Consider the following 72,089-nt stretch of genomic DNA (forward strand, 5'->3'; position numbering starts at 1 on the left):
CATAGAAAATGAATGCTGAAATGAGCAGCAACCAAAGCTGCAGTGGATGTAGAATGAAGAGTCAAATATGTAGGCCTACAATATTTTTTTCATATATACTTGACATAAAATATATTTCAAATGACATTATTGCATAAGAAGCTGGGACAGAAACGTAACGATAAAAATAATAGATAACAGCTCAGGTAACGTAATATTATGGAGCACATTTTATATTCTAAAATTGAGGCAGAAGATGCTGTGACTGTGTTACAACAGTAGGGGGCAATAATGCCAAGATTTAGCGCAACTTCCTGTTTTAAAACAACTGAAAGAAGAAGAAAACGGGCCAATCACAGAGCGCCCAGGGCCAACGCGGATATCCGGGATCCTCGTCGACGCGTGCGTGTGCACTTTGAGCGACTCTGAGCTCTTCTGTCACAGCGTTTGTCAGGTATCTCAGACACAGGCGTGTGTTTGTTTGTGTGTGTGTGTGTGTGGAGATGTCGTCCAGCGGAGAAGCCGTGTTGCGGGCCGTGGAGACGCCGCTGTTCTGGCTCGGTGCTCTGACCGCGGCCTGGCTGTCGGTGTGCTCCGTGTGCCGGCTGCTGACCGGGATCAAGGTGTGGGTGCTGGGCAACGGCCGACTGGTGTCACCCGCTAAACTGGGGAAGTGGGCAGGTGAGCAACCTCAAGGATCGTAATTATGCATACCGCTGCTAATGATGATATGTAAGATAACCACGCAGTGTGTAATTATGCAGAATAAATTGGGCTCATCAGGGACAACAGGAATGGAGCTCCTCATAATGAACCACCAGTTTATTGACCAGTCACCTTGTGTTGATAACTCATTCATAAATGGTCTACAGTATTACATTAAGCCTCTGTTTTGATGTTACTAAGCAAGTAAAGTAAAAGAAAGGAGCCTTTATCAGAGAGGGGGTGGGGACAGGGAAGGGGGTTCCTGGACCACCTGTATCTGAACCTGAACCTGAACCTGAACTTATAACTTATAACACTATAACACCTTTGTTTAGCTATATTTAGTGTCAAACACCACAGGAATTCCCCTCATTACTGCAATGATTAGTGGCATTGACTAGTCAGTTTACAGAAAACTATTCAAGAACTATTGAAATAATTGATAAAAAAAAAAAAATCAAATTCAACAAAATTGTCCCACGTTCCCAAACATGATGATTTTCAGCTGGTGAATAAATGGAAGAGAAAAAAAAGTTTTTTGAGCTGTTGGTGCTATGAGATGAACATTTTAAGGACATGCTATGTCACGTTTCCAGCTACTTTTTTTTTAAAACTTTACATCCATTTGTGTCAATACTGCTCATCCGTGCAGGCTGGCAGGGTGGCTGGAGCCAATCCCAGTTGACACAGGGTGAGCGTGGGTAAACCCTGGACAGGTCATCAGTCTATCACCTGACACATAGAGTCAAACAACCTCATACTCACATTCACGCCTACGGCCGATTTAAAGTCATTAGTCAACCCAGTTTGCATGTCTTGAAACTGTGGGAGGAAACTGCAGAACCCACAGACACAGAGAGAACATGCAAACTATACACAGGAACACGGGAATCGAACCCAGAAGCTTCTCGCTGCCCCTTTTTGACTTGAAATTGAGAAAATAGTCAGAGTCTGACCTTATTAGGCAAGGCAAGGCATCTTTATTTACATAGCGCATTTCATACCAAGGCAACTCAATGTGCTTTACATAAAGACAAAACATTTTTTTTTTAAAAGAACAGCATAAAACAGCATAAAAACAAAAAACAGAGTTAAAAACAGGAGCAAAGAAGTAAAATAAAAGTAAATAGATGAAGTTTAAAGTTATTAAAAAGAGCTCAGCTATTAGCACATGAAAAGAGAAATGTTTTGACTACAGTTATTTTTTTCACCTGTAGATTTTAAATTTATAATTCAGCATTTTAAAATTCACCATTCACTGATTTGTACTGATTGAAACTGACATTGAGCAGCATCAACGTAACGGAAGCCTCCAATTTGAATTTGGAAATATTAGTCAGATATTGATTTTAATGATTTGTTAGTTTGCATTCTAACTCTTCCTTTTTACAATCTCCAACAGCTTTCAAACGTAGATGTTAAATGCAGCATTTAACGTCTGTATCTAATATTTCCAAAATTTAAATCACTCGGCCCACCAAAGATTGAATGTCCCAATAAATCTTTTTTTTTATCAGCTGTAGATAACAGGCCATTGAGCAATGAAGGCCGAGCAGCCTTTGACCAACTCCCTGAGGAGCGGAGATCAGGATTCATCCTGTGGAAATGATTAGGCTATAACACACTCTCCATAAATACTCATTACCTTTATCTTCTTTTAGATTGACTTAATGTCCTTTATTTGAGCTTCATTTTGCACCAGTAAATGAATTAATCAGAACTTAAATGAATATTTCTGAACAAGTTTGAGAGCACGACCCCACTGCAGTGTTGCATACATGTTGCAACCAGGCACGTTTTCTTTGACAAAGTCAGTTTCATGCTTCAGCAGCCTATACAGTGCTGCACTGTTGCACTGGCTCACAGCTTTCTTGCATAATAAGTTTGCTCTGACTGTTTCATAGTTCACACTGGTGATTACAAAGCCTCCAGTCTTCAGCAAACACTTGTTACGCCCTGTGGCTTCTCTGTCCCGGCAGCAGCAGCAGCAGCAGCAGCAGCAGACGACAGCGCCCACAGTCTGCGGTGCGTTACACGTGGAATAAAGAACGGGCGGTGAATGATCAGCGCTCTGTCTCTGGGTGTAAACTGTAGTCGATCTTGTGAGTGGATTACGGCTTGAGGGGATTATCATATCAGACCGAACGCTGTCCATCTGTCCGGCCTGCTCGCTGACTGAACCTTGAAGTTTGAACAGGCCACTGGGGTTCGATTTTAATCAGACGTTCAAGGTTCATATCATTACACAAAAAGAGCTCAAAAGCCTTTATCCTGTAGTATGGAAGGAAATAGGCTGAGTGATTTTGGATGCATCTGTATCCAGTCATGAGCTTTAAACCAAATTCTTGTTAATATAATCATCTTAAGACTTTTTTACAGAACACTGTGATCCTTATTAATATATAATTTTTTTTATCAGACTTTAGATCCACCTCTAAAACTTTTTTTTTTTTTTACTGAATCTGGAGCAGTCCTCTCCATCTGCACAGTCACTGTCACATCAATCTGCCAGAGAAACCCAGAGGTTTTTGAGGATGCGAGCCGGAGCTGCCTTTGATCTTCTCGTCAGCAGCTAAAAATGGGAGGGCATCAGACGGGGAGTTTTTTTATTTTTGGATCACACATGCAAAATGATTCAGAATATGCAATGAGCCGAAGGAGCCCGTTCGCCTCAGCTGCTGCTTTCATTCACAAACTTTGTCTCGCTGAAGTGGACCTGATTTAGAGGACGGCCTGATTATGTAACAGGGCCAGAGCCATTCATAAATGAGATTCACATGAGACACAAGGTCCTCAGGAATCTGGTTCACACACACAGACACACACACTTACTCGTGTGTGTGTCTGCGTATGAGAAAGAGAGAGAGAGGGTAGCGATGATATTCATTTTATCATGATGTTAAAATGCAGAGAAAAGCAGCAAATTCTTAATTTTCGTAGAATTTGTAGTAAATACTTTTTGCATGAAAATAAGAAGGAATTGATTATGGGAATAATTGCAACTATTGATATTCTGTCAGCTGACTAATTGATTTAATTGTTAGTTTGCTTTTCCACAAGCAAAGTCAGAGCCATGTCATTAGGTCAGCGTAAAATGTCAGGAATTGTATAATAAAAATGATAATTTGGGGGCATCGTGTGGCGCAGTCGGCCCCGGTTTGAATCCTGCATCGGGCGGCCCATTAGTACATGTCACCCCCCCCTTTCCGCCTCACCATTTCCTGTCTCTCTCAACTATGCTATCAAATAAAGGCAAGAAAATACCCCCAAAATATACAAAAAATAATAATAATGGTTTGGACATATTACTGGCTACCGGTCGTACTTGTAATCCCAGCGAATGGCAACTACGATTGAGGAGATAGGTAATTATCAAAGACACTCGACACTCGCTTGTAGCTGGGCTACTTAGCTTCGCCTATGTGTAACATGGGTGAACTCACTCACCCATAAAGGACGTGTAAACCCGACTGCCAAGCAGTCATTGACCTCTTGGCACAACGGTTTGCATCGTCGCCCGTCGTGCGGGAGACCAGGATTCGAACCCCACCTGGGGCAGTTTGTACTGAAACACAACGCAGAGGGCCAGATTAAAGCAGATATCAGTGGAATGTTTTTGTTAATATAAGTCCTAAATAGTCCTATTTTCCGTCAGCAATCACTTACATGAAGTATTTCAGCCTAAACACGAGTCTCTCCGTCACTCTGCTCTGCTGTAACCCGAGGAGAAAATTTTCCTTGTGGGATACAAGTGTTATCCAATGAGGAGAGAGAACGGCATGAAGGGCTGTGTGTGCAGCCAAGGGATGCGCGTGAATGTGGTGACGTAGCACGAGGACCAATTGATGCCTGACAAGGGCGGGGGCTGCTAACTCATGGTGCGTTCAAAGAAACTCGTACTTTGTGTTTTTCCTTCCTGTGAAGTCATACCAGTTCGATCTGGTACGAGTTCACGGGTCGGAAGTTACGAGTGGCCGTTATAGGGAACTTTCACAGACAACAGGATGGTAAAAACACGAGCTACGGGTTACCTGGAACGCTACCAAGTCGTAGTTGTGACTTGAAGCTGTAACTTACGGTTTCAAAAGCCTGCCTTGAACGCAGCATTAGCCGAAACGGCCGTGAAGCTGATATCTGCTTTAACATCAGCGACATGTGCTTATATTGATTACATCGTTAGACAAACGTAATAAGAGATTTATAAATCTCTTTTTAGTCGATGCCACTGACTCGCTTTGGCGCGTTGGCGTTTTAGAAAATGGCCGTTGGCCATTGTTTTTGCTGTTCCTGTTTGGTCAGGTAGACCCGCCCCCAGCCCCTCGCCTCGCCGGTGCGTCATTGGTTCGTAGCTCTGGACCAGACTGGAGTTGGTGCTTGCTTGGAACCAGTGTGGAGAGCAGTGGAAACTAATGCCAAACCTGACCTAACATTAAGTTACAGATATACTGGAGGTTTGAGCACCAAACTAGAATAGGACACTAGAATACTAGAGTGCATTTCCTCACCGTGTTGGTCAGTCGTCCCATTTTGCAAGAATAGAAAATGATTTAAGTGAGGTAAACAGACTGAGAACTTTTATCTCATCGGATAAAACAAAGGTTTTCCTCCAAGACACAACTATACTAATTAAATTACTGATGAAACTTGACATTTGTTTTTCTTTTAATCGATCTGGTTTAAGCCTGCGCTCCGTGGTCCGTGTTTGATTGATTGAGTTAATCTGCTGCTGATAACTTCTGAAATTTGGTCCAGTCCCAGTGCAGTGATCACTGTCGGCTCATCCACATTCCTTTCAAATGTCAGTCTTAACATAAATAATAAGGACAAATGTGGCTAAGCCGCAAAACTGTGGGTTATAGTCAAGTTAACCTACACTGTAAAACAGTCAAATCATCCAGGTCTAATATTTGAATATGGATTTATGTATGAGTTGTTTTTAATATTGAAAAACAACACATACACACACTTTAAAGGAGACATATTATGCCCCCTTTCCACAAATTAAAATAGTTCCCAGGTGTCTTAAAGACATGTCTGTGATATGCTTTGGTCAAAATACCCCAAGGATCAAACATCACAGCTCTTTTCATCCTCTCAAAACAGCCCTGTTCAGAATGGCTGGTTTCAGTGCCTGTCCCTTTAAATGCAAATGAACCACTGCTTGCCCCGCCCCGCCCCGCCCCTTCTACCGGTCCCAGGTAGGGGTGGTATTATGCAAATTCAAAACCTGAGGGAACAGCTCGTAAAACCCATAGACTGTAAAAAGAATGGACGTAGCACCCGTGATGTCACCTATTGGTTTGGGGGAGTCTGTTTTGTGCCGCTACTACGGGGGTTTGAACCGCGCCATGTTGGATTCTACTTGCCATATTTGGAGAGGTGCGGCAGTTAGCCGGCCGAGGCCCCGCCCACTGGCCTCGAAGCAGCGGTCTCCGGACCTGTCACTCAACGTTTCCGCGCCATAATTGGCCAGAATTTTAAACCTAATAATAGTAAAACAGTAGAGTTTAAAAAAAATTCACCCCCCTCAGAGTGTACCAGGCTGTAAATATGTTTTTTTAAGCTGTAAAATCGGCTATTTTAACATGGGGCTCAACTGGAGTTGCTCCCTTCTGAAGCCAGCCCCCAGAGGAAGCCGAGGGGATTGCAGTTTTTTGAACGCGGAAGTGAGCTTCACTTCTGAGACCGACAACTGCCCCCTTGGTAAAACCACGTGGATGTCAACCTAGGGAGCCTGAACATTACAGATTTTTTTTGTCAATTCTCCCATTTTGGGGCCAGAAGGCAAGACAAAGACCCAAATTAAAGAGCCTTTAAAAAGTGATATTTCCATAATATGTCCCCTTTAAAACATGACACTTATGACACTATTGTACTTAATGCAGACCCCACTTTGAGAATGAATATGGCTCCTCCTAGCCTCTTGATTTAGCCTCTCTGTTCCTATGACGACATGGGTACACTGGTAGTTTAGCACATACATACCGTAGATTGCTATTACTGCTACAGTGTACTTAAATGCCCTCTACCAAGGCTTTCTGTATGAAATAATTAGCTGTATGTACGAGCTCTGTTCCTCCCTGAGAGAGAAGGGAGAATCTAGAAGTAGGTAGGGCTGGGCGATATATCGATATAAAAAATATATCGATATATTTTTTAATGGGATATGGAATTTGACCATATCGCATATATCGATATAGTTCAAATTTGCGCTGTGATCCTTGCTCCATTCAGGCTGCTGATCTGGAGCTCCCTGCACTGCTCGCCGCGCTCCGCTCCGCCCCTCCTCTAACTATTTTATTCATGCTTATCAGACCGCTGCTTCACCAGCTGACCGAGAGGAACGCACCGAGTCCACGTCGACCTCGTTGCCGTTAACGAGCCGAGCCGCGGCTCTAGAGGCTCAGTCAGCTGCTGTAGCACGGCTGTTAGCCGTTAGCTGTTATTAGCCGTTAGCCATTAGCACGTCGTCCCCTGCAGCAGCGTCAGAGCTCCAGACCTCTGTGAGCCGCGGTGCTTTCACCAGATTCAGCTCGTAAGGTTCGCGTTTACCCCATGGATCTATGATAATATAATACATCCATGGTTTACACACGTTTGTTTTCACTCTAGTCTGGTCCAAACCGTGGGTCCGTGAGTGTCACGTGACGTTTCCATGACGACTGACCGGAAAAGACGTGGGGCACGTCACGTGACTCCAGGTTAAAAAAAAAAAAATCTCTGAGAAATAACAGAGACACAAGGCAGTTGTTGTTTTTTAGTTTTTAGTGCAGACAATTGATAGTTTTTTTTTATTTCAAGAGTGCCTTTCTATAAGACTCTGCTATAGCTGGTGTTTATGTTACAGAAATGTCTTATAATAAATTATACATGATAATGACAATATTTTCAAATTTCCAGCCAACTTTTAACATTGATCTTAGAAGAGGCCTTATGGAATCACGCCTTCTAAAATCCATTACTCCATTACTTTGATTTCAAAAAAGGTACTCTTGTCAGGCAGTATTTATGTTTATATTTTGTTATTTGAGCAACTGAACATTTATTCATGAACCAGATGAAGAAACCTGTTTATTATTTATTCATTTGATTTTGCAACTGTTCAGTGAAATAGCCGGTTTCAATAAAACTACCTGTGACTTGTTATATTTGGCTTTAACTTTGACTGAACATTTGCTCTCACTTTGCGGAAAAATATCGGGATATATATCGTATATCGATATTCAGACAAAATATATCGGGATATGACTTTTGGTCCATATCGCCCAGCCCTAGAAGTAGGGCAGGATGTTGGTGTGCGTTTGTCTCCTGCACTGTACCGTGTTTACCACTTATTAAAACGACACCATGAGGATCTTTATACCTCTGCTTGTCCAGAGAAGCAGCTGCATGTTAGATGAGTCTTAATGCAGGGATGTGCTGCGATACGCCGGACTAAACATCATCATGTTGCTCCTCTCAGCACAGACAGTCTACGTCCTGGCTCAACAATGACATGCTGCTGCCTATCGCAGCCAAGTGGCGGTGCGTATTAGCACTATCATCAGAGCACGTAGCCAGTCTAACCTACATTTGCAGAAGACAGCAGTTCCCAAAATAGACCTTGTTTTATTTGAGTGAAGGGAACATGCACTCAGCTGTAAAAGTCCCCCCCCCCCTCTCCCCACCCCCTCCTCTGTTCTGACTGCAAAACAGTTCATTCTTAAAACAACTAAAAATAACCCAGCCTCTGTTCCCCTCATCATTGTGCCTGCAGACCCCCCCCTTCCCCCTCCCCTTCTCTTTTCTCTGTGCTATTTTTAGTTGCCCCCAGGATCCCCCGTATTTGTGTTTGTCATTTTCTCTCCTCTCTCTCTCTCTCTCTCTCTCTCTCTCTCTCCCTCCCTCCCACCCTCCCATCCGGCTGTGTGCTGCAGCCCTGGAGGATGCTCGGGCACCTCAGCATCATCTGTACGCAGGGAGATCACATAAAGGGGGAGATGGGTACAGCCAGGGGTGGAGAGAGTGTCGTCAAAATAAGTCAAACATTTGCTTAAAATAAACACGATTATTTCTCTGTGTGTATGTGTGTATGTGTGTGGGGGCGGGGGGTTGTTTCTGTCTGATGTTGCGTAGGCATTTCCGTGAAAACGCTGACGATCAGGTGTTGGACACGCTGCAATATTAATCTTTATTAACTGCTTTTCTCGCCTTCAATACAAAATATATCATGTATTAAAAATGTATTCATGAATGTGCTATACCAGATCATATACAGCTCTGGAAAAAAATAAGAGACCACTTCAAAATGATCAGCTCCTCTTGGTTGGTTTTACTATTCATAGGTATGTGTTTGAGTAAAATGAATACTTTTGTTTCATTCTATAACCTACTGACAAAATTTCTCCCAAATTGGAAATAAGGTTTAATTTAGTGCATTTATTTGCAGAAAATGGCAACAGGTCAAAATAACAAAAAAAATCAGGTGTTTTCAGACCTTGTATAGCTAACACAAAGAAAACAAGTTCATATTCATTTTAAAACAACACAACACTACTTTTTAAACTTAGGACGAGTTTAGAAATCATAATTGGTGGAATAATCCCAATTTTTAATCGCAGCAGTGTTTTTTATTTATTTATTTATAATCTTTCTTCCTCATTAAATATGATTTGGTTCAGGTGATCAGCTGTCGGAGTTCAATAGACACTGGGATCGATGGCTGCCATACATGTAGAGAAGCTGAATTATTAAGAACATTTTGGAGCGGTCTCTTTATTTTTTCCAGAGCTGTAGATGCTGATGCCGGCCTTATAGAGCAGTTGACGTTGGCCTCGTTGTGACTGGCTCATTCAAAAACAGCATCCTTCATTTTTTTTTTTTTATTACATCATCTGGCAGCAGACCTCCTGTGACTGAAATAATAAGCATCAATAGCGATTTGATCTCAGTTAGCCGAAAGTGGTCTCGGGTACTAAAGTTTAGCAGAGCTTGCACTTAATCTCTGCGCACCTTGCATGTAGCATTTAATGAGCCTGAGAAAACTAAAAGCCCCACTAGCAGACCCCAGAGGCTGCACCGCTCAGTGCAACCAGCCACACTGATGGGGTTCGACCTAAACTCAGACTCGCCAGTATAACCGATCTTAAGTGCACTTCACTCTCACAAGTAGGTCAGAACCACAATACAAAAAAAGAAAGAAAGAAAGAAAGCAAATCACATGAAAACACTGAGGAATGAAGAGCTACACACAAGTTAACACAAGGACAGGATGGATATTGTTCTTAAAGCAGGGTTGTACAGGTCACACCGGGACATATTGTAACGCTCCGACTCTCCGTCCTCACCCCCCCCCCCCCCTCCAAAAAAAAAACACTTTTTGTTATATTTAGCCAGAGGTGTGATGAATAGTTGCTTCTGAAAGATGGGAATTGCTAAAAATAGCTCCCCTGCTGCTGCTGCTTTTTGTGCCAGGCAGTTCCAGGGCATCTGTTCGCTCGACTGCCACTGATGACAGAGAGGACCTCACTTTGCCTCTCTCCTCCCTCCCTCCCTCCCTCCCTCCCTCCCTCTCTCGTTTTTTGTCCTCCTTCTTCACCTCAGCTGCTCTCCACTCCACTCACCTCACCCGGCAGTACATCTGTCTGCGCCTGACGTTCAAACCCTTTTACCCTTGAAGGTCCATTTATTTTTATCAGTGTATATTGCCTTTTTCAAATTTTGAATGAAAATTTGATCACACACAAAAAAGATCAATTTATTTTATTTTTCCCAATCCCCCCCCCCCCACCACCCTCCCTTCACTCACTGGTATCTTTTGCACCGCCCTTTCCAGAGATCACTTGTACCACAGCTGTGACGTCTTCATCAGTGGGTTTTGTGTGATGGCCGTCTTCCTGTAGGTGGCGCTCTTTGTCTATTCCTCTATGGAGGTTTGCACCACTTTGTGCTGTGAACATTTATTGACATTCTGGCTTCATCTTGATTTCATATTTGCTTTCTGTAAAGACAAAACATCTTTATATGAGACAAAACATCCCTGTTCTTTGAAATATTTTCTTTTTCTGTGGAAATATTCTAGCAGTGTGTTGTGACATGCAGTGGTGTTTAGTTTTCCATCAGCTGCCTTGGGATTACAGATGTTGATCAGCATTTCTTTGGCTACAATTCGTCTTTTTTTTTTTTATTGTGTATTCATTAACATGCATTGGCCCTGTTAAATAAATATAAATGATTCCTTTCATACAAGTTAACTGAAGGCACTTCAAACCTCTGACACTGACCTTTGATTGTAACAGTGTGGTGTGTTTGCCCTTTCTTTTAGAATTCACTCACAGCCACAAGTTTGAAGCTTAATACAGATGCACATGGCAACTCATTCTTTATCTAATAGTGTAAATGTCTAATAGATTTGTCCTGGTCTTGGATTTTGTGGAGAAACTGAATGAAAACAAGTCTCTGCAGCCAAGTCCCAACATGTATTAGGCAACAGTAGAAGCTGTTGAGATGTGTCCACATAGTTTTAGCCACGTGCTTTTATTTTTTCCATGTGTAAAATCATACAAGCACACTTTTAACTCCCCTTTCTGTTCCAAAGATGCAGCCAAACAAGCCCCAGTTTTATGTATTAAATGTAAATAATGAATCCATTCTTGTATGTGAATTGTTCTCAGTTTCTTATCCTTCTCATCCGTCCCTCTTTTTGCCCTGCAGTTGTGACCGGCGCCACAGATGGGATTGGGAAAGCTTATGCAGAAGAGGTGAGATTCACCTGGACTTCTAAGACGAAGCTGTGTCACCTCTCTGTGTCTGTTCCCTATCAAACAACTTTATGTAAAGCTGCACACATGAGCTGACTCTGAAACAACACACATCCACTTCATTAATGACTTTCTAAGAGGATTTCAGACCAATCACAGTTTGATCATCTCTGCGGGGCAAATGGAAAATGAGTGAATGAGTTGTGTTGCCGTGTCGACGCGTGGCGGACCTCTCCCTTTTTATTGACTCATCTTTTTTGCGTTTGTGTCAGCTCGCCCGCAGAGGATTCTCCATCGTGCTGATCAGCCGCTCTCAGGAGAAGCTGGATGATGTATCCAAGGCGATCGGTGAGTTGGATGAGTTTCTTTTCTTTCTGTCTATCTTTTTTCTTTTTTTTAAGCACACTGTGAATGTGAATGTAAATGTAAATGCAGATAAAACAAATTACCACACAAGGAAACTGCAGGTTTTTATGGATGAATTTCATTATGCATCCCATTGAAAAACAGCATGTAGCTCCATATTACTCCATTTAATCCATCAATCCAACTTAATCCCACATTTTACAGTCAGGGGAAATCAACAGTACCTGTGGTCCAAAGGCACCAGGCTAATATAGTTCATGTGTAAAGTATGACAGCTGCTTGACTGAAGTTCAGTCTTAATGATCCATGCGGCCACACAGCCTCATTCATCCTGAACCTGAAATGTTGCATCCATATTGCGCCGTGTGGCGAAAATGACTAACGGCCAAATCATATTGCATCGAATTGCGTGTTTTGCACAAGTGATCCTTAATTGAATGGAGATTCAGCAGGACCCTCATGCTTTTTGGCTGTGAGGCAGCAAAGCCTCCTGCTGGAGCTGAAAGTGAATCTGTCCAATTAAATGAAAGCTCTCTGTTAAAGGGGTATATCCTCGTTGATGGTGAAGGATTTCTATAAGGGTTTAATCATTTTTCTCTTCTCCCTCCAAAGTGACTGCGCGGTAGCAGTGTGGTCATTCGTAAATCTCAACGTCTCATGTTTATTAAATTAGTATTATTGTTTGCTTTTCTATGGGTGAAAAAATAGAAAGTGACATAGAAGACAAGAACCATAAAGCATCATAGACAAAGTGTGTCTAAAATGAGATTGTTGGGATGTGTATGATGATATACAGATGTTACTGGTTCAAATTTGCGGACTTCACGCGTGGTTCACGCGAGACGCCACAAGACTCATGCATTTTTTTTCTTTGGCGAGACAAGAGGTTTTAATGAAAAGCCTCAATGTGCCAAAACAACCGCCAGGTGGCATCTGTGAGAACGGAGGACGACAGGCGGATGACTCAGTGATCTGTGCAGTAATCCACAGCTTAAACTCTAGGCTATTAAACTAGAACTAACTACTGTATACCCTGCCTAAATCACAGAAAATATTGTAATATGATAAAGCCTGTCTTGCTTTATGACTTGATGATTATGTATCACAAATTATGAAGGATCATCTGCGCAAGGCAAAGATGATAGCATCAACAAAACACGGCGTAACACACGCGGCTGTATGGGACAGGCTTTTATTTAATTCAGAACAAACCGCTTAGCAAAAATGGAAAATATAGTCTATAATAATTAATTGATCTGTTGTTTGGCCACTGTTTGAAAATAACCCGAATTATGAGCAAATAATCTGATCCAGAGCAGCAGTCATAATCAGACTTCTTCTAAATAAACCTTAACATTCAATAACTGGGTCAGGTCGGACCATGGGGTTATTTTTTCTCTTCTTCTTCACAGGAGAAAATGAGGTGCCGCTCACGGACGCGTTGATGTTTTGTGATTTATCTGCTGCCTTGACTCTGCCCTTTATACATGTGCGTTCAGATTAACAATAAGACAAGCCATGGTTGAGTTTATTGAGTTTTAGCTGCTCAATCTCATTGTTTCAAAGAAAAGGGATTGATTTTTATAACGAAATGAAACGAAAACAATATTATATTGATACATTGTTGTAAAAAAAATCCAAAAGAAACGAAAATGAACTAAAGAAAATAACTTTCACACACACACATTAAAACAGTGCGATTGGTTGAAAGCTGATAATTAGCCATGTGCTTATAAGCTGATTGGCCGAAACCAAGAACAAAGCCGCGTGAATGGCCAATCGCCATGTGTTAACGGCCGACATGTAAATCAGCTGTTTCGATGGGCGTTATATGAATAGAGATGTTAATGTGGTACTTTGCACATAGGCTGTATACTTTCTGTAACTGGAAGAAAAACAGCCAGCTGGAAGAATGTGTTGCCTAAATCTTTTACTGTGTGGGAGATCTCCACCAACGTACTGTAGCCGGGGAGAAAGCAACCGTTCTGCTGCGGGGGGAGGGAGGGGGGCTGTCGGGGTGGAGGTGCTGAAATGGAGAGCTGTCCCCCACAAGGTGCTAAAGTGAGGGAGAGGAGTGGAGACGCCGGTTGATTTGAGCGATTTAAGCAAAGCAAAGCCTGGGCTTTTATTTGGTTTTATTATATGCTTGTGGTTTTTCTCTATTTTTGCCTGTTTTCACTCTGCACCTGCCCTAATGTGTGTCTCCCTTGTCTCTAGTAAATGAATATTTCCCACAATAAAATGAGTCTTTAGAACAAAGAACTGATTTTTTTCTCTAGCTTTATAGAGCTTTATAGGCTATAATAACCTTGCTTACTGCTTTTTGAATCACTTGACAAAATAAGATGCCTCGAGCAAACTTGGATATGAAAACATTTTATTGAAGAAGAAAAAACACACACACATTGTAGCATCAAGTACTGTAGGCTACTGTAGGCTACAGTAGGGTGAGGATAGGACCCTCAGATGATCTTCTCGGAGTTCGCAAGAACTCGTTGATCTTATCTATGCAGTATTTCAAGTCCTTTCTGTCCATGCCTGGAAACTCCGTTCTCAGTGACTGCACTACAAAGTTCTTCACATTTTGTGGCAGTTCATGTTTCCCCCGGGATCCGTCCCAGTTTGTCGTTTTGGCCCAGGCTCGGTAATTGTCCTCTGAAATGACTCTCCGGAACAGTAGGCACCCAAAACGTCCCACCTGGCCGTGGCTCTGGTGACGGACTTGAGCATGGTCTTCAGGTCCGACATGCCTCAAGCTTACATCGGGGTGTTGGTGAGAGATGTTAATGCTGTCCGAGGTTGAAGATAGAACCAGCGGAGACATCGAGGCTTGCGACGAGGAAAGATCAGGAGTCGATGTGTGTCGTGGGATCGGCCTGACGGGGGTAAGGGGCGTAACCGGGATGCGAGTTCGCTGCTCGCGGAAAGCATCTCGCAGTTCTCCGATCCCAGCTCGGATCTCCTCCATGAAAGCCTGCCCTCTTCCTTCGGAGTTCCCGCTCTCTCTGAGGTTTTGATTTTCCTGCCTCAGGGTTGCCAGTTCATCCTCCATCCGGGTAATTTTTGCGAGCAGGGTCTCTTTTTCTGCCAGAAGCTTGCCTTTTTCCTCTTTCTCGCGCTGCAGCTGCTGCGTTCTGTGGTCCAGGAGCATATTCAGAGCAACATCACCAGGAACACGAGGAGCCACCAAACGAGAAACCTCTGCCTGTGGTTTGAAAAACAAACAAGTAATGAGTCATGGTTTACGGTATAATAAACAAGGGAGATAGAGTAGTATACAGTACACGGTATAAAGTGTAGTCTAGGCCTATGACACTTACCGCTTTTTTTTGGATGAGACGCTTTGCTGGCGGGGCAGACGATTGTGCGGTTTTTGCTGCAACCTGTAACAAGGAAAAATAGCAAAGAAATTAGAGACTGAAAATTAAAAACGTTGATCTCTTCCATTAGGTTGACAAATGTTTGATTCTCGCTTGTAAATGTAATGGGAAAAAATACCTTTTTGCGCCCCCGTGCAGCAGGTGGTGAGTTCTCATCTCGGGGAAAGAGAGCCTTGCTGACCTTGGATGCTCCGTAGAAACGTGCGCTCTTCATCTTGAAGCAGTTGAATTCGGTCAGCTAAAGTAATCAGTAGGTCGAGTCGAGTAATCAGCAGGGGGCCATATAGCCCATATGGTACAGAACTGAGGACGTGATTGAACAAGGCAGCAGAGTTACAGTAGGGTAGCCACGCCCATTAGGCGAATGTGAGACCCACAGTAAAAGAAAAAAAATCATTTTAGACCAGACACGCCCCTTGGGAGAGGCATCCTAATCAACGCCCACTCAGCAAGAATAAATTGTTGTAGCCTACTGTACATGGACTACATTTGGTTAGTCTTCATTGAGTTGGACTTCGATTTACTCAGAGATGGCTATGATCGACGCGAAAACGAGTGAACTCATCAAGACTCTGCGGAGGAAAGGCTGGACTGCACGAGCCATCGCTGCACATCTCAAGTCGGCCGGAGTCTCAGCCTCCCTGCGCACAATTCAGCATCATTTCCTGCATGCAACTGTGGAGAAAAGAGTCTGTAAACCACGTAAACTGACAAGGTATTGCCAATATATATATATTTTCATTATTATTATTATTATTATTATTATTATTATTATTATTATTATTATTATTATTGTTGTTATTACCCTAACAATGTCTCTCTATCAGTCAGGTGGTGGAAAGACTAGATGCCATCCTGAAAGCAAACGACGAGTTACCTGCAAGAAAATTGAAAGAGATTCTTTTGCGTGACCACAACATAAACATCAGTTTATGGTCGGTGCGGAAGGCGTTGCATCAGCTTGGCTGGAACTATGGGAAGTCAAGGTAAAACATTAGGCTCTTTTGCATCTTGCATTGAAATTTGAAATTATGTTACATTTATTAGTAATGAACTGCTCGCTTAAGCCTAATTTCTACATATTCTGCAGATTTGTTCCTATGACGAGGGACAAAAACAAAGAAGCACGTCTACTCCAGGCTGAGAAATGGAAAGCTGCTGGGGAGAAATTCGACGATGTCCTCTTCACCGACGAGTCGACTGTGGCCCTTGAGCGTTTTGCCTTGAAGTGCTGGAGGAGGAGCAACTTTGCAGGGACGCCAAAGCCTAAAGCTAAACACCCCCTCAAGCTTCATGTCTGGGGTGGAATTTCACGCTGTGGCCCTTGCCCGCTTCTCATTTTCGACGGTGAGTGGGGAAAAAACGTAGTTTGAATATATATAGACCTACCTAACAATTTAGTCTGAAACAGAGTTAAAATAAAAAAAATAAAAAAATGAAGAATAAAAAATGTTGAAATTAAGCCCGTTATGTCACCCACAGGCATTATGGACCGACACTTTTACCAAGAGGAAATCATCCGAAAAGTTGCTGGTCCATACCTCAGAGAGCAGTATCCGATGCGCACACATCGATTCTTCCAAGGTATCATCTTAACACTTTTTTAAAACCATCCTTAACATTCTTAGGCTACAATAAAGGCAATGTAATGATGATTTAGTTGGTGAAATCTAATGTTTTCTTTATTTTCCCTCCACCAGACAATGATCCCAAACACACTGCAATCAGTGTCAGAGCCTGTATGAAGACAGAGGGAATCAACTGGGTGCCAACACCAGCAGAGTAAGTTAGTCATAAATTTGGCGTGATTACCTGCATTAATAATGATGCATTTATAATTGGGATAAATTAATAGCAGGAAATAAGTGCTAATCTATCATATTCTTCTGTTTAGGTCACCAGATCTAAACCCGATAGAGCTGGTCTGGGCTTCGATGAAGCACTACATCCGCTCTGAGGCGAAACCAACTAACAGGGAGGAGTTGGAAGCAGCGATCCAGACATTTTGGATGGAGAAGCTGACCATCAGCGTCTGTAATAAGTACATCGATCATCTGGACAGTGTCATTGAGAAAGTTATAGAACTGAAGGGAGGAGCGACTGGCATGTGACCGTAATCGATATCCTGTCCTGGGGATGCTGTTTGTGTGCCTGCTGGTGACTGTAGCCTAATATAAAGCTGCTGTATATTTTAAATAAAGCTAGAGTGCAGTCACTGAGAACGGAGTTTCCAGGCATGGACAGAAAGGACTTGAAATGAAACTTGATGCTACAATGTGTGTGTGTTTTTTCTTCAATAAAATGTTTTCATATCCAAGTTTGCTCGAGGCATCTTATTTTGTCAAGTGATTCAAAAAGCAGTAAGCAAGGTTATTATAGCCTATAAAGCTCTATAAAGCTAGAGAAAAAAATCAGTTCTTTGTTCTAAAGACTCATTTTATTGTGGGAAATATTCATTTACTAGAGACAAGGGAGACACACATTAGGGCAGGTGCAGAGTGAAAACAGGCAAAAATAGAGAAAAACCACAAGCATATAATAAAACCAAATAAAAGCCCAGGCTTTGCTTTGCTTAAATCGCTCAAATCAACCGGCGTCTCCACTCCTCTCCCTCACTTTAGCACCTTGTGGGGGACAGCTCTCCATTTCAGCACCTCCACCCCGACAGCCCCCCTCCCTCCCCCCGCAGCAGAACGGTTGCTTTCTCCCCGGCTACAGTACGTTGGTGGAGATCTCCCACACAGTAAAAGATTTAGGCAACACATTCTTCCAGCTGGCTGTTTTTCTTCCAGTTACAGAAAGTATACAGCCTATGTGCAAAGTACCACATTAACATCTCTATTCATATAACGCCCATCGAAACAGCTGATTTACATGTCGGCCGTTAACACATGGCGATTGGCCATTCACGCGGCTTTGTTCTTGGTTTCGGCCAATCAGCTTATAAGCACATGGCTAATTATCAGCTTTCAACCAATCGCACTGTTTTAATGTGTGTGTGTGAAAGTTATTTTCTTTAGTTCATTTTCGTTTCTTTTGGATTTTTTTTACAACAATGTATCAATATAATATTGTTTTTGTTTCATTTCGTTATAAAAATCAATCCCTTTTCTTTGAAACAATGAGATTGAGCAGCTAAAACTCAATAAACTCAACCATGGCTTGTCTTATTGTTAATCTGAACGCACATGTATAAAGGGCAGAGTCAAGGCAGCAGATAAATCACAAAACATCAACGCGTCCGTGAGCGGCACCTCATTTTCTCCTGTGAAGAAGAAGAGAAAAAATAACCCCATGGTCCGACCTGACCCAGTTATTGAATGTTAAGGTTTATTTAGAAGAAGTCTGATTATGACTGCTGCTCTGGATCAGATTATTTGCTCATAATTCGGGTTATTTTCAAACAGTGGCCAAACAACAGATCAATTAATTATGCATGGCTGACGGTGTCACTTTGTATCGGCCGCGTCTTCTATCGAGGGAAAGTTATTTATCCTATGTTTTATCGCCCAGCCCCAAAGTGACACAGACCCGTTCATTCACAAGAAATCATCCAGCTGCACTCTCAAACAAGGTGCGGAGTGAGAAATCTGCGGCACTACTGCACAGTACTGTAGTTGGCTCATTTTAAAAACACATTTTGGAGATGACGAGACAGATGACCGAAAAAAGAGAGTGAGACATGGGCTATAGTCTACTGTAGCTGCCGTCGTTACATTTTGTCATTGAAAAACTAGGCTACTATATTATTTACTGTCTGCAGCTAGTTCTCCTTTCATCCTCTTGTATTCTGTATCATGAACAGCGCCACTCCTAATCGCGGCTATCAGGCTGTCAGCATTGTCCCCAAAACGTCTGAGCAGTATTTAGTACGGTGCTGCCACCTAGAGGAAAACAGTTGTGGTGAAAAGTCACGCGATCACGCGATCCTGCAGTGCAGGAAAAACCCCGCAAATTTGAACCAGTAACATCTGTAATGATAATAATATGGGACAATAACGGCATTCTATCTATCTATCTATCTATCTATCTATCTATCTATCTATCTATCTATCTATCTATCTATCTATCTATCTATCTATCTATCTATCTATCTATCTATCTATCTATCTATCTATCTATCTAATAATGATACTGATAATCATCATAATAATCAGCCTCATCATGATAAAAAAGGTAGTAATGCTGTGATAGCAATGGAAATGGCACATGTGCACCTCCATACACACACTCTAATAGTATGATGATAACATGATACCATAATAATGTCATAGTATATGATAATGCCAGTCAGGATGGTAATTACCATATTCATGTAGTAAGTAGCTATATGTACTGAATATGAGGGTTTCTGCACCTTTGTCCCCTCAGCCAGTAAATGCGGCGTAGAGACCAAGACGATTGCAGCCGACTTCAGCGCCGTAGACATCTACCCCAAGATTGAAGACGGACTCGCGGGGCTGGAGATTGGAGTGTTGGGTAAGGCTGCAGCAGCAGGTCACTTTTCATAAAATTTAATGAAGCTGCTCATATGAAATGGGGGATTCAATTTAAACCACGGCATATAGACATCAGCAATGCCATATTACACTCAGTGATAAATGTAAGTTTGTCACACCATCATAAAGGTTAATTTATCCCGGCTTCCTCTGCCCTCTGCTGCCCTCCGTAGATTGGAAACTGGAATAACACTCTGAATCCGCCCCCATTCACAGAAACGTCACCTTCTCTTTTCTGCCATCGGTTTGTCACATTATTCTGAATTCAGAAAATCACACTGATGTTATTTTCCTCTCGTTGACAGTGAACAATGTTGGAGTTTCCTACTCTTACCCCGAGTTCTTCCTCAACGTTCCCAATCTGGACACTGTAAGTCAAAGGTTTTTATTTTATTTTTTTAAGTATATTTTGGGGGATTTTTTGCCTTTATTTGACAGCATAGTTGAGAGAGACAGGAAATGGGGAAGCAGAGAGAGGGAGAAATGGGCCGCCCGATGTGGGATTCGAACCGGGGGCCAACTGCAGAGATGACTGTAGCCTCTGTACAAGGGGTGCCTGCTCAACCCACTGCGCCACACAGTGCCCCAAGTCAAAGGTTTATTATAAATAACATTACCCAGGTGTATTATAAGACTGTAAGGAATCAAAGTGTCATTTTGACTTTCATACATCAGATTTCTGCCTCATAAACATAAGCTGAACAGACAGGAGGGGCCTTCATGTGCAGATAGGGTCAGACAAGGTGAAACTACACACAAAGGTGGCAGCTGAGGAAAACCTTATTCAATGTTATACTCTTATTGCAGTAAATAACATTGTAATTAAGTATTTAAAGGGGAATTGCTGTTCTAGCATAAAATATAATTTACTCACTCAGATAACTTTGCTGTCGTTAAAAGTTGTTCTGACGAAATTAGCTCCAGCCGAGAGCCGCGTATATCCATATAATGCGAGTCTATAGGGCAGCGGAATGCAGCCTCTAAATAGCTTATTATCTGCCGCGAAACTCGTTCATTTCACCAATATTTTGTTATGATACGCTAGTGCTAATTCCCCTCTGAGTCCGGGCTGACCTGTTATCAACATCCGTCGCCTGTAGGTTGACTACTAACCTCTGACCTGGATGATGTCATCTCCGACCGCTGCCTGGCTCATTCTGATAATAATGATTCCGCTTCGGCATTCGGGTCCATTTTTAGCGCAACTAGCCGGAGCTTTAGTGAGTCCAGGCTGCAGAGAGGAAGCCTGTGGAAGCTGAACTTCATCCAGCTGCTCATTTTATTCTGACAAGTTGGAAACACGCAGAAACAAACCATAGTATTAACAGTAGCAACTTTCAGGTAAACAAACCGCACCGCATGGCGCTCAGAGATAACATCATCCAGGTCAGAGGTTAGTAGTCAACCTACAGACCCCAGATGTTGCTAACAGCTAACCCCGGACTCAGAGGGGATTAGCACTAGCGTATCATAACAAAATATTGGTGAAATGAACGAGTTTCACTGCGGATAATGTGTTATTTAGAGACTGCATTGCGCTGCCCTGTAGACTCGCATTATATTGATATACGCGTCTCTCGGCTGGATCTAATTTCGTCGGAACGACTTGTAATGACACCAAAGTTATCTGGGTGAGTAAATGATCATATTTTATGCTAGAAATAAGGTCCAGATTGTAATAAAACGGAAATTCCCCTTTAATTCCTAAGGTGTTAGCAACCTACTGTATAAAAAAACAAAAACAGAGTTGGGATCTGTTCCATAGCTACAGTATGTCAATGTAAAGTTTTCTGACAGTAGCTAACGTGCAGATGAGTGAGGGGAGTGTTGGAGCTGCTCCTTCTCTCAGAAATGTGACGGTGTGGCTCTGAGCTGAACGGCCTTCAGCACGTCAGCAAATCACTTCTCCCATGGAGCGTCTCAACATCTGTCCTACCTGAGGCTGAAACTCACACTGATTAAAAATAAACAGTGTCCGATTAACATCGCGTTGAAGCAAATAAACAAACACTCTCTTAGTAATGTAATGCTCCCCCCTCCCTTCTTCTTGTTTCAGTTCATCGACACCATGGTCAACATCAACATCACGTCAGTGTGCCAGGTGAGTGTCGGTCGTTTGAAAAACCTTGTCGGACTCCATCACAAAAAAAACAAGGGAATTCATTTTTGATTTTAGAGAGAATAAATCCAACTTAAAAGACATCCACCCTTCAAGTTAATGTTGAAGATAAGAGGTCCAAAAGAATTAAAAAACAAATTACTAAGTGTACGGGTTGTGATGAAAATGGAGAACCTGAGCAGCAGAGGTTATCTTCAATAAGTAGTTCAGTCCCAAGTGGCACAACATGGACTCTGGAGCCATGGACTTAGAAACTGTCTGGGCTGCCTTTGAATTATGTTTGTCAGAGACACACACACACACACTGACATAAAATAACTTCTGTCCCTCTCCTCCATCCAGCAGCCTAATTTATGCTATTTAATATTTCTTCAAACTGCTCCCACTGCTGACATTATGATTTCCTCACTCTCTTTGTCTTCCTCCTTGACCACCTCTTCACACACGATCCACATGCACGCATTTACAAGCGTGGATGCACTCCTCCACACACTTGTCCACAAACCCACACATGAGGAAAGACATGATTTTTTTTCTTTTTGGTCTCTCTAATGCTTTTACTCTGTTCCTCACACTCTTGCCTCTCTCCTTTCTTTTTCTAGATGACACGTCTGGTTTTGCCTGGAATGGTGGAGAGGTGAGATTTGTTTGACTTTGATTTCTGTTCATCTTGACTCTCTAACACCGACACACAGGACTGATGATTGTTCAGCTACTTTTTTTTTTTAACCTTCCTCTTTTGTATTTGTTTATTGCATCAGGCATTTTGACTTTGTCAGGAACCTATATTTAAACAAGATTAAAAAAAATAATGTTTTCACCAAATTCTAAAATGATCTATGATCAGCCCGCTGCTTCACCAGCTGACCGAGAGGAACGCACCGAGTCCACATTAACGTGAGCCGAGCCGCGGCTCCAAGAGGCTCAATCAGCTGATAGATATCCCCTGCAGCGTCAGAGCTCCGGACTCCTGTGAGCTGCGGGGCTTTGACCTGATGTGAAAATGATCCATTGTTTCATTTTTCAGCTCGTAAAGTTCGCGATCACACACGTTTGTTTTCTCTGGTCCAAACCATAAATCCGCGAGTGTCACGTTTCCATGACGACTGACTGGAAAAAGAGCGTGGTACGTCATTACGTGACTCCAAATCTTTTACAGTCTATGCTCCAGATGTAAAAAATCTCGGAGAATAAAAAAAATAAAATCTGAGAAATAAAGCTAAAGGAGACACCAGACAGTTGTTCTTTTTAGTTTTTAATGCAAACAGTTGATGCTATTTATTTAAATATTATTTTATAATTATAATTATTATTATTTATTTATCTTTGTGGTTATTGAACAGCATTTCAAGAGTGCCTTTCTGTAAGACTCTGCTATAGCTGGTGTTTAATATGTTACATAAATGTCTTATAATAACAGATGTTTATGATAATATTTTCAAATTTCCAGTCAACTTTTAACATTGATCATAAGGCCTTATGGAATCACACCTTATACTATAAATGCTACTGCTCCATTAATGAATCTGTTACCTACAGGGCCCTGCCATCAGTCAATGGTCAGGGTCAGGCCCCTGTCACAAAAAAACATGCTTGGGCACCGGTGGCCCGGCGATGGTCCGCCGGTGCCACCCTACCACCGGGCTTAACAAGTTTTCTGGGGGAAACCCTGCAGTGTATTTTACAGCTGATTTAAAACTCGGGTCAAAACTGACCCTAACGCAAGAGATGGTAGCAGGAAGCTAACACGAGACGAAGGTTAAACTCACCAAGGTACTGTAGATAAAAGATGGAAAGAAAAGGATTGTTCATCTACTGTGAATGAAACAGTGACGTGATGTGAAGTAGTGTTGTCCAGATAAACGACAAAATCCTCACTCTATTCCTGTTTGATTTCTCAACACCACCTGTTAGCTTATCTACGGTGGCCTAGAGAGCTCAACACAGGACAGCTTAAAAAACACATGATGCACAGACAACACTTTACTGAAAAAACATCAAGTTGACAACACATTTGCTGCGAAATTCAAGTGTTCGCTTGGCGGCTAAAGACTAATGCTAAGCTAACAGTGTATATTTGCAATGATATCTGAATCACGTGATAAACCAAACAAACTCTTTCAAACACTAATGGACGCTGTCTTCCAGGACTTCTAAAGCCAACAAGCGTTGAACAAAAGCGACCCCAGCTGGGTCTGCTACTTTCTATGTCCCTGGAAACATGCTGTGTTGTGAGTTGTTGTAGCACAGGTGTTGTCAAATTGATAAATTTGCTTTTCTGAATTTGTTGCACATTTGCGTCTTTGCAGTAGTGTCCAACATATTAACACTGTCACATCCGCGCCAAGGCGTTTGGCTCAAACCTGTGTGCAATAACCTATGAGAACACAGTGAAATTCAATGAGCAAAATTATTTTTTTTAACACAAAACAAAACATTAACTGAATCCATAAAGAGTTTGGAGGCTGGCTGGGAAGTCTGGGCCAAGCAGGGCAATGGAGCGTAGCTCCCACCCAGAGCCTTCCGCACCAAAACTATCCCAACATAAATTACCCACTAAACTCACAAACAAAAAGTGAAAACGGAACACTCAGACCTCCGTCCTCAAACCACAAAAGAAAACGGGTAATCAAGAAAGCTGCTTGGATGTGCAAGAAAGAGAGAGAGATCAGTGTGTCCCAGCCTCCCTGAAGTAAGCAGTGGCGGGCAGAGCCTCACTCAGTCAACAGCAGAGCTGCCCAAAACCTCAAGCAGTGCTGTACTGGTAGGGAGCTAGACTTTTAAACACACACACAGTCCTGTTAAATTTCTTTTTTATTTTTTAACGTTCATGAAATAAAAAGCAGCAGAGAGTTAATATTGAGTATTTGAAGAAAGGCTCATATTCAAATTTCTCCTTGCTGCAGGCAGTAAATTAATACTGCGTTATTGATCTGGGGGCCAATGCATCAGCTGATTGTAAAGTAATTGATTGGGTTAGCGACACTTTAAAAGCTGGGAGAGGCATACATGCTATCAACCGCAAATTATTCAAACGGTTGGATACGTGTGCATGAAAATGTAATATCATAACTGGGTTCTAAAGTGCTCATTTCTGCAGTAACTCTCACAGCGAAGAGGTTTAAATTTGCAGGATTATTGCTTTTTTGGGCGGAATAAAACATACAGCACCATCTGTAATTGTAATGTGATGGAATGTAAATGCGCTGAAGCATTACAGCCCCGATCATTTCAAACTATTGGAAATTAAGTTAAACCTTTGCATCAAAATGATTCATCTCTCAAGATACCATCCACCTGTGGTTGAGCTGGAGTATCACATGAAGGCACCACAGGCTGGAGCAAGAATATCATCAGATAGTAAATATTTAGGTATTGATGTTGCCGTATGTTTGATCTTATCAGCTTCTTCCCTGCTTTTTTTTCTTTTCTTTGATGTTACAACAAGAGCGGTTTCGACTCAGCTTGCGAGCACACACACACACACATACACACACAGCATGTTCTCTGATCATCCTACCATTGATTTCAGGGAGAAGTGTTTGTTGCACATCTCTCAGCTTTCTCTCTTTTTTTTCTTTGCTTATATCGCTGTGTTTTCCAGGAAGAAGGGGGCCATCCTCAACATCTCCTCAGCCAGCGGGATGTACCCCGTCCCTCTGCTCACTGTTTACTCTGCCTCCAAGGTAATTGCCATACACGCTTTATGACCTTTTCTTTCCTCGAGCGTCAACCGGAGCGTTACCCCGTCTCAGCATCACAAACAGTTTTACATCTTCGTCCTACGCCGCCATCCGCCAGGAGGGGGACCCACCTTTTGTTTGCCCTGTTATGAATTATTCCGTGTAATCCGCCGACAGTCTTTACCATGGAGAGAGAAAAAAACAAAAAAAACCAGTGGCTGGTGACGACGAGCGTTGGTTCAACATTTGTTTAGATCGTATGGATGAAGCGAGGGGACCGTCTTTTTCTTCATATTTGCTGTTTTGTTTTAATTGTTGAATATAAACAAGTTGGCGACTGACTCGGGTCCCGAGGTGGTGTACCAATTAAAAATGTTTATGGGAGCATGTGGCGTCATAATGTTTTATAACCGTCTCGTGTGTGTTTGTTAGCTTAAAAACCAGCCTGCTGTTCACAGTTTCAGCTGATTAATTTGCCGGTGTCTTCATACTGGGTCATGTTTATCTACTAAATCCCACACTTTCCGCAGCGCAAGTTTAAAAGTGCTTCTAAAATACATCCGGGGTGAATATTCAGTTCAAACCTCCATTTAATGATCACCTCGCATCATTATGCTGTTGTTAAATTACATAGCACATAGATTTCCTGGTGGAGGAACTGAAAGCCTGTGGCTGACCTGACTTTCTCCCTCCACAGGCATTCGTGGACTTCTTTTCTCGAGGACTGCAGGCTGAGTACAAGAGCAAAGGCATTATCATCCAGGTAAATCAAAGCAAATTTTTTTTTCTTTAGCATTTCTGCTGCTGCACAGGGTTTGAATAAAAATCTGGTGGTTTATGACTCTATTTGTAAAATCTGAAGCATCCAGACTGCTGGGGGTCACCTGGGTCATGTTTACTGGCTGATCCAGAATCAGGACAAAGTGATGTGAGGCATGTTTTACCTTGTGAGCCTCCCACCTGTGGAACAAGCCTCCTGAACACCGAGCTCTGCTGAGACTGTCAGTACATTTACATCAGGGCTTAAAACATCACTGTTTAAATATCTGTTATCACTGCAGCACTTCTTTTAAAATGGAGTTTCTTATCTGATTCTGTGAAATCTTGATGTGACTTCTGTTAAGTACATTCATTCAGAGTTTCATAGTTGTTTTTCAAAAAGCCTGCTGTCATCTTAATGTTTATTTTTAATTTATTTCAGTGCCACCGCGAAGCACTTTGAATCACTTTGTGTCTGAGCGGTGCGATACAAATAACCTTGTTTTGCCTTTTGTTGACTTAAGAAGAATAAATGTCGTCTCCAAACTGCATTGATATGAAACCAGACAAGTTTAAAGGAGCTGTGTATTTATTTTTTTCAGAGCGTTCTGCCGTTCTTTGTCGCAACCAAACTGAGTAAGATCCGACGGGCGACGCTGGACAAGCCCAGCCCGGAGCGCTACGTCACAGCCGAGCTCAACACTGTGGGGCTGGAGACCCAGACCAACGGATACCTGCCCCATGCCGTCATGGTAAGTCTGTGTGTGGAATGCTGAACATAGAATCCAAAGCTACGTCCGCTATAGCGGGTATGCACGTAACGTCACGGTACTCTGAGTGGCAAAAAGACGAGTGGCAGAGCCGACAAAGTTTAAAGGGACAACGAGGAGTTTTGGAAAGTGAAGTGTTTTCATACTACATTTACCATGAGCCTCCGCGCGCACTGTGAAATTCTTGGAGCGGCGCAAGACCGACGTCTTGCCAAGAATGTTTTCATTCATCAAGAATGAAAGTCAGAGGTTTGAAGACGATCACATACCGTCGTAGTTCCGACCATAAACGGCGATTCGGCGGCGTTATTCTCATGACCCGCCGGGCAGCGTCCGCAAAACCGAAAGTAAGGAAACACTGGTCGGCTCGCCCAGCGTTTCCGCCACTAATAATAATAACAAAATAACAATAGAGACAAAACGATATGTTTATCGAAAATGGAGCCATTAACAAGTGTGGGTAACGTAGATTCATCCACATTAATGTGAGACTTTTTTTTATAACCAAATAGAAACTCCTCGTTGTTGTCCCTTTTAAAAACGACGCAAGTAACGAAGCGATTTTCTCCAAGCCCATACAAGTCTGACATGTCTAACTTTGCCAGCATGTAAATCATGCATGACCCAACAGAACTGCTAAGAATATTGAGGATACGTCTCACTTTGACCGAGTTACATTCAAGAACCTGTTCTCAATGATGGAAAGTAAATTCACTGGAGCGGTAATTTTTTCGATCGATCAGCTGTGTTTTCAGTTTCAGGTGTCATAGTTATGATGGTTAGACAGATAAATTAGTCCTCTAACACATCCTACAGCTTGACTGGTCAGAGTTTTTCAGAATAAAAGCAACTCGTGTTAAAGTGTCGGGAGTCACTGTCAGGACGACAGTAACAGCTGTAATCTCGTCCCTCTGCACAAACACAGTGAGCCTGTCTGTCACTCTGCAGGTACCGCCGTCACACTGTGAGGTCATGAACTACCTTCCTCATTCATCAAAAACATTGTCCACTCTGATTTCATTTTGCAAATGACCATCCTAGAAATGAAAAGTCATATGTACTGAGCATGTGCGAGTCGGTGGAAACAAGTAGCCGATTGTGTTCCCTGCAGTCAGGTGCGGAGTGGCCATCGGGACGAACAGGAGATTTCCCGGTCGGCCGCCCAGCCAGTAAGCTTAAAGCAGAAGTAAGCGGAATGTTTGTGTTAATATAAGTCTTAAATAGTTCTATCTTCCGACAGCAATCACTTATATAGAGTGTTTGGACCGAAACACGGGTCTGTCAGTCACTCTGCTCTGCTGTAAGCCGAGGAGAAAACTTTCCTTGTATCCTACAACCTTTATCCAATGAGGAGAGAGAACGGCATGAAGGGCTGTGTGTGCAGCCAAGGGATGCGCGTGAATATGGTGACGTAGGGACGAGGACCAATAGATCCATGACGAGGGCGGGGGCTGCTAACTCCATCGACTGACATGAAGTTAGTAGCCAAAACGACCAGATGGCTTACATTTGCTATAAGTGACAGTCATGGTTACTCTGCGCTTTGCACAGCTGTGTGGCCTTTATGGCCTCCCTCATTGAGTTGAGGGTAATGTAGTTTGTTCATGTTCTCATGAAAATCTCCAAGGTTTCCTTGGATTACTTAATTAAAATAGTCCAACCATTATTTATACCACTTATTGTCTCTCTACATCTCACTCATGGTTGCGATAGTGACGCAGACTCTCATCAATCCAGTCTACTAAATGATTTTTGTTTAGCCTCGTATCTTTATCTAATTCTTTTTGTTCAGGTGTTACAGAACTTTCATGACCACAAATATAAAATAAGCAGCAATTTAATGTGTTTGTTTGTTCTTAAATTAATGTAGAATGGCGCAAAGCCTCATGGGAAATGGGAAACGCGCTAGCTGAGATTCATTAAACTAGCGGCTACGGCTAAAAATAGAACGTCTCACGGAAGCCAAACAGCAACGTTTATCAGTCCTGCCCGTGTGTCACGTTATTTAAGGAACAGTACAGTACAGACCGCACTGTTCCTCTTTTATTTAACTTGACTTGCTAGCAAAGACAACAAGGGTCAATAAGGCTTACACTCACCACTGGTACTCAAGGTTGACCCAGTCAGGGGGAACCTTGGTCTACTTGGTCTCTTGTTTTTGCCTCTTCAGTTAGGAGGTGTCAAGGATGCTTTTTTTCTTTTCTTTTTACTTTATTTTTAAGGGCAAAGTTTTAAGGTTTTACAAAGAAGAACATTACACATAAACCAAACAATACAGAACACTCAGGTCACCGAGGGGAGATAAATAATGGTGTACCAAAAAGAAAAGAAACATACAATAATATTGCTCTGTGTAGTTTTGGGGTTACAATAATCCATAGGTGAGTGGTGAGGAGGGAGGAGGGTAGTATAAGCCAACCGGCCAGGGAAGGAAGTTCATATAGGGAGCAGGGAAAGTGTCTTGTGAGACATGTCCATGAGGCCAATGATGCCAGAATGGGGAGTTCCCACTAGTGTGACTTACAGTCAGTCCAACAACATTAGCTGACATAAAACATCAGTCATAGTATTGAGGATAAATAAAATAAAATGGAAAAAGAAAAAAAAAAAGAACCGTTTCATAACATTTTCTCACTTACATCAAAAAAACATTCCAACCACTACTTCTGGGCTTTATTATAATAGAATCTTAGAGAGAAAGTCAGCATTTCCATTTTGTATGTTTCTTTTACAGCGTCCACTGGTGGTTCCCTGTTAAGCCATTTCCTGGTTATCGATTCAAAGATGCATTTTAAAAGAAAACACAGTAGTGTGGATGCTGCTTGATTGATCTGAACAAACAGTTTCAACTTAGCCCTGAATAATAAATCTCCTGCTTCTTAAATTATTTCCAAATATTCACTCATTACAGTCTATTTTATGCATCAAAAGTCAAACAGTGTCTCTGTAGAAGTGTCTTGGCTGTATTGGCTTATATTCACCTCAGCCTCCGCCGATTCCCATTATATAATGAGCCTGAACACTTTACATGCACCTTGAGTATCCGTCTGTCTGACTGGCAGTGTAAGGTAGGGGAGCATGTGACACCATTGTAACTCAGCAGAGTGTCAAGGTCTGTGATGTCAGCGGCAGCCAAAGCTCATCAGGCTATCATTTCACTTTATAGAAAAAAAAGAGCCTCATAGCAGCTCATCTCCATTCACTGAATTAATGTTGTGTCAACAGTTGCTAAAGCATCTGTCAAAAGGTAAACATCCTCTGAAATAATGGAGTGGGATGCTCCACCACCTTGTTGTATTGTCTGCATCCCAACACTGTAATTAATTACTCCGCGGTGACACCGAGGCTCAAAAATGAGACGGAAACAACTAAAGTCGTACTTTAAAAACAAACAAAAAAAATCCACATCATGAGGCATCTTCAATTTAACAGAGGTCGGAGAGAGCAACAGACATTTTCTCTGTTTTTTTCCTCGTTGTGTTGGTTGTTGTTGTTGTTGTTGAACTATGCGATCTGAATATCAATGATTGTGTTTATTGATATACATATCAACAGCGGCATCATCCATTATCCTGTATGCATGGTCAATAAATCATACGCAGCTTGGAGAAAGAAAAAAAAGGGCCTTTGTTGATCCTGTGCAGTTATCATACTCGGCACAGACCGTCCCTGTCATTGGCCTCCGGATTTTCAAACCACAAGCTGCAGACAAGTAGCGTCTGCTGTGATCAAACGATAATCCCTTCCACTGTGCAGCACGGCTCCGTCCATCCTCCAGTAATAATCCACAGTTCACCAGTTTCTAATTTAGACTGCCACCAAGCCGCAATCTGCAACCTTCTACACATTAACAAACAATGCAGGTCCTGTCGTCTGTGCTCTAATTCATTTGCTTTGGATTTTGCACAGTTAAAATGTCATGGTCAATGAGCTAAGGTGATAAAAGTGAATGGGCATGGAAGTGCCTTTTCTACATTTAGACGTCTTAAAAGCTTATGCTGTATGCCTGTATATGGGATACAAAGAATGTCCCATATGTTTCCAGCTATTCTCAATCCTTTAGAAAAGCCTGATTTTAATGATGATAACAGTTTGTGTTTGTCTGTACACAACACTGACACATGCACACAGGTCATATGATGTACTGTACTGTATATGGCCTGTGTGTTGTGTTTGTCTGCCAGAAAGAAGTACCATGTGACTTTTATTCAGTATTTTAAGACACACTTTTTACACCTTGGTTATTTTTTCAACTAAATACTTTAACCAGATGAAAGATTTCAGGTATCGGGCGTCTGGATCTTAGATTACAAAAGAAAAAAGCCAGGAAAATGTCAGGTAGCTCAGCTTCTCGTCGCTGGTGATGTACTGTCTGCTGCTGTGGTGAATCACTGATTTTTAAGGGGAAATTGCCTTATTCAGTGTCTGTCTTGGATTTATACCTCTGCTCTTTATTATGGAAAAGATTTCTCTGTGGATAATTTGGCTCCTCCTGTTAAAAAAAAAAAAGACTGAACAGTTAATACAGAGTCCAAACCAGGAGAAGCTTACAGCAACACTAGTGAAGCCAACAACTCCCATGATCCAGCGCTTTATTTTTCCAGCTCCACGCCGTCTGTTTTGACTGAGAGGCACCTGAGGGGGACGAGTTACACACTGTGTGTTCAAGGAACCCCCTCGCAACATCAACACAAGCCCCAATAAAATCAGCAGCGTCTCAGCTGTGTTAATTTCAAAGCAAAGTACAAAAGAAGTTAGCCAGAGTCCAGATCCAGTTACTATGACAACGTTATAGACCAAGCAGGTCGTGAAACATTGAGCGAGGTGATGAAGTTGAACAGCTCTGTCATTGATTTCAACCGTTTTCAACATTACACAGTGGCAGAGCAGACAACAGTAAATGTGCCTTTTAAGTCTTTCATCACACATAATTCAAATTCATGATCCATTAGTCTGTCCGGCGTTTCACTGATACATCAATTCGGAAGAATAAGGAATTTCAGCTTTAAAGCAAATCCGCATGACAAATGGAAAGGATACAATTAAGAAGAAATCTATTGGTAATGAATTGAATAATAAGTCAATGCAGGAACCGTTTACGACGCTTCATAAAACTGCTCCTTACTTAAGAAGAGGATTAAAAACAGCGGGGGGTTTCCTTAGAACAAAATCAACAGTTTCTGCCACACTGTTGACTGTGAAGCTGGAGTTCATTTACGTGACAGTTAAAGCAGGAAAGAGTTTATTGCTGTAATTTCAACTGCCTACGAATGCACAGCGCACACTTTATAGAAAAATAGAAGCAAGTTGGGTGATACACAGAAATGTGTTTACCTCATTTTATGGCAGCAACAAACATCAGTGAGACAGAGCGAGAGAGAGAGAGAGCAAACAACTGTTGCCTGAATTGTCTTTTGCACAAACTCGCTCGCCACAGTTGTTGCTCCCGTGGGTTGGAAATTAATAATGAATGCTCATCTGTTATTTGTAAATGCCACCAGCTGACCATGTAATTCCCCCCCACTGCAGGGCTGGGTGACTACAGCTCTGCTCCCTGCCAAGATCCTCAACAGCTACGTGATGGGGATGGGTTTGTCCCAGCGTGCCCGCTACCTCAAGAAACAGAAGCAGGGATAGATCGGACGGCAGCGGCGGGGAGTGGCGGAGAGAAGCGCAGGGGGGGGGGGGGACCAGGCGTCAGCGGATCGTCCGACTACCATCGTCATCATCACGGACCAAGACGAGAAAAAAAAAAAACATGACAGTTTCTGAGCAACATCCCAACTCCTCCACCCACTCTGATACTCCCACTCATAGATGATGATGATGTGAAGCAGCGACTGGCCACAGTTGCCGTTGCATGTCATTCAGTCCAAAACAATAGCGTGAAAAATATTGGAAGAGAGTGGTTCTATTTATTGAGTGACCAGCTTTAATGAAAGGAACACTAATATGGAAACAAACTAACCATCTGTCTGGGGGAGAAAAAAGATTGAGAGTTAAAGCTTAACAGGGATAATGCAGGGAATGTGGATGTGTGTGATGTTGGAGGCATCAGTATGTTTAAGCCTCCTGTGAGAATGTGAACTAGCTTAAAGCTTTTTGGAAGAACACTGATGGACGGCACTTACTGTTAACATTTTCTAAAGCACTTAATAGTATCTTATCAAGTTTCAAAAGGCTAATGTCTGTGTTTTTTGTTTGATATTAATCACTTCCTTCTAAAATTTTCATTTTTCTTTTTTAATTTCATAAGGTCCCTTTGTTTAATTGAACAAAAAAGATTTTCATCAGTGAAAAATATTAAAGGGGGCTCTGTAGATGAATCGCCAGCAGGCAGGGAGAAGCTGTGTGTAATATAGAATATTAAAATGTGTGTTTTGTTTACATACTAAAGTGATTTTCAAGTTAATTCTGGCGTTGCCGTGTGAAATTCTTTCAAAAATATATTTGATCCTGTTCTAACGAGTGGGCGATGTCACTTCTACTTTAATCGTTTAACCTGGGTTGTTTGTTTTTACCAAAATGTTAAAGGTCCCATGTTTGACATTTCTCCTGTGTTGTATTTGAAGTGTTGTTCCATAACAAGATTTTTTGTGGTTTTAAGAACCAGAACCGTGTCAATATCGTTTTATAGCTCTCTCGGGCTTCGAGGCAGTGTGTGGCTGGAGCTCTAGTAACAACAGGTCAGGGAGCCAATCAGAAGAGAGCCTGATGGTTTCTGTATAAGGGTGGAAAAAGGCCTATTCCTGATTAAACTACTCTGAGAAACTAAATCCAAAATGGTAGCTTTGTTGTGACATCACAAAGTTAAAAGTACGGCTCATTTTAAGGCTCACTTTATGAATACAAGCTATCTGCATTTCTCTGTTGACTAAATGCTTGGACACTCACACTGTATCAATATAGAACCTAGACTTGCTGTATAATGGAAAACATGAGAAACTTGGAAATATCACATTGTACAATATGGGACCTTTAAAACCAAAACATACATGTACAGATGGACAAAGTCAATGAGATAATGTAAAATGTCTGACAATTGTCTTTGATTCTCTCCGAAAACTCCATGTTTGTACAATCTGTCAGTCTCATATTTAACATGTTCTGGCTCAGAAATCAACTGTAAGTTGCACTGCATTAATCCCAATGAAAATGGAACATTTTCCACTCGTTCTGACTGTGTAGGTTGCAGCAGCTGGGGACCAAATTCAGTTCTAGGGTCACTGCTTCTCTCAAGGGCAGTGGCATTAAGAATATTCCTAATACCTGAGAAGCGTGTTGTTTAGGTGAAAGCAGCAATCTGGATGTTATTGTTATGTCCTGACTCTGGAAATCTGTATTGTATTTGTCCTTCCAGCCTACAATAAATATGCTTTTCAAATGAAATCACCCAGTCATCTGACTGTGCAGCTTTCTTGAGTTATCCTGACACTTGTGTTGTGGCTGAATTTGAGCATGTTTTATTCTAAAGTCTTGATAAGAGAATGGAAATAGTTTTGATTTCATATTTGAATCTGTAATTAGATAAAATATGACTGAGTGTGGAGTTGAATATCACATTTTAAAAGTGAAGGATTTGTAAATGTCCTTGTGCCAAACGGTTGAACTGAAAAAGTCCTTTGTGTAATAAAACTCCCAGATTTGATGTTTAATCCTTTTACAGCCCACCCATAAGCTCAGATAACTTCCTTGAGCGACTTTTACCATTTTTTGCCATTTTCCCAGTCCACACAAATATGTTGCCTTTTCACGTTCTGCCTCCTCTCTTCCCTCCTAAACATCACCATCCAGTTCCCATGCCAACAGTTTCTGAGAGATTATTCCGGTGCACTGGTATGGAAGCTGCGGAAATGTGTCATCGCTGTGAATGTAGGAGGGGAAAAGGGCTCTGTGTGCGGAGGGATGCCCAAAGGAAGAAATGAGTGGGCTGGCAGAGATGTATATAAAGAAGAGCTCAGTGGTGCTGAAGTCCACGGCTCCATCGCACTCACTCACACACTTTGTGTTTTCACAGCGAAGAGCACATTGGAATAACAGGATCTCTCAAATCATCTCTCATCAAGCAGAACCCTCAGGACTGAATATTAAACAGCTCCCACTGAATATTATCATTCTTTATTTTCTTTTTTTGCATCATCTGTCCAAAAGAGCAGAGGAGAAAGCTGATCAGATACACCAGAAACCTGTATCTACTGCCACGTCAACTCCACAGCTTCACCGCTCTTCCAGCTCATCATCCTCACATCCGAGGCCACCGATCGACCATGGCGACCAGCATGGACACGCTCCCTGCCCATCTGCTGCCTTTGGTGATGGAGGAGTTCCCTCAGTCTCTGGCCATGGCTTGCGTCTGCAGATCCGGGCAGCGGGAGCCACGCCTCCGCTGCGTGCAGTGCGGCATCATCGAGGAGGAGGAGGAGGACTGCTCCACCCTGGAGGAGGACCAAGCCCTGCGCTCCTTCCTGCAGACCGTGGAGAGCCTGAGGAGGAGCACCAGATGAGCTCCTCCAAACTAACTTCTGGCATGACTGTGGCATGGTTTGACTTACTTGGCTTTGGTTCGCAAACCAGTTTCGGAGACCAACAGAAGTCTGCGTTGTTATGGCTGAAGACTGTTCTGACTCAAAAGCTCTGTGGGAGGCGATGACAGTTGCTAAAACTGTCCTCACTGGTGGGCACATTGTGTGGAAATGGATAGAAATGCATTGAATCAAGGCACTAAGAACTGTAAATGGAGTGTTTGAAAGAGTCAAAAGCTACTGGCAGTGCTGAACCACTGTTTTCTATATTGTATCAATATTTCCAAAGTAAAGCTGCTTCCTGTACAGCAATACCTGCACCTTGTCAAACTACTGTTAAATTATTTACACGATTGCATTTCTCTTTTCCTAATGTCTAAAATGTCTGCTGGTATAGTTTGAATTCAATATATAAAACTCATGTTCTAATATTTCTTTGGTTGTCTCCTCTCTCTATTATTAAAGTCAAAGAAAAAAAGAAGAAGAATCAGCTTAATTTAAAGCTGACACTTTAATCCCACTTCATACATCAACCTCCCTATTCGTCTCAAACTAGAAGCTATATGCGTTTCAGGGGAAATGCTGGCTTGCACACAGCCATTAGAATCTTTCAGGCCTTTCCATGTGGTGGCACTATTGATACACTTTTTTGAGCTAAATAGCACAAACTACATTGTACAACACAACAATCTCTCCTCTTGGTCCAGCCGAACCGCATGTTAACACCTGCAGTCCAGAACCCCCCCCCTGCTATCTCTGCCATAATTCAACCAGGAATTATTTTTGGCTTTGATTGTTTTCAAGATAAAATCATGGACCATGACAACACAAAGCTACATCATTAATGTGCAGCCATTATGCAGTGCCATCCATGGGCCTTGTAACCAAATATCACCCCCACCCCCCCTCTATCATCCACGCAACTATGATCAAAGCCGTTTTTGTACTGCCAAGCCTCTGTATCTGCATCATCTCTGCATACTCAACAAAGTGGTGCTCTTCTCTTTAAAAGGCAGAAACAAACAATTATGAGGCAGCTATTACCGGATGAATGAGCAGTTGTTTGTGGATCGTGGGTATATTGGATCGCACTGTCTCAATATCTCCATCGTTCATCAGAAAACAGCTAAACACATTTTTTGATACGTTCTGCAGCTGTCTGCGCCATAAATGAATTCAATTACAGATACTGTACGCCAGCTGCAGTCTGATTCATTCTTAGTTTTGAGTTTAGCTGAAGGAGCCTTTTTTTTCTTTTTAATGTGCATTCATGAGAACAGCTCTCTAGTTTCTTGTTTTTTTTATTCATTAGTTAATTCAGTGATCACTGCAGAGGTGTTGATCTGAGAGGCTGTTGCCAAAGCTTTGTATTGTCCAACAGACTTGAGTCCACCTCCGTTTTGTTTAATCATTCATACAAAGATGAAATCAAAGTATTATTTATTAAGCTACAGTCTTTTTGGTGTTTTCTCCACAAGTTTACATAATGGCTTTTTTAGTCAAAAGGGTTTTTTGAAAATATTTTATGAGAGTTAAAGCTTGGATTTTTTACTGTTGACTCGCCTCTTCAGATTCTCTGCAGAAATTTAAAAAACTGCAGGATTTGGTCTTAAATAAAACTATTGCTGACATCTATAGGTGGTTCAGATCTGCTGCTGACCTGCACCTTGTTGCTCTGTAGGAGGAAACCCACATAAACATAGAGAACATGCAAACTCTGAACAGAGGCAGTTCCTCTCTATGTATATCTTTTCTTTTCTCTTTTTTTTGGGTAGATGACTCATCTGATGTCAGGGTTCCTACACATTTTACATTTAGAATTCCATATAAGTACAAATAGACACATGGTTATTGTGTTAATAGATTTTTTTCAAAATGCAACTGTTAACATTTGAAATGAATATTTATTTAACCTTTATTTTGACAGGGTAGATCCATTGAGAGCAGGCTCTCTTTTTCAAGGACGCCCTGTAGCAGCAGTTGTAGTAGGAACTGCATGTTTCCCCCTCCTACATAGCAACAGTTTGCAGGTCAGCAGGTCAAGCATCTTTGACTTAAAGTCCCCCTCCCGCGACCCCTTTTGGTTATTTTTTTAAACATTCTCTGTGGTCTTTAAATTGTGATTATGAAGTTTTTAGCCACAATCACAAAACCTGTGTCATTTCTCAGGGCTCTTCTTCTGCACGGCACCAGCAGCTCATTAGCAATGCACCTCTGGAGGGGGGGGCGGAGACTGCACTGCTCTGCACCTGCCCAGCCACCCCACCCCCCTCCCCCACGCTCGCTGACAGCTGACTGTACAATTACCGATTCAGCACGTTTAGTGTTTATTACCCCCATGACAGAGAGGCCACATATCACACACACACACACGCACATATCAGTGATCATACTGATGATGAGAAAAGAAAATGCATTGTTCACTAAAACTGCACATTGGGATTTGATCCCAGACTGGAGCATAGTCCTTGCTCTTGGTGCAAGCTGCTCTACCAGGTGAGCTTTACCTGTTATACCTTGACAGCTACACCGAGCTGTGAAGCCTTTCACCTCTGAGCCAGATGCAGAGCGGGGCGGGAGCTTGTAGCACTAGTGCCCTCCTCTGGGGTTGTGACACGTCAACCCCAGTCTCCCCGAAACTGCCAGTTTGCATCTGCCATTGGTTCACAGCAATTTGAAGGCAGAAAAACTCAGAAATGCAATTTTGCACTTCCTTTTCTGCTGATATGTCCTCTAACAAAAGAAAAATGCCACAGGAACATGTGAAAAGCACGGAAAACACGAGTTTCATGGGAGGGGGTCTTTAAATCTACAAACAGGGTCCTGGTCCTGTGGTCTTATTCCTGTACATAAATTAGAGTGCCTGGCTGAGATGAATGACCACAGACTGTTGGCCTCACCTGAAGCAGGGAATTCTACACCTTCTGAGGCCACCAGACTTCAAGGGATGAAGTGGTTCTTAACATGCTTTGCTTGGATCAGCAAGGTTACATGAGGATTATGTTCTTTTGATTTTTCAAGTTCATTTGACACAATCTTCCCCGACATTCCTCAAGACAAGCTTGAAGGGCTGAGAGAGGACGGCCACAGTCCGTCAGGCTGGGTGACTGCATGTCTTTCAATGATAGTGGTGAACAGCACTGGGGCTCCACAGGGAGCTGTTCTAGCTCCATTCCTGTTTACCTTGTATATTGCAGACTTTCTCTCCCACACTGTGTCGTGTGACATTCAGAAATCCTGGGATGACACAGCTATAGTGGTGTGTATCACGGAGTGGCACGAAGTGGAGTACAGGGATCTGATGATGGCCTTCAGGGAACAGAACGACAAGAACTGCTCTATAATTCTTTAAAAAAAAGAAGTGTAAAAAAGAACAATCTGGACTCTTCCTAGAGCTGGGCAACTTCCAGAGGGACAGCCAATCTGGGCTTTAAATTTGAGTGTTCAGACAGGAGCCTCTCTGCAGTGAAAGTTTGCAAAAAAAAGAAAAAAAAAGAAAAAAGAAAGAACACCTTCAGGAGAAAAAATACTCTCTGGCCTCACAAAACCAAGTTGGAACTGTTTGGCCTCAATTCTAAGTGCCATGTTTAGAGTAAACCAGCCACCTGCCATATACTGTCCAAACAGAGGAGCATGTTGGTGACAGCATCATGCTGCGGAGGGGTTATTCAGCGGTAGGCATCAGGGAGGCTGGTCAGGGATGAAGGAGCAATGAATGGAGCAAAAATACAGAGGTGTCCTTGAAGTAATCCTGGTCCAAAGAGTTCAGGACCTTGGATAGGGCCCAAGGTTCTTCTTTCTATGGATCCTGTAGGAGTGGCTTTGCTCTTTTACGCTGTCCAGAAAGTCCGACACCTGGTGGATTTTGTCTTGTAGGAAATGTACATTCACCATCCATTCCCTGGTCATGTGACTCTGCAGTAGTCAGCTCTAATCAACACTGATGAGGACATGATACTCAAGCAAATCCCCATTCTACATCACACTGTGATGATCTTGCTGTGACCCTGGGAAGTTGCTATGACGACCTCTTCTGTAGTATATGAGCAAAACTCTAATGGTTTTACTCTCCTTTCCAACCAGGCATACCACCTATAGGCAGTCATTGTATGATGGTATTACAGCCTTTTCACATCATTGTTCAGCCAGTCATGAAGAAACTGAAATAACAGCCCTTGCTGCCTGTGTGTTTAGGCATTATTACATTTTTTCCATGGGCAATTTATACCTGCATATGTGCTGATATTGACTTGAAAAAGGTACCTGTGAATGTCCTTGAGCGGCCCCTGACTTCCAATCCGACATCTCTGGAGAGACTTGTAAATGTCCACTGACGGTCCCCATTCAACCTGACTGAGCTTGAGAGGATCTGCAGAAAAGAATAGCAGAAAATCCCCAAATCCAGGTGTGAGAAGCTCAATGCTTAACGCAGGTAGGTATAAAGCTGTTGTAAAAAAAAAATTACAAAGTTTCTGCTTTGTCCTTATAAATAATTGTTACAAAGCACAATTGACAAGGGGGTAAGAGGTTAATTTAAATAAATTTAGCATGAGGCTGCAACATATTGAATAGAAGGGGAAGGCGTCTGATTACTCTACATAATTGGCAGAAGATTGTAGCTGGGTAGACAACTGTTCATATAGCCTACTTGATACAAATCAACACCAAACCCTGACAATATTCAAAATGCAAAGCTGAGACAGTGCAATATTTGTTTCACGTAAATTCAAATAACTGCACACATTCAACAAAAACAAACAAACAAACACAAAACAAGATGGTTTCTGTGCAATTCAGCAGATGACTACAAAAAAGCAAAAGCAAGAGCAAAAGTCCATTGACTTGGCTCTGCTAAAAGCACACTCCACCTCTCTGCACATATTCCTGGTCTTTCTTTTGACAACATCGAGCTGGCTCTGGCCTGTGCTTTCACACAGCAGTAAATATTTGGCAGCACTTACTGCCTGCTCCCAGAGCCATGCATGTGTGATCAATTTAAGCTTAGATTTTTTTTTTTTTTAGAAAGTAATAGGATGAGCAGTCTGGAAATATAAATACTACATCTCTACATACTCACTCTTCTCTATACAGTACATATCCGTACATATCCATACTGCACATGGACCCAAGTAGTACTGAAGCATTCCTCTGACATTTTTGTTCAGTTCCTAAAATGTCCCTACATCCTCACACACGCACACACACACGCACACGCACACGCACACGCACACGCACACGCACACGCACACGCACACGCACACGCACACACACACACACACACACACACACACACACACACACACACACACACACACACACACACACACACACTGCAGCTGGAAACACAGTAACCTAGACTGCAGGCTGCAGGATTTCTTCAACTTTCTGTCTCAGTGGAATTTCCCAAATTAGAAGACTGTAAGAAAACCGTTAAGACCCCTTCCTTCTAATTTTCCTCCTGTGGAATGACTGGACTGTCTCAAATTGGCTATTCTGTAAACATAATAGATTGTATTGTTCTAGCAGAAAAACAGATTTGCATCTTGCATTTGTTTAAGTAAACTTGTGTAACCTTTGCCTCTGTGTTAAAAAGTTACAAAAGTTTAGTGCTACTGAGAAAGAGAAAATCAACACAGCAATTAGAGCTGCAGCAGTAAGACTTTAACAGCAATGTTTACAACAAGCATTTTTAATATTTATATGGGAATTTAGAGGAAAAAACAATGGATAAATAAAATAATTGGCAAATGAATAAACAGCCTAACACATTGGTGATTACGTCTTGCAGCCCTAATTCTTGTTGCTAAGAGAGATGAAAGGATTAACATTTTTGCACGACCACATATCACTACATATTTTTTAAGGCTTCTCAGAGACTTTTCTTCATTTGTAAAGTCAAAATGACAGGAAGCAACAACAGGGAAAATAACATTTTTGGACACTCAATTCAGTCCCAGTCTCTCGGCCCGCTCCACAAGACTGTAAAACAGCTTCTTCACCAGGCTGTCAGGATGCTGAACTCTGCCCATACCTCCACCCTCTGCCCCCTGCTCTTGGACTTAAACATTCAAATGCACTATATAATAGCCTGCACTACACAGGTGATTTTATATATTATATATTGCATTTTATTTTCTACAGCATTTAATAGGCTATCTCTATTTATCTTAGGTGCGAGAAACTACTTTTCGATTCTTCTGTATGTCTTGGTCTTAGACATAAGAGAATTGAAAATAGATGACTTGAATTATATAGGCTATAAAAAAAAGAGAATGATGAAATATAAATATATAAGGCGCTGTTACATATATGTCTGAAAATGCCATTGCTATAATCGGTTCACATCCAGGCTTCGAATGCACTGGCATGTTAAGTTGACCCTGTGCCTCATTTATATGGTTTGGGCTATATAAAATGTATTTTTTTTAATGGCAATGGTAATGTATGGTAGGCTACTGCATAATGTAGCCTAGTTCCTCCCATTCTTTGTCTGTTTTAATTTCCTACATTGTCATATGGACTATGTGATTTATTTTTATTTATTTATTTATATCAGCTTTACAGCTTTACTTTCACTTAGCCATATTTTCTCGTGTTTAATTAAAAATATGGTCGGAAAAAAATAATAATCCGGAAGCCCAGTTAAGACTGAACTTTGACCTTTTAAAATGGCTGCAGGCAGCACGCGGTCCTCACTTGAACCAAATATAGTAAAAATGTAGTTTCTTCGGTTTTTTTTTACAGTCTATGGGTTGAACGCATCCTGCTCATGATGGCGGCTCCTCCCTGTTGTGATGTTGTCCCTCCACCAGCTGTTGTCGAACTGCTAATTAGCCACCACTCCGCTGTTACCACCACTGTTCATGTTCATGTACCAAAGATAACGGCGCGGTAACGTGGCCTCGGGCCGGATTAGTGGAGGAATAAGCACGTTAGCGTCGCCACCGCCGGTTGCACACACTCACCTGATCTTCAGGGAATCGCTGATGTTGGAGATATGGGGCCTTTGGATAGTTGGATCAAGTTTTCATAATCCTGCTGTGGACCGTGTGGCAATGAACCTGTTTTCCTCCCAGTCTTCTTGAAAAGGTCAGTTTATCTTTTCTTGAATTTTGACACTTTTCTCTCTTGTTGTAACTTTTTCTGAGGACTAACTTGTCCCTTACACGTTGTTTGTCTAACATTAGAGGTAACGCTGGGGTCATTTGTGTAATTTCTTGTGAATTAGTTTGTTTTATTTTTTATTTTTAGCGGGTTGTTGTTTGTTTGTCGAGTACAAAGCAAAACAAAACAGTTAGGCTACAGTGACGAGGCTAAAGTTAGCTAACGTACTGTTAGCTTCCTGTCGACCAGCTAAAGAAAAAGACAAATTCAACAGGTTTGATTCACCTAAAGGTTGAAATAAATAAAATAAATACTATAACATTTATTCGACCGGTTTAGCCTACTTACTAAATGGCTATATTATTTTGGTTATAGCCTACTTTCATAATGAAAAGTTCCCCACCAACATTCAAAAACATTTGAAAAAGAGAGAAAGGCATTAATGTTATAACATAAAAAGACAAGAGACCTGGATGATGGAAAGTTGCATTACAGTGAAAGGAACTTTAGCACAAAGAAAACAAACATGTTTTAATGGTTAAGTCAAGCAATGAGAAAATACAATGAAAAGTGTTAATTAAGTTTAGTCAAGTTTTGACAAGTGCTATAAAAGGTGACAGTTACTTAGTGACCTGCAGTTATTTCGATTCATTTTATTTAACGGTTTGCTTTGTTAATTATCGTAATGGTTTGCAAAAGAAGAACAAATTAGATGAAATTATTTCTTTTTTCAGCTCCTTTTCAGTCAAGATTCAAGGTTTTTATATTCATATTATTTTTTGGCATTTAGGCTACATGGTCAAATGAATATTTGAGTTCAAAAAATCTAACTTCACTCAATAGGAGAAAAAAGTTCAACTGGTTTTTACTATTTTTCCCTTTGTTAAACGTGTTAAGTTTCCCTCAGCCTTCCTCTTTGCTGCACAATTGGAAGCTAAGTTAACTAACACACTGTCTATTGATTTATACAGTAATGAAATATGAATAATCATCTTAGGGATACAAGTCATTATGTGCATATTTCCCTATTAAGTAGTAGTTGCTGTTGTTTTTGGAGGGTTTGCTGTTTGCTAAGTTGCAGACTTGGGTCCTTTTATAGAGAGAAATACTCCACATTGGCTTGAGGGATGTAAATATAACTGTTGTCTTGGACACAGAACATTAACATAATTAATATTATGTGTTTCATGAGCAACTGATGTGCTTTTGTCACAAACTAATTAGGCTGTCACATTCATTATCTCCCTACGTTTCATATCCGGCGACCAGTAGGCTATAGGATAAAGTATAATATTTACTTAATGTGATGGACGTCGTCTATTCTGTTCCTTCATATCATAATTACATGGTAACTGTTGAGCCAAGGGATGATGGTCATCTGCTGCTTATCACTGTATTTCATGAGAAGATATTGTACCTGAGGTCCTTTTGATTTTTAAGTTGGTAATTATCTGCTGCATAGCTGATGTGTCTGAGCCTGCTGCTGCATAGCCTGGTGGCTTTCAGGATTTAGTCTTATCCATCTCTGTTCACTAAGAAAATTAATTCCCCTCGTGGTCTCAGGTGTCCGACTGGGAACGGACACACGGATGGTTGAGCCTGCTAGCCAATTTGCTAACTGTGTTGTAACACTGCTGCGCACACACACAAAAACCTTACTAGTGCCACTGCTGCTTTCTTGTAGCATTTCATAAACCACACCATCACCCCAGCATCCACCTGTAGGCTCTGAGTAGCCCCCCCCCTCCCTCCCGCCCCCCCAAGGGGCAGTTTATTATCGTCACTCCCCAGTTGCTGCTGTGCTGAGGTTGGAGTTTGCTTGTGGGGAATGACAAGCTCAGAGTCTGACACCAAATATCCACTGTGAACATAGGCTACTCTTTATTCATGTAATAAATCCCTTCTACGTGAGTTGGCTGCCCAAAAAAAGTTCTGCATCGAGAAAAATAAATAAATACGATCTCTTTATATGATTCTTTACAAAGTTTTGAAGGACAGTTGAAATGACTGAGGCAGCAACTGTTCGAAATCCTGATTCATGCAGGCTGTTCTGGTGATATCCCTGACTGGTGCTGAAATGCACTTAGGTATTCACAGCAACTTGCAGTATAACCCTGACCCACATTTCCGTTCCCTTTGAAAGTCTATCTTCACATACTACATTTTTTTTTATCCCATCACAAGTGGCTGGATACAGTCATGGAGGTCGAACAGAGGTGTAGGCCTATCTAACTGATTTTCGTTGGCACAGACACATTCGGTGTTCATTCTGTCTTACCGGCAGCATACAATTGTGTGAATTGTTGCTTTTGTGAGGATGAAGAGCTAAAAAAAATTGCAAACAAACAGATACTGTGGATACTGGTGTTATGAGCACCAATCCTCATTACCCCACCGTAGACTGCTCACTGAGCACATGTACGTACATGATTGGACTTGCCCTTCCATTTCACTTGCCACACTGCAAATCGCTGCCACGTTGGCGGGGTTCACTTCATTCGGGCACGGCATGCTATTAAGGGGTTATTTGTATAATTTACCACTTCTAATTCCAAGGCTCAGCCATATTGGCAGGAACATTCAAGACTAAATTGAGTGTGAAGATTGAGAGGAATTAATGTCTGCTGGACTGTGAGCTGAATGCGTGCCTTCAGTGGGCCCTCGGCCACCACAAGGACAAGAGTCTGAGAAGGATTTGTACGTTAAAGGTTGACTTAGCAAAGTCAATAATTGAGCTACTCTGTGGGACTTTGTCCGCCCCCAAGCAATCAGCCATTCTTTTTTGTTGGATGGGAGGAGAGAGGCGAGCAATCTAATATGACTATTTGGCGTGTAAGTGGAACAAAAACAAAATCTGAAAAGGCATTTATTTTGAAAGGAACAGAAGATGGAACAATGTTTTTTTTTTTTTTGCACCTCGGAGTCATGGCTTCATGGAAATAAAGTAGCATATCATAAGTTGATTTGTACTTTAAGAATATGCATATTTGTATGAATTATTTTTTGTATATTTCATTGAGCAAAACTGCCTGTGTCTCACTAAACTTATTGGTGAATTAATTGGATCTTACATGGCGATCCACACTGGCAGTGTTTTCTTTCTGGCACATTTTTAATGTCTGTAATTCATCTGCATCTCTGACGAGATATGCTTCCACTTTGAATAATCGTATTAATTTTTTCACGGGAAGGGAGTGGTTCGCCTCCACAGTATCCGATGTGCTTCTAAATACCCAGGCCTGTTTTCTATGTAAAGTCCAACAAGCTGCCAGTGTGTCGATGCATGTTAATTCTCCAGGAGAGCAGCTGTTTTATCTCATTTGCTCCCTGAAATCTCTTACCACTGTACCCTGACTAGTACATACTTCTGTCATCATCATGTGTCTGATGTGTGCCGCATCTTCAGCTCATAGAGGAACAGAAGTGGGTGATGAATAAAACAAGCAAAGACAAGAAGAAGTTGAGATGTGTTTAAACAGGTTTAAGTTGACAGCTGGTTCCAATTTTTGATCCTGTTAGTGGTCGGCCAAATGCCCCTGATTGCTTCAGGCCTGACTCTAATATTTCTCGTGTTGAACCTTTCATGTCTCCTCATTATTTCTTATTAGCAAAGACCAGAGTTGAAAACATTTAAGCTTCTCATTTCTAGCCAGCTCTGCCTGTTAAAATGACCAACATCACCGGGGATTAGATTATATCAGCAATAGCTAATTAGCTAATGTTAATGCCCTAACAGCTACACTGAAACTCTGGTCGGTCGGTTAATGTGCTCTCCCCAAGCCGCTAACTGTACTCTGCCAAAGATTGTTCATGGCTGACAAGACGCATCACTCTGTAACATCAACCGACCGCCAAAGGCCAACTGTGTTTCTGCAATTGAACAGAGGAGAGACTCTCCTCTGGAGGGTTGATCTAGCTGATTGCTGCATGCTAAATTTCTACACACATCTCTCTGCTTTTTATGCATTTGAACTCATTAACCTTTCAATTCTGAATCAGAAACTCTCCTGTTTGGATGAGGCAGTTTGTGAATAATTGAGTAATCAATCAGCGATTCAGATCTTTTGTCATTTGTCTCGTTCTCAGATTGTGACTGCTGGTTGTGCAAATGAATCAGGCCAGTTTAAGTAATGTTAAAGTAGATTAATTTAGTTGTTGAAAAACATACAAGGGGATTTGTGCTGGAATCAGATTCATTATCACAGGCCAAAAGATTGAAGAGTCAAAACTCTCTTTATTGTCATTCAGCAAAACGAAACGAAATTACGAGCATTAGACCAAATTTATTAGACCTGCAGATATCATATTGATATTTTTTTTAATCGGCGATTAATGTGTAAAATGCCAAAATAGTGAAAAAATACCCTGTCGAATTAGACTGTCCCCAGATCAGTACAAGTATTGAAGTTTCATTACCAGGGGCCTTTGTCTACCCATCTGAGTTGCAGCTGTAAGAGCACATAGCTGAGGTAATCTACAATGCTGTTAACCTGCTCCATAGCTCACGGCGAATGATCCAGAAAGCCCGCATCATCACCAAAAATACCATCAGCGTTCTCAACGGATTACCTGAACTTTTGATACAGCCTCTCCAGCAACATCTCCTGTCTTGATACGAACAAAAACATCTCCTTCAAATAAACCAGACTAGAGTGCTATAAAACCTGTACAGCTGGCGTCTGCTGTTGAATTAGCGGAAAATGAGAAGGAGGGCGGTCGTGTTTGGAGACCAGCGGAGTCACTTTGCTTTCCGTAATGATATATTTCTTACATCAGAGAGGTTTTAAATCGTTTTTTTTTTAGTGTTTCCAGGCTCTTTCCCCCACATTTTAGCTTTAAAAAGACATCTTAAAGCAAATGGTAGGTAACTTACATTTGTTGTCGCGTTATGAATGAAAGTGTCTAGTGCATATTGAGTGTGCTGAGCCTCGTTCATTGGATTCCCGAGAGAAATTGAAGCAATAGATTGCAAACATTCCCATTACCTCAGCACAGAGCCAACTTTGTAAATAGAAAATCTTTAGCGCTTCAATGTGATGACAGAGCCGCATCAATAAAAGAGTATACCCACTGTGCCTTAATGACAGAGCAGCGATTTGACTTGTTTTTATGTTTCCACAGAAGCTGCAGTTCACCTCCACGCAGCGTCCATACCCTCCACCTTTATCAGTGTTCATTTCTACTGTTTGCTTTTGTAGTAATACATCAGAATAAGAGTCAGTCACTTTTTTTTCTTGTGTTTTAATCTTCTCAAGGTGAAATCGTGGGTTACATTTGTTAATTATCAACTCGATTAGAGTTTATTATAACTTCCCACTCGCTCACTTCCTGACTCCACTACCTCAGCCATACTCATTCACATTATTTGTGCAACCTTTCCACCCCTTGCCCCCTCAGAGGTCAGTAGTTTTTATACAGTACCGGTTGGAAATGGAGCTTTGAAAAAGACATTTCAGCTTCTGGCAAAGGAACCGTCGAGTCACTGATGCTGATCAACCCTGTCATACCCTCCTCGATGAATGATGGTCATTATGTGCTGTGAGACATGCAGGCCGAGTTCACCCTGTATTTTAGCCTGCGTGCGCCTGCATCCGTGTCACATTCGGCTGCCTGAGATTTCTTGATGAAATTTGATGTAATGTAAAAGACCCCCCACTTATGCTATTACAGGGCTTCAGATGCTGCCCGTTTGAAGTGTTTCATTTTGATCTATGCATCATGAAAGTAGCCACAAATTACAATCTCATCCTGGCGGAGGGGTTTCTGTGGCCTCAGTGATCCTAAAAGCATTGTGGCTGGGGTCACCCAATAAGGGAAAGTGGTCTCAGCTCACTAGCTGGACAAAAGATGATTCACAGGGCGCCGTTTGGAACATTTGAAATTGGGACGCAAGCTGGACCCTCATCTCTGCTTTTCCAGCAAAAAAATGAGAAAATACAGTGTCATCACAAAGCAACCCAGTTTTCTGATCCGGTGCAGCTATTAGCAGGGCCTCAGTATTTATCATTATCTCCCAGAGCCATTTAATCAACATACAAATATTTACACGACCCTGTTGTGATTTTCCAAGTAGCCATGGTCAAGGATTAGGGGCAACCTGTGGTCGTGATTAAAAAGAGAACAATGTTGACTGCAGGTGGAAAATGGGAAACAAGTGACAGCCCCATGAGGATTTAGGGGAGGGGGGGGGGGCGCGGCGGTTCTTAATTTGCTGATTAATCAAGTATGCTTGTGTTGTGCGCAGCGTTGTTACACACCTGGCATTTTATAAAAACCTGCAACAGCACACAGTTTTCTCGAGCTTGTGGCCGACAGTAATTGAGAAAGAAAAGGGTAGGCCAAAAAAAAAATCCTCTTGTGCCGTTGCGTAGTATTTCGTCATCGCACTCGAGGGTTGCGTGTACAAATGTCGACCATAGTGCTTTTGATATGTCAGTGGATCAGTGGATTAATTGGCTTCATCTCCCCCGAGGGCTTTAGCCCGGCTGCAAATCACAGAGGTTTGGATGAATTTTCTACCTCCTGGGAAAATTCCTGGACAATATTTCTTGAAAGGATGAAGTTCTTGAAATGTTTGCTCAAAATGCAGCGTAATACGGCCTCTTGTTCCAAACAATTCCCTCCAATTTCATCATTACCGATTCAGAGGCGCTGCTAAAAACAGTTCACCTTTTATTAAGGCTCGGCAGGCAGAGGCAAATAGCAGGGAAAGGAAAAAATCAGGGCACTGACAGTGGTCAGTAACAGGAAGGCAGATAAAGCAGGCAAAAGAGCAAAACCCCAAAACGGGCAGGTAGTCAAAAACCAGGCATGCAAGACTGGAAAGCACAATAGACAGTCTGGCAGGGAATGAGTGGAAATGGGGAGGGTTGCTATAAATACAAAGAGCTGATCAGGGAATTGGGAACAGGTGAGTGAGTGGGTGGGCGAGGAAGAATCGGTGGCTGAAAGGCGGGAAAGCAGGGGATTACTGAGGGCGTGGCAGGGCCTGAAAGCAATAGGCACACAGATGAATGCATGAGTGAACCGTGGCGGTGCACAGTTTAGTCATGAGAATATCCTCACAAATGGGTAGGTGGGTGGTGGTGAGGAGGGTACGCTATAAGAACCAAGCAAGTGAACTAAGTGTTGTTTTGGCAGATCTGTCCAGATCCATCAAACAAAAAGCTCTGCTGCATCGGGGAGATGGAGATTGTCTCTACCCAAAAAAAAAGAAGGTAATGCCAACAGAGCAGAGCGAGCTGTGCATGAGGCGTTAATAACAATGTCATTTTACCTCTGCCCTTGTTCTTGACACAGTCGTAACTCAGGCGATCGTGTAGGTTGCTGCAGCCGTTTCAATTAACGACCAATTGTGTATTTCTTAAGAGATTTTTTTTAATACCACAATAACATTTTTTTTATCATTATATGTGCAGCATGTTGCAGATATAGATTTATACAAAGCCCCTCTCCAGTATTGTAGTGATTACATAAAGATATGCTGCAGAGTAGATGGTTGTCCACCTGCCAGACTGATATGAATCAGTCAACATGCCCAAGCTCTACCCTTGGCAAGAAATTACACAACAGCTTTTTTATTCGCCTCCTCCTATTTGGTGACAGAGATAATCTGCATAACTTGAACCCATCTCTGTGTTGGGGAAAGCAAATACGTGGCGACAGTCAGATAAGCAATGGGAGCAGCAGAGGTGCTTACATTTACACTTGAGTCATTTCTCTTAAGACTTCAAATGTAGTGTTGTATAAAGCTATAGCTTTATATTTTCAGGGTTTGCAAATATTATGCACATACTTCTGCTTGATTGATTTTCTTTTTATGCCTGAGGGTGAATTACATTTTGATTTTAACCTGAACTCCATATTCTTACACTGTTGGTTCCAATTACTTTTGTAACTTTGTTTGAAATGCATCTCTGAAGAGTGAGCCTAGACCTGAGCTGCTATTTTTATTAGCGGCATCATTATGTAACCAGTTTTTTAAAAATGGGATGCGTGTGCGTTAAACATCATCTTACATGTTTTCCTGTCAACCAGTGCGATGCTTTACGCCTCAGTTTGACATCGTGCATTGTCTTGCCTTCATGTAAACCCACCGTACAGACTGTAACATCTCTTTGTGTCTCCACGACAGTAGGCTTTTTGATCAGAGATTGCGCATTTTTTGTAGTGTTGCATTTCGGGGAGATTAGAATAATACCTGCGAAGAAAATCCATCGACGGTGTGTTTGTGCAGTTGCAGTAAACAAACTGAAAGGCCGTTTCTCCTGCCTCGTTGCCAGGTTTGTCTCTGAAGAGGGAACACTTGTGATGATGGACTAAAGCTGCCGCTTTGTTTTATCCCCCTTTTGCTCTTTTTTTCCCGTTCCTCTCTCTGCCACGGTGACAAACAACCCTTTCTACTTTACACATTTCAACGAGGAAATGTGAATGTGACCAATCACCTCGCTCCATTAAATCAGCACAGTACACGGCCATTGTGTCTAGTCAGTCACAATGAGCCCAGATGTATAGACATCCCAGTGCCTCTGCAGTCTTGTGTGCTTCCCCTTAATTACAAACCCAGTGGCGGAGTGAATTTAGATTTTGATACGGACTTCCTGGGCTTTTGGCATGATTGGATTTTTATCATGTCTGGGAATGCTCAGAAGAATACAGACAACGGACACATTGATCTACATGTTAATCAAACGGCTGACTGCTCTGAAATTTATAGCCTGCTGGGGGAAGGCAAGTGTTCAGGAGCCACACCCGGAGGTCTGACTGGAGACTAAAATCCTCTGCATTTAAATCGGTGTCCTCAAACAACAGTGTTCCCCCACTTCTGATCCCACTTTATTTTTTTTGCTGTAGAGAATTTATTCCATTCAGACATGGCATGATGTATGGTTTATTTAATAAAGTAGACTTTTGTATTAGATTAGATGACCAATTTGAATGATGCCGCACTGGCACAGTCATGGCTGTGTCATTTAGCATGAATTACAATGCAGCGATGTTGACAAAAGCCATTTTGCAAGGTCACTTGTCACAAAGGATTTAAAGGAAAACTCAAAGTGATTGATTGACCTCACAGAGTAGGTAGAGAGAGAGACAGAGGCTTTCTGCTCACTTTGCTCTCAGCTTCTGCTGTCAAGACAGAACTGCACAACTTAAAATATTACTTGTTTGTCAATTGACAGAAATGAAAAACCAGCCACATTGATTAGCAGGATTTATTTTGAAATTGATAAATTACTGTTTAAACTTGTCAGTTGTGAGGATTTGCTGAATTTCACTATGTTAGATAATGATAAACTTCTGTACATCTTTTGGTTTTGGAGTGTTGGTTAAAAAAGAAAAAAGAATACATGACATCACAGTACTCAGAGGTTACGCCCACTGGGTCTCATTCATGAAACGTGAGCAGCACGGATTTGTGTGTAAACCCTGAGCAGCACAAATTTACGTGGATTTCCGCATTCATCAATCTTTTAGTAGTGCTGATTTTTTCGTAGCTACTCACAAAATCTACACCTGCTCCGGACTGTGTGTAGCGCTTGTGTAAATGTAGGAATGCAAATAAATACTGCTTGTCACTGTTGAAAAATACAATTTTAATCCGTATTACTCTCTCTCATGTTCAAAATACGCGGACGCCTTTGAAACACGTAATTTAAACATGACAAACAATTAGAAATATTTGGAGAGAGAGACGTTTTAGGGATCGGACACACACAAACACGTCAAGGCTCCATCTTATGATGATAATAATCTGATATAAAACCGGAAAAAAACTTTTTTGTGTTGCTACACGCTCGGTGGGCGCACACTTCACCCTGCGCAGCAGCGCAGTCGGCACCGGTTTGGATGGAGCTGTGACGGACGGCTGGAGCTTCTGTAAGAAAACCTGCCTATATAACTTCATGTGTTGATATAACCATGCTCCTCTACAGCTGAGGCTGTGAAGAGCCTCCTCCTCCCGTCGCTGCTGTAGCTCTGTAGTTGTGTGTATTTTTTGTTTTTTTTCATGTTTCATATTTAACTATTCTGGCTTTACTTCTTAAACGGTTCTTTAATAAACCAAGATTACTTAATTCACTAAATCTGTTTCTTCCCTCCACGCCTTTGACCTGTCCCAGTCACACCACGACTAACAGAAGAGAATTAAATATTTTTTCTGGACTCCACTTCACCCAAAATGACTTCGATCCGCGATCTCTCTCTTTTTTTTCTCTCTCCCTCTTTCCTACCTGCACCTACCTCCTAGGATGCACCTACCTCCTAATATGGTGCTCAGGATCTCCTTATATGGCTATTCATGTATGGAGATCTATGCTAATTGCTGATCACCGGGGGCGTGTTGTTAGTTTACGATGGGTTGGCATTCATCATCTTACACACGTGTTTACGATCAAATCTGAGTTTCCCGCACCGTTCATGATTCCGGAGTAGAGTTTTAGTAGAGTGAGCTTTTATGTGCAAATCTACACAGAGATTTACTCATGTTTCATGAATGAGACCCACTGAGTGGCAAAAAGACGAGGGGCAGAGCCGCCAAGATTTTAAATCAACGAAAGTACCAAAGCGATTTTCTCCGAGCCCATACAAGTCTGATATGTCTAACTTTGTCAGCATCTACAGATGACCCAACAGAACTGCAAAAAATCTTGAGGATACATCGTACTTTGACCGAGTTACATTCAAGAACCTGATTTCAGTGACGGAAAGCAAATTCACTCAAGTCGTAGCCTAATTTGTTTTCGATAGGCTGTGTTTACCGTTTCAGGTGTCATAGTTATGGTGGTTAGACAGATGAATTAGTCCTCTAACACATCCTAAAGTTTGACATGTCAGAGGTTTTCAAGCAACTCAGCTTTAATTGTCGGGAGTCACTGTCAGGATGAAAGTAACAGTTGTTCTCACCCTGCCGGTAACGCGGTCACACTGTGTGTGTTACAGGGTTGATTAAAGCACACAACGTAAACATTGTGACTGTATACTGCAGGAGGAGGGGGCGGATCAGTGGTTAGTTTTGGTTTGTGTTTAAATCTAATGGCTGATTGAATAAATTAATTATGAAATGATTCAATGATTTCTGGCAACATTTCAGTGTCCGTGGACCAGGCCGTTTTGGGGAGATGGTACGGCTCATTGTCGAGTTCTTCTGACCTCAATTTGTTTTGATATTTACATATTTTCCCCGGTTCTGCTGTGTCCACCACCGCTATCCTTCACCATGAGGGAGGTCTGTTTGCCACTCAGTCTGAATGAAAGGGGCGTGTCCCAGGGGGAAATGACGCAAACGCATACCCTCTATACATCACCTCTATGGATAAACATGCTGGAGTGCAGTGAAATAGCACATTTTGTGGAATAATGGTGCTAAGTGAGGATGCAGAGCAGTGCAGGGCTGATCTATTGCATTTTGTATTTGACTCTTATCAGGGAATATGAAAAGCTTGTGTGCTAATGTTTCAAACATATTGTAATACCGCTGCTAATCATACATTCTCCTGATGGCTGGGTGGTAATCTGACTTCAGACTGGTTGACGATTGAATGAACATTTAATTGTTGAGTGTATTTTTTGTATGCAGCCTCACCTTGCTGGTTAACAGACTGCTTAAAATGAAAAAAACATTTAATTGTTGATTAATTCCAAGATAATTTGATTAACAAACACTTATTTTTCTTTTTTTTTTGTCATACTAATGATCTAATGAGTTAATGATGCTCTTCTTCCAGCTCCATGTGAGGATTTTTATGATTTGTTTTGCAACTAATTTGGTAATTGATCAGTTGTTCAAGTTTTGTTTGGCCATTTGAATGTGATCTGAAAATGTAGCCTTCAATCTATATGTTTCTACACATCAGAGTATTCATAGATTGATCTAGAAAACCACTGGCACACAAGTAATGATTTGTTTGCTCAACGTTCATGATTTGATCCAGTTAGAATGAAAGCCGTCGGCCTGGAGTCTGCCAAGCTTCTTGCTATGTGGTCCGTCTGAAAAGAAGCAGGGGGCACGTATTAATAGCCATGCCAGTAAATTAAGCTAATTCCACTTACTCCTGGTTCTTCCTACACTCGGCTTACTCCTTTTTTTTTCACAAGAACAAAGTCTAGTTTGTCCCTGGCACTTGTCTCGCTCTCCTCCCATCTGCTTTAGGAGGGCATTGCCGCTATTCATCAAGGGCACTGTAAACGTTCATCCGACGACCGATTATTCCTCTATTCTCCCACTCCTGTCCTTCTCGTTTGATTTCCATCAGTGGGGTCTTGTTCTCCCGCTCTCTCCTTCCCCCCTTAATTAGCCTCCAAGAGAAAATTGTGATAATGAAGCAAGGAGAGGCGAGATTCCAATTTGGAGTATGGCTAACTCTTCAGAGACACACTATTTAATTCCTAATTTATCTTTCCAAGGCCACACTGGAAGTTTCACTTTAACCATCTTCAAAACATATAGATGTAAGCAGTAAATCTACAGCCATGAAATATTAATGAAATGGGGACAAAAGTCTGCAAGCACTGGAGATACAGTGCATTTTAAAGCGCACTGTATACGCTGGTGTTGAAACAACTGTTGAATCAATTGAGCTGATTAAGAGATATTCAATCAAAAACTGCTCTGACAATCAAAAGACAGTTTGTCAAGTAGAATTTAGGTTCAGAAATGTGCAGATGTTGATGTTGCAGTTGCAAAATTGCAACACTGAAAACTGATGAAAACCCATGTCGTATTTTTCACAACGAAAATGGAACTGACAAATTTAAAAGGTAACCTTCGCTTATAGTTCCTTCTTTAAAATCCTATCTTCGCACATCTGTGGAAGTAGGAGCTGTAGCCTGGCTCTTGAGTTTCCACTGCTGCACAATATATCTCTGTTACAGAAGTTGATTCAGCCACTTGACCTGTTGCAAGAAGCATCTCGCACTGGGTAGCATTGTGTCTCTGTCAGTAATGTTATCTCAAGTTGTGGGACAGAGTGAGATAAGAAGCATCAACAAAAACGGCTGAGACGAACTGTGAATAGGCCTACATGCAGGGTAGCACACTGACACTGTGGATGTGGATGTAATGTTAAAGCTACTCTGAATCTGTTCTCCTTTGTGTTGCCATCGGAAGGAATGAGTAAATTCCAGGTTTAACGTTGGCGGTCAACCATCTTAATCTGCCTCTAAAGAAATATCAGTACATTATCTGACTTTTTACCGTCTCTCCCCTAAAAGCTAAACCCAAACAATGAACGGGATTTAGGCGAACAAGTGAGTGAAACCAGCTTCTGAATGAGCTGCAGCTCTGCAGTGGGGAGAAAGGGAAGCTGTGGTAATGCCAGGTGATCAGGATCAGAGAGCTCTATGGAAACGGCCGGAGTTTATAATGACAGCTGGATTATCTGAGCAGAGCCGGCGTGTTGTATCACTGCAGAGCACAGGGGCGTGGACTCTGTGTGAATGAGTGAACAGTGCTGTTTCCATTACCGTTGCAACAAACGTGAGCACCTGCAATCCTGCAAAAACCACAAAATAAAGACAAATGGAAATAAAATAAAAATGGATTACAATGATGAAACTACAAATCTGATATATTTAATAATAATATATATTCTCAAAATATAAATAAAAAATGAATAGTTAATTGCATACCTGTAGTTGATACAGTTAAGCAGGGCAGATACTGCATTGGGTTCAGATTCATTGATAAATGATTTTTAGTTGAAGCTACAATATTCATACTCTTGACCTTCTGTTTTTTATCAAATGTGAGTTCATTGTCTGGTGACTGAAGCACTTGGCAGAAACGGAGTCTTTGGTCCATGTGCCCTCTACAAGGCTTTTATCTTTAAGTGAGCATTTCCAGTACTTCACAGTATCTCTCTCATTTAGACGAATCCCTCTCTACAAACATGCTGCATACATCAGCCAGTGCATTTACATTCATTTAAAGCAGGCAGTGAATGGGTGATTGCAATCTTGGTGGGGGGTGGGGGGGGTGGGGGGGGGGCAGACAAACTGATAAGAGGATTGATTGACAGATCAGGGGGTGTTGCTATGGCATAATTTATCTCCAAAGGCTCTGCTGCGGAGTTCACATTGAGGCGAGATAATGTCATTTTGCGCCTAATAAGCTAATGGACCCTAAATCCATTTTTTAGCGTGTGTATGAGCTGAACGCCATTACCCTAATGGTGATGCACAGACTAGTGAATGTTATTTGAGTTTAAATCCACTCTAACCTCAAACATCTGGGGTACGGATTATGACGGAAGAGGTGATTGTTGTGGTGTTGCCTCTCGCTATTCAGATGTTTCCTCAAAGGGATTATAATATATTTGCAGGATTTAAGGCACTAAATAGTTGATTATGGATGAAACTACTCATCACTAAAACACAAATAAAAAACAAATGCTATTATAACTCGGTAACAACTTGAATTTTCTTCTTTTTTTTTTTTTTTAACATTCACCCAGAATAGGCCTGTAATAATTATTATGCAATTGCCTGATTGCTATCATTTGACCTGACCACAATTATTTTGTATTATCACAAAAATCGTTTCCATTCATCTCTATAAAAACAGCTGAAATGTCACATTTCCATCACTATTTTCTTGTTTTCCACTGCTCTGGTCCTCTTTTAATGACATCATCATGTTGCACGTTTGTCTTCGGTGGTTTCATGGCACATGGCCACAAACTGTTTATCTCAAGGCGCTTCATTTCTAATATGCGACAACCCCATTTCAAGAAGGATTTAGTTGCAAAGCCAATATGGCTCTTCTTCTTCATAAGGTCTAAGTGTATAATTAAACTATGTTTAGACTTGTACTATAATTGTAAGGATGTAGGGATGAAAGATGGAAATATCTGTGTGTAGAAAAAGGTTATTTTAGACCAGATGCAAGATTCTGAAGAAAATCCGGGAAGAGCACACTGACAGTGATCTAGGTGGAAGACTGGACAGGAGACGACAGATGCCGGTGCACAAACACAATAATTTATTAGTAGGTATCTTTTCAATACAGAAGGTCACAGAGAATAAAAACGTTTAAAAAGGTTCAAAACCAAGTTAAAATGTGAGCAGACTAGATTTAAAACAGTCCGTTAAAATAGGAAGCCTTTTTGTTAAACGAGTCTTTATAATACACAGCCAGACCGGGTACGATAGAGGCTCAAGGTGGTGGAGAACTACCGCGGCGTCGGGTGTTGCAGGTGCATTGGCTGCTCCATCTGCCAGTGTCCCGGAAGTCCCCTGAAGATAAAAACACACAGCCAATCGGGTGTCCACACAACAAGCAACTCCTACAGAGCAGGCACAACACAAACCACAGCGTTACAAGCCCTGTCACACAATAGTTGCATAAAATGATAAGAGAAAGACAATTAAATTGTTAATCACAATTATTTGTATTGATTGTGACAGCCATAACCTGAAATCAGGAATAAACTGATTAGATCAGTGACCTAACTAAACTTGGGTTTTGGCCAAGTATGATACTGCAACTTGTCATGAACATGATTCTTATATCAACATAAAAATCATTTATTATTGGATGGATGGATAGATGGATAGATGGATAGATAGATAGATAGATAGATAGATAGATAGATAGATAGATAGATAGATAGATAGATGCTCTTTTCTTTGACCGTTTTATGGTGCACTGTGCTGCATAATGCTGGCAAAGTGCAGTTACAAATGACATAAATTCATTAAGTGAAACTATTGTTGGAAAACACTGTTTTTAAGACATCCATCAGAGTTTGTCGAGAGTTGATAATATTAAACAAGTAATTTGAAGACATCATTTACAGCTCTGAAAATATGAATGAATTCCAGTTAATGAAAGTAATCATTTTTGCATCCCTAATTAGCTTGACTAATTGGCATACAGACTGGTAATGCTGATGACACTTGACCAAGGGGACTTGTTAGCCACTTTGTTGGACAGATTAATTGTGGTAAATATCAAAGAAACCATGGCAACTGTAGGTAACCATTTGTAGTATTTTGAGCAATGTGAAGGGAACCTGTTAAAAAACACAGTTATCAGGGTTAGAAGTCTTCCAAGTTTTATAAGGTGCCACTTAAATCATGCAGCCTAATTCACTTCCAGCCATTTCTCCTCTAGTTTATGCCCGGTGTTTGAGGCTGCAGTATGTTGAGCATTGACCTCAGACAGTGAAGAGTTGTGGATCTTTCAGGTAGTCTGTCTTTGTTGTGGACTGGTAATTACTTGTTACAGCCTGGGCCATCAGACATCTCCCACATTCATCCACCAAGGGCCAAATCCTACAAAGCTACTGTTTTGATGAAATGTCTTGTTTTCTTCTGGTCCTTTGATTGAAGACCTATTGAGGCTGCAACCTTAAAGAGGTACTAAGCAGGATTTTCCTATGGCTATGCTACATTTTTACCTTAGTTTAAAAGCTCTGGAGTAATTGTGATAGTTAACTACATGACTTGTGACTTGTTACGAGTGAGAACGGAGGCTCTCTTCCTTCCACCTGGCGTCTCATGGCTGAAAAACCAACCTTGCAACATCGGCGTAGCACTTGGCCGCCGCCCCAGCGTCTCAGCTCTCGTCTCTGCAGCACCACGACACAATCGTGGTCCATAATCTCTTATTTATGACAGTTAAGACTACACAAATATACACGTCAGAACATCGTATGTGTTATACAACGTTATCCACCGCTCCATGGATTGATTTTTCGCCGGCTTCGTTGTAGACAGATGCACATGGCCAGGCAGAGGGTTAGCAAAACTGTGGAAAAGTGAAATGCAAATCTTTAAAATGCACAACTCCAGTGTCTGGTTGTTGCTCATGGTCTCCCTCCTGATGCACATGAGCTCACTAATGATGTTTGTACAGCTCATTCATGCTCATCTATTGCTTCTCTCATTCATCTCTTTATGTACCGAGTCTAACACAGCAACTAAGCACTGTAATCACAAAGGACACGAGTTGTTCTCTCTTATTTTGCTGTGGGTTTGTGTGTGTGTAAAAGGGCTTGCAACAGCGTATCATGTAGAATCAAATGAAAGACTTCTTCCAGATAAGTACAAAATGCAAATGATTACGATGTACAATTAAATTAAAGGCTAATAAACACACTCAATATTCATGCCCACAATTACACAAACCTATCACACACTGATTTTATTTTCTGCATCAGGGATTTTCAAATGTTAATAGCTTTTACCAGAACTTAGGTGTGTCTGCTACATTCTTTTGTCATTTGTACTCTATTATCCAGTGTGTAGCCCAGTTAACCTTAAGATAATCATTTATGTTACACCATATATTAGTATACTAAATGTGATGTTATTTTTTTTTTTAATCCCCACTATTGCCAAGTGCCTGCTTGTGGAATCTGTTCACTATTGTAAGATCTTGTTGACATTGCCTTTATGTGTGCCTTTGTTCAGTGTATAATTTCATAAATCAACTAACATTTTGGATTTAATTTGGTAATTAAAGAACAGTATGTATTCCTGCCAGCGCTTTTACCATTAATAAGATACCTCAAACATATCTTTCCTTTTACACATTGACACAAAACCAGTAACATTTGTGATGAGCTAATATTGATCCAGTTGATATTTCACTATTGAGTTGTCATACACTTTTTTTCAGTGTTGCTTGTGCTTACTAGTGTTGTGTTTCCTTCATCATTAAAAGAACTTGAGGAATTTGTTTTTCTACTTTATTAGTGTATTTATAAGAGCAATACAAATACCTTTGTGTTAATACTACAACAGCGCGCCAACCAGTAAGACTTATGCCTAATTAGGCAGATGAGTCGACAGCAGATAAGTGACTGACTGTCACTGAGGTTTAACAGCCACTTGTTATTCAAAGAGAGCGGTCTCTGTTCTTGTATTTCACATGCGATTAAATGATATCATCCGTTCTGAGCAGGAGATTTCTCTAAGGAACTGAGAATTCAAGGGGAATCAGAAAAAATGCAAGAAAACTATAAGGTGGAAGCACGTCTGTATTGAATATGGATAATGGAGCTGTCTGAAGCTTAATGTTGGATCACACAAGGGACAGCTCGTTGCTGAAACACAGGAGGCAGGGGTGCTGAGGAACCCATCCACTCACTGTAGACTCTCGAGACTCAAGTCCTGCCTAACCTTCAAAGTCATCAGTGACTATTTATCATTGAGCTGAGCTATAGATAAGTGGATGGGGAGCATTGTAAACCTCTTACAATGTAGTGGCAGACTCGAGGTTGCGTTATGTCGTCTACACAGTCAGGGCACATAAATGCAGTACTGTAAATCATTCTCAACCATTCTCAGAAAATATGCCTTCATGAAATAGAATATTCTGAATAAGCTTTTGAAAAGATTCATCAGGAGGAACTTAGCAATCCCTCCTCCATCCCTGTATGAAGAGTGATGAGTCATACAGATGAAGGACAAGCTGCATGTTTTCACCACCATTATCATTACCTTCCTCTGGTTGGGATTCCTTCAGTGTCAGTTGTTCAGGAGCTCCTCCAGAACAGGTTGACCAGGTGTTAGTGAGAACACTGAATGAAACAGGTTCTCGTCAAAAGTCTCTGTTTCAACACTATTTAGGATGTTTTGGAAGAAGCACCTCAGTGGTTGTTTTTTTTGATAACTTAAAATTCAGATTTAACCTAAAGATATAAACCTAAACCCAAAACCTTTCAAAGGTTAACTGAAAAAATGCAGGTTATTTGGATAAAAAGTCGATTTTGGTGCAGATATCAAATGAAATGGACAAGATAAATAGACTATTACCTTGATTTAACGATACATACTTATCTTGGAGAGAAAGTTGTTGGACACATTTGGGATAATGCAAGCTGAACAATACAGAGTCTTAAAGTAGGAATGTTAATTTTTATCTCTTTAAAGGGATAGTTCAACCAAAATTCAAATTTCATTCTCATTCTCATTATCTACTCACCCTCATGTCGACTAAGGGCTGGGAGAAGTTTCAGAGTCCTCCGTGCCTTCTCTGAGTTACAGCGGGGGTCCGTGCAGAACTGCATGTCCATATGACGGTTGCGAACAGAGCTCACTTTTCTTCGTCCAAAATGACACACCAAAAAACATCCAAATACCTCCATAGTGCTCGTCTGTAATGTCCCTCTTGTATTGAAGCCCCAACATGAGAAATTGTTCCGAAAAAAATTAAATAAGTCTATGTTTTAAGCTTGTTTGTAGCGGAAGCTCCCAGTGTTGCTCTGCCGGAATCTCGCGCGATTTGCGGAGCCGTGAACTGGGTGTCAATGCAAATCACGCAAGGTTTGCACAGACACAGGCAAAGCAGTGAACTGAGACACTGGGAGCTTCCGCTTTAAACAAGCTTAAAACATAGACTTGTTGGAACAATTTCTCATGTTGGGGCTTCAATACAAGAGGGACATTACAGACGAGCTGTGTGGAGGTATTTGGATGGTTTTTGGTGTGTCTTTTTGGACGAAGAAAAGTGAGCTCCGTTCGCAACCGTCATATGGACATGCAGTACTGCACGGAGCCCCGCTGTAACTCAGAGAAAGCACGGAGGACTCGACATGAGAGTGAGTAGATAATGAGTGAAATTTGAATTTTGGGTGAACTATCCCTTTAAGTCCAGTTTAGTAGTTTGAAAATGCTCAAGGAGAAAGAGCTGGAAGTTACATTTTGAATGTGGTTAAAAGATGATGTGCACTCTGAAAAGAAAATATTCAGGCCTTTCTTAGTGACAGAATGCATATTGCAATGGCAAAAGCAAAACAGATGTGACTGGGATGTTTCATATTCTTGACAGGGAGACGGAAAAACCAGTGGACAAGTCACTCTTTGATTGTTACTTCATTCAATCACCTCCTGACATGGTTTCACATTACTTCCATCAAAGCTTTTTAAGATGAATGTGGTAGCTCTGAAAAAAAATAGTGCATGGTTATTATGTAGTCATGGATCAAGGGAGGCAACTTTTTTTTTTTTCTTCAGGAAAGCAACACTCGCCTTTTTCAAATAATCAGGAATGCCATCAGTGGAGATGAAGCCATTTACAATAAAGAGTAAGCAAGCGCTCCCTATAACCTTTTTGAGGAATTTAGTGTGAATAATATCTAAGGGAATTTGGGCGGGTTGGAGATAACCACAAAGAGCGGGTTCAGCAGTGATAATTTTCCGCATGAGCACCTCAAGGCCAGAACATTCACCAACAGAAATAGATTTACTGTGCTAAAAACAGTTTCAAAGAAATCACTGTGATCTAAGCCTCTGCCAGAAAGAAAGGTGTAATTTGGAGTTGTAATTTGGGCGTGAGGGATGGGGACAGACTTTAATCAAAATCCCATAAATTGATCCAAACTTGAAAAGTAAGCTCTGTTTACAACTCACTTTATTTTCTTTTTTTTTTCATAAAGATTATAATGTACCTTCCAGTCTGATTCAAACCTTAAATGTGGATTTGAAGGGCACAGCACCAGAGGTGTGGAGGCTTGATAGTTTGATAGTCTCCTCTTGTCCGATCAATCAAGCTCTGCATCATTCTCATAATTCTGGTGTCACTTAAAACCAAAACCGTGATCGACCATGCAGAACACAACACTTACACAGATTGCTTCTGAAAATCTCCTCTGTCATTGTGTGCTTTTTTGGAAGACATACACTCAGACATAGACTCTCATTGCAGCCTTAATGTCCCATGCTTGAATGCCCACTGTGGAAGTCCAATAATAAGACATCAGAATACTATATACTATAATAATTATGTAGTGATTATCATTTCATTTTGGCAGTGAGAGAGAAATCCACTTGCTTTGCTCTGACTAGGCGGTTTTTTTTAATGCACAGATATCTCTCTTAGTGTTGAACACCATCATTTACAGAAGTAGGCAGTGCACATGCATGGTTTAAAAAACCCAATCAAAAATAAAAACTAAATTAAATATTAAATATAAAGTTGCTGATTTTGGAGATGCAGACAATTACAGTTACTACATGATGAGTCACAAACCTGTGTCTGTAAAAATGCACTGTTCTTCCTTCTGATTCATTATTAGGACAATAGTCTACTGTAAGAAGTAGCACTCCTTATCGGTATGAGGTAAAAGGGAAGAGAGAAGGAAGGTGGTCTGGTTGGCCAGGGGTTCATGCTACAGCAAGATAATAACCTAAAACAGAAGATTAGAACTAGACAGTGGTTTCCCATAATGGTGATGGAAGAGCAGCACAGTCTCCAGACTCAGACCCCATGGAGCTGATTCGGACCGAATTGGGCAGAAGGTGAAAGCAAATCAAACTGCAGTGTCAAATATAACACAAAATGTGCAGTCCCTAGACACATTATTGTGTTAAACATGTTGAATTTTAATTAAACCAAATAGACATCTGTGCAAAAACAAGCTCACATTTAAACAATCTGAGACAATGTGTTACACGTGTAACAACACATTTTTTGTGTAATTCTTTTTCAACACATCCCTTCCCTCCCATAATGTAGGCTTAAACACATCTTTTGTTGAAATTCACACAAAACATGTTACAGTTGTACAGTAACTACACATCTTTTGTGTATTTTTTTTTAACATCGCTTTTTGTTTTAGAAAAAATCTTGTGTTGTAATGTGTTCTACGTACAGTTCAATTTTAGTGAACAGGTAGACATTACATTAAGTCTACCAACTGAAAATATGGGGGTGTTTTTAAAACTTTTGACTGGAAGTGAACATTTTGTCCAACAACAGCAGATAGCTGCACAAAGGAGGGCAAGTCAATTATTCACTCTCTTTTAGCTCTGTTTTTTTTTTTTTTTTTTTGTCTACACCAACTCCTGAGAGGAATATGTGTCTCTTAAGCTGTTAAACTGTCTCTTTTGCTAAGTGAATGTATCTGCTGCTGCTGCTGAGCAGGTGTAGTGCACAGTGGGCTTTAAGGATGCTATGAGAGTGGTGAAAGTGAGTCAGTGAAGATATGGACCCCTGAAACTCTCTGTATATTTAAAGTGTGAGTGCAGCTGTGGAGAGCTTTTAGCATTAAAATGATAATTATCTGTAGGTTCATCACTAATACATTACACCCTATTCACATTGTCAGTGTGTTTTCACACTTTAGAAATACTAAGAGAACTAACAATGTAGCACAATATCCATTACACATAAGTTTAATGACCAGATATTATGCATCTCTATTGTAAAGGGCCAGCCATGTTGGATATATTGGGTTTCCAGAATCCTGAAAAATTGAAATTTCACAGTTGATTTACAATTTGCATGTTGACAAGAGCACTGCTTGTGAGTAGGGAATTTTAAAGCTATGGTCTATGATTTGAAAGACGATGAGAAAGATTTGAACCCCCCCCCCCCCCTCGGAGTAATGTCGGATTGACAGTCACAACTTCCACAATAAAAACCAAACATTGCCAACATCATAGGAGGAGGAGCTGGGGAGTCATAATAATGATCAATCTTTCAAATCGTAGAACCATAGCTTTAATTATAGGAAGTAATTACATTAGCTACAAATAATTAATGTAAATGGTGACCTACAGTATTGTGCAATTGTGTAATTACTCATTTACTTTGTCAACAGTGAGCCAGAATGCTGATAAACTTTTCGCTACAGTACATGGTAAAAGTGCTGACAGAGGTTAAGATGACTCTCTCTCTCTCTCTGTCTCACTATCCCTGTGGGACTTGCTCATTGACATAATGCATTGTCTTGGTCCTTACCTTAACCTTAGCCATCACAAATAAAAACAAAACCCTTACCCTAGCTTAAAAGCTGTAGTCCCATAGCTTAGCGTGCATTCAGACTGAGATCACCATCAGGATATAATAGCATGCACAGAGACACACACTCCCTACGCTCCCCTTACCCCCAGACACACACTGCACACCAAATAATGGGAAAATAACGTTGGTAATTATCTCATCTGTAACACCAGTGTGTTGTTCATAAATTAGCGTGTTTTAATATGAAAACAGAAAAACAATTTACTTGTGCAGGCCTGCCCCAAATTTCTTCATAGGCCTTACTCTGATCATTTTTGGAGAAGTGCTTTGCCAATGACTTGATAATGCGAGTAACATGATTTTCAGTGGAGTCATTTCATCTCTCCACTGGTATTTCTCTGATAGCCTTCATTGTGTTTTCACCACAAAATATTCATAATATGTGAAATTAACATACCAATAATCATTTTAGATGAAAATACGACACCACTCACAGGCCCTGGAGATCCATTAAAGGGAAGCTGATTTTATTCCTCATTTAATTTAATGTCATATATGTAATGTTGCAGTGTTCCATAACACAGGCCAAAGTTTTGAATAATGAGATAAGATAGAAGATCCAGTAACGGGTTTCTATACAGGAAGAAAATACATGATTGTGATGTTATGTTGATAGTATACCAAACATGAATAATTACTCAACATCCAAACATTAATTACCCAGCATCCTCCTGTGTTGTCTTTTGTGCTGTTGGCTCTCATTTTCCACATCGGATTCAGGCTCAGACGTCTACAGATGGATTTGAGAAGTTGTCTTTCTGAATTATAAGTAATTAGTAATTATTAGTATTTTATTTGCAGAAACGTATCTTCTCCAAGAGGATGAGGCAGTTCCCACAACCACTGGGCGTGCCTCACCTCTGCAGCTCTCTGGAAGTTCGACCAATCTATGCAAAGTTGACTTTTTAGGAAGTCCGATGTGATACTGCTGTTTAAATCAGGGTGCCCTATTGACATTTTATGGTTTTCCCTTTTCTTTCTCTAAACCTGTGAAACATGCAAAACTAGACTTAAACTAAAAGTATAGAGCTGGGGATGGACATAATGGGTCCCATTTAACTCAATTTCCACCAACCAAACTTGATGACTTTGAAGGCCTCTTGACTTTCTTTTGCTGGCAATAAGTGTCTTTCTGATGGCTGCTCTGCCAAATATGCTTCATATTTTGCTTTTAAAGACTTATATAATTGCAGAGCATTTTTATCACTGATTCACTTGCCCTCTACTAACTAAAACTCCTCTCTCACTTCCCATAAGTACTCTTAAGTGTTCCCGGCACTGTGTCTGTTTGAAATGACAGTGGTTAACTTATGCACCATCAGAAATTGTGCTAATAAATCATTTCAGGCACTTTATTAACCAGTATGACCTTGCAGTTATCATGGGTCTGTTCAAAAATCTATTATTTTTTGTGCTTTAAAAAGAAATATCTTGAGTTTGTTATACCCCTCACAAAGCATTTAGCCTTAATAGTATAGTAGTTACATCCAGCAATATAGTGCAGTAATGGATTGCACATTGATTTATGTTTTTATGCGCTTATCTTATTCTACTGTTTCAAAAAAGTAGAGCCATTCACTTGTTGCACACTTTATTGTTTTAGAGGTTTGGAGTGGATGAAGTTGCCATTTTTCCTCATCAGTCTGTCCAAAGTCGCCCATAATAACAAAGCAAAAACATATAGTGTGGCCCAAAAGACCACTTTGTCTCAGACTGTAATTCAGTACTTAGTACAGTATTGTAGAGGGCCTGTTGGCAGCAATTACAGCTTTGATTCTTATGAGCCAGCTCGTTATGGGAAAAGGGAAGCAACATAAAACTAACTGTTTTTTGGTGAAAGAATGTTTATTTTTATTTCTAAGGTACTTGGAAATTTTAATAAACAAACAAATGAGCTAAACTAAATAGAGAAACTGAAATAACTTGTGTTCACTTAAAAGTATAAGAATTCTCAAAAAAAGAAAACAAAAACAAGAGTTACATCTATCTTAAAGGTTGAGTATGTTGAGTCAGTGGAGAATGAGCATGCTGCATGTTTAATTTTGACCTTCATTAAACAGCTTCAGACTAAAGCCGTTTTCCCACTAAAACCCGCGTCGACGCGGCTTGGTGCGCCTTTCCCACTGCCACCAAAAGCCGATTGTTAGCGGGTTTTAACGGGTTTTTTGACCAGTGGGAAAGGGGTATAATTGTGATGTTAGATAAACGACTTCTAACTTGTTAGAGAGAGTGGAGGCTCCTTCCACACTGTGGCTGAAAACCAAATCTGCATGATCAGAGCCTCTGACCCGGTGTCACCGCGAGTCCGCAACACAAATGCGCCCCACAAAACGTAATCTCTTGTTGATGACAGATAAGACTGAACAAATCATATGTATAGGTAATCCATCAATCACTGACTGATTATAAAAGGCTTCGCTGAAAACAAATGCACACGACCGGGAGGAGGTTTAGCAAAACAGCAGAGAAGTGCCCCCCCAATGCCGGCTACTGGCACTGGTACGAGGTAAACAGGAAGTCATTGTCAAGCCCGCCAGAATTTCTTATATTAGTTCATTCAGACTAAATATTGTTTTTTATCGAAAAGCAATACTTGTATTCTGCACCCCTGTAAAAGCCCAGTGGATGTATTATTTTTGAAAAAATATAGCTTTTAATAAGCATTCTCCATATTCAACCTTTAAAGTGACTGAAATGATGCATGCTCTAACAAAACGTGTTATCTGTTTGTACCTACTCAGACCCTGTATGGCAAGTCCATTAGTGTCAATAAATGCACAGTTCAGGTAAACCCTTTGTATTACATGAATGAATACAGCAAAAGAACGTCTTTTAACAATCAGACAAAAAAGAACATAATCTTTGAATAGATATAAAATCCTTCAAATCTGCAGCCATGGTGGGTGTTTTGTACTGTATACAGTGAGACATTCATTAATTTCAGCTAGTACACACGTTTGTTTTCACTCTGGTCCAAACGCAGCACCTCTGGCAGATGATCATGTTTCCATGACGACTGACCAGAAAAAGACACGTCATGCCTCTTGATTGTAAAAATCAAACTGAGACTAGCTAGAACCACAGCGGTAATTCGTAAATATGTCATGACAAGCTTTGCAAACATGGGTATGCACAGTCTACCTCATTCTTCTTAGCAGATCCTCTCAACATCTGTTAGCGGACACTGGAAATATCTCGTTCCATCTTCAGGTCTCTCACATGATCTGTAGCTGGACTGCATTAATGTATAATGGAGCATTATTACATTTTGACCAAGCAATTCAAGCAGCACACGCAGCTTTTAGCTCCTCACTGCTTGTGAGATGGTCCATGTGACCTGGTCGTGCTCTGTAGACAGCTTCTTCCATCCCATCTGCAGAGGGCTTCTGAAACTTTCTGAATGGTCTTTGGTCACCTTGCTGACCCATAGCCTCTCTTGTCCATTTATTCACTTTGTCTCAATGGACAACTGGAGGAAAAGTGCTGCTGGTTCCACACTTCTTCTGTTTTGGTCCTGACAGGCAGTGTGACCTCATATAGGTTTGTGCCTTTCTTAACAATGTCCAATCAGTTCAGTTTGCAACACCGGGGCCTGGCCACAAATTCAACTGCCACAGCAAAAGTCTGAATCCTTTGGTAAATTAGATTTCAGCTTGATTCATAATAAAACAAATTTCAACTTCTTGAATTGTGGAATTTAGATCAATAGGCAAAAAATAGTTGTACCTGTTTCAAATTGACTAAAGTGTACAAAAAGTGAAGAGACTAGTTAGTTTCCACACAAAACACAAGAATATAAAGTGAGTTCTCAACTTTCTCTTTACCCAGCGCCACTGATATGACCTCAGCTGTCAGCACCACATCTCGTAATTGTAATAGCAAAAACACAGTCATAAACACATCTAACCACATTACAACACACAACTTAAGTGAGAAAAAACTTTCTCGACTAACTATTCAGGGGCTTTAGGTCAGTATCTGTGTTTTTTTTTTCTTTATTTCTTTTAAAAATTGCTTAGATGAATGTGCAAGTCATCCACACATAATGAAACTGTAAATCATTTTCCAGTAAAGGTCTAAGGCTGGAGGTTTTATACAATATTCTCACTGCTGGAATCAGTGTTCAGGGTACTGTCATCAATAGCTTGTATTGCCACCATAGTGCATTTGTACAGGCATGTTTAGTTTACTTGGAGAGCTTCAAGGAAGTAAAGAAAGTTCAACCGTCACCTACCACCCTGCAAACATGTGCATATTAATAAAAGACATTGAGCTGCCTGCTTTTTTGGACGGAATCTGTAAAAATTACACGTAGTTACATGGTGTCTTCAGCAGTTTATACATTTAAAAAAAACAAGGTTATGTTTTTCAGTGAGCTTTTTTATTTCAGTTCAGTTTGTTTCAGTTAATTCAACAAGTGATTAAGCAGTTTTAGTTCAGTTTTAGTCTTAATTTCTCCGGTATTAGGAGGAAAGCCTTGATTTAGCTTCTCAGTTGAGAGCTTTGAAGATGAACTTTCAAATGTTTTACTCTTTGCGTCCCCACAAATGTTCCCAACAGTTCTCATGAGGAAACATTTACCCTTATCTACCTGGGGACATAGTGGAAATTGTCCCATACTGTATGTTGAGGCTATGGTGTTTTCTTACTGCAATTTTAGCTATTTCCACAACAATGGAAAGCTAAGCTAATTTTATCTGCAATTCAGTTTAGTTTAAGTTAGCTTTGCATTGTTCATTTAACTCATTGAGTGCCGCGCTCCTTTCCAAAGTTTTAGTCAAGTGTACCGGCAATTTAGACCATTTTTGACTTTTTATGTAGAGCCACAGTGTATTCTATATTATTGCCACCAACACATACTGTGGCTCAATTGAAAGGTTTAACTTAATGCTTCAAGTGGCCACAAACCGTTTGTTTCTACGTGCCTCCGTTCCTGAGAAAAGTCAAGCTAAACATGGCTGGGTTTCACCAAAATCCCTCCTTTTTTTCTAGAAAAGGAGATAGAGCGTCTTTTATGAAAGGTGCGCTGTTTGTGTCTGTCGCTCTTCTCACACTCGCATTTCTGGATCAAAGGGCTCGTATAAGATAAATATATACAACAATGGTTGTTCTATTCACAAAACCACCAGCGGGGGCGGGGGGGGCGCCACTAAACAACAATAACACAGACGCACCGTGCCGTGTCACAGCTTCTAGCCGCGGAGCGTGAGGGTCAGTCGGCCACCGCGGCTCGGGAAGACCGGTCTCGCCGGTGGTCGCGGTCCTTCTGTGGTTCGGGTCGGTGATGCCGGTCTGCTTTGGCCCAGAGACCATCAGATTTTACCGCGGGAGGACTTTGGGGAGGACACGGTGTTGCTCCAGCTGAAGACCGGGCGGACTGTCGGCTGAGAGCTTCCTGGTTCAGCTCCGAGCAGCTCGAGCAGCTGGAGCAGCAGCGCAGGTGAGAGCAGAGCAGCTGCGCTGCATCTGCATGCAGAACTCGTTTGCAGAAGCCGAGTTATGATAAAAACTTCCAGATCATGAGCTGTCATGTGACTTTGATCGTCATCTATTTCAGTTCTCCTCGTCGTAGAGTCCCCAAATTTACATATAATGTGTATTAAAGTGTCTATTTTCATAATTAAAAAAAAAAGCAAAAAACGTAAAATTACGTTGTTGGCACTCAACGCATGGGAACGAAAAACGAGAAATTACGTGGTTGGCACTCAATGAGTTAAGTTTTTTATTTATTTTTTGTTTTTGTAAAAAACGTCTTTTTTTTTTGTATTTCAGTGAACTAAATATTTTTTTCACTGCTAGTTTTAGTTAACTATACAAACCCTGCACACAACATGGTGATTGTGATGATAAAGTAGACCAGTGGTTCACAACCTTTTTGAATGCCAAAAATGTTTTATATTTGTTGTATTGTCCAATATAAAATATGCGAGAAGAAAAAAAAGGAAAGAAGAAGCCAGATGCAGTTAGTGTCACTGGCGAGTATTGTGACGTAATGATGTAGAGCCGAGAGCTACTGTGAATTTGTCATTAAATTATTAAAAAGGTGAAACCCTGCACCACGACCAGAGCTCCACTCTACACATTCTGCTGCTCTCTTGCACTCAGCTGGTTTACCAATGAAAGCTGTGTGCATTTGCCTCTGCAGCCAGGAAACCTGACCTAAAATGATCATTTTTCTAAAGCGCAGACCCAAAATACACAGAGGCCATTTTCGATACATCACCTATTAAGTAGAAGAGGCTCGGTGCATAGGAGGAAAAGTGTCAGATGTGGCTTTAAACATCATCATTGTGCTCATCCTCATTACACAGTTATACATTTCTGCTCATGAATAATAAAAAGCAAAAGTATATGAAGCCATCAGGAGTCTAACAGATCAGACAAATTGATTCATAATAATGTTCAGTCGGCATGAAGCCTAAATTTCCAAATGTTCCATGCCTATAGGTCATAACAAATTAGAGGTGCTGTCATTCACAAAGCAAACTTTATTTTCAGCTTTTTCCCTCTGGAAAAATATCTCGTTGTAATTAAATGTGCTCCCAAGCCACTGCTCCTTGTCTTAACTAGAGAGCACAGTGGTGGAATTAGATGGATGCACTCTGTGGCAGACTCTTCATTTGAGTAGATTCTTTATTAGATTGTATACTTTAATTTCCTCTGTTCAAGCCACAGCAAACAGCATCAGGAGTTGCTTATCGACGAGAGCAG

The 72,089-nt window shown here is 41.2% G+C and overlaps 2 protein-coding genes across 2 annotated transcripts; one reads left to right on the top strand and one right to left on the bottom strand.

The window, feature by feature from the left end:
- The first annotated feature begins 410 nt into the window (after positions 1 to 410).
- hsd17b12b (hydroxysteroid (17-beta) dehydrogenase 12b) lies at positions 411 to 34,388 on the top strand. Its single transcript, XM_083999215.1, has 11 exons — positions 411 to 660; positions 11,377 to 11,423; positions 11,696 to 11,771; positions 19,541 to 19,648; positions 19,974 to 20,038; positions 21,725 to 21,769; positions 22,390 to 22,424; positions 25,392 to 25,473; positions 26,168 to 26,233; positions 26,832 to 26,981; positions 32,529 to 34,388. The coding sequence occupies exons 1-11, from the start codon at positions 483 to 485 to the stop codon at positions 32,634 to 32,636; spliced, it is 960 nt and encodes a 319-aa protein (XP_083855341.1). The 5' UTR covers positions 411 to 482; the 3' UTR covers positions 32,637 to 34,388.
- On the bottom strand, positions 13,396 to 15,919 carry LOC311006403 (uncharacterized protein). The gene is made up of 3 exons (XM_083999226.1): positions 15,288 to 15,919; positions 15,110 to 15,172; positions 13,396 to 14,994 (listed from the first exon to the last, which is right to left on the bottom strand). Exons 1-3 carry the CDS (start codon positions 15,381 to 15,383, stop codon positions 14,227 to 14,229), a joined length of 927 nt encoding a protein of 308 aa, XP_083855352.1. The 5' UTR covers positions 15,384 to 15,919; the 3' UTR covers positions 13,396 to 14,226.
- Positions 34,389 to 72,089: the final 37,701 nt, after the last annotated feature.

The sequence above is a fragment of the Trachurus trachurus genome (assembly GCF_905171665.1).
Source record: "Trachurus trachurus genome assembly, chromosome: 3".
Lineage (NCBI taxonomy): Eukaryota > Metazoa > Chordata > Actinopteri > Carangiformes > Carangidae > Trachurus > Trachurus trachurus.

Bases quoted from the DNA above. Each gene is read 5' to 3' on its own strand.
- hsd17b12b (XM_083999215.1), top strand. From the start codon at position 483: ATGTCGTCCAGCGGAGAAGCCGTGTTGCGGGCCGTGGAGACGCCGCTG. The intron at 661-11,376 runs GTGAGCAACCTC...TTTGCCCTGCAG, and splicing joins TAAACTGGGGAAGTGGGCAG to TTGTGACCGGCGCCACAGAT. The intron at 21,770-22,389 runs GTGAGTGTCGGT...TTCTTTTTCTAG, and splicing joins ACATCACGTCAGTGTGCCAG to ATGACACGTCTGGTTTTGCC.
- LOC311006403 (XM_083999226.1), bottom strand. From the start codon at position 15,383: ATGAAGAGCGCACGTTTCTACGGAGCATCCAAGGTCAGCAAGGCTCTC. The intron at 15,173-15,287 runs GTATTTTTTCCC...TCCTTGTTACAG, and splicing joins CTGCACGGGGGCGCAAAAAG to GTTGCAGCAAAAACCGCACA. The intron at 14,995-15,109 runs GTAAGTGTCATA...TTCAAACCACAG, and splicing joins GTCTCATCCAAAAAAAAGCG to GCAGAGGTTTCTCGTTTGGT.